This window comes from Salvelinus namaycush, chromosome 16, assembly GCF_016432855.1.
Source record: "Salvelinus namaycush isolate Seneca chromosome 16, SaNama_1.0, whole genome shotgun sequence".
In the NCBI taxonomy this organism is placed as follows: Eukaryota; Metazoa; Chordata; class Actinopteri; order Salmoniformes; family Salmonidae; genus Salvelinus; species Salvelinus namaycush.
Window position 1 is genome coordinate 22,451,873 of NC_052322.1, and position 72,089 is coordinate 22,523,961.

A 72,089-nucleotide genomic window follows, 5' to 3' on the forward strand; every position below is an offset into this window, starting at 1 on the left:
ATGGGAATTATGACTCGCACTTTGGTCGTCAATTCTTACCATGCCCATTATTAAAATAGGATTTCCTGCATATAGAAATGACAGTTTTTGTTTTCAACATTCATCACAGGTAACTTAAACTCTATTTTTATTCAAACAGTTGAGAGTATTTGTCTCCTAAGCAGACTCTTCAGTATCATTGTCACTTCAGCGTTGTGTGTGTGTATTTATGTATTATATTAAGTTAAAATAAAAGTGTTCATTGTTCATTCAGTATTGTTGCAATTGTCATTATTACAAACATGTGTGTGTGTGTGATATATATATATATATATAAATCGGCCGATTTAATCGGTATCGGATTTTTTGTCCTCCAATAATCGGTATCGGCGTTGAAAAATCATAATCGGTCGACCTCTACTCTGTATCCACATTTCCACCATAATTGCAAAGTCCTAGTTTTGTGTTTAATTAATGTGATTAGTGATTAATTTTAAGAAAAGAAAAACACCTGTCCCTCATTTTAAGTTCAACCCTGTTACGTGAACTCTCATTTTAATATGGTGAAACTATTGCTTTGTAAATATCTAATAGTTAAATCATAGTGTAAAATCAGGTGAGCTGGTTCTAATCCTTATAGCCATTGTCTGGTGTTTTGTGGTGGAAAACTGAAGTGTGTCGAGCATATCACGTCAACCCTGTTATCCACGGATAGACAGGCGAGAAATGTTTTAACAATAAACTGTTCTTTTGTGAAGCTTGCATTCAATTGCCCCTCACTTTTGCACACAACAAGATGCCATTCCCCCTGTCACAAGGGGATTTATGGCTGATTTAAGATGAAATCACCAACCCTGTTGTGGTCAACCCTGTTCGGCACTAAATAGGCACTTGCTATAGTCATTTTTTTATTTAACAGTCAGAATGGGAAAACATGTGCTCGTCATAACAGAATGTTAAAACTAGGTGAAATAATACATTTTTAAAAATCAACCAAGTTACACTACCCAAAAGGGACACATTTGTGGAATGACCTAGTAAGTGTCTTACTCTATGATAACTCCAAACCTGAGGAACATTTTTTAATGTTTGAGGAAACATGTTCTGTTCTTAATCAAGTGTAGGGTCTGTTGTTGGGCTGGTACACATACTCTCGATTCTGGCTTTAATTCCTTTCATACCTTGTTTGGGAACCATTTAACAATGTTTAATGTAGTGTATCCCTCCATGTGCTTGCTGTTTTGAGCTGGGTCGTTGTTGTGGAGACTTCCAGGCCTGAAGGAGATGCCACTAATGAACAGTTCATTGAGACAGTAAAGGAGAGCAAACTGAATTAGGTTTCAATTAGAGCTCAATACAAGAATAAACGCTAACCAGTCTGTGCTATTTTATTCTTCGTTGGGAAGAATCGACCAGCCGTCAAAGGAATAGATACAAATCGTCTCAAATCTTGGAGGAAAGCCAGGAAGCACTATATGTTTTAGAGAGGAAGGGTTTACAAATTAATTGGCAGTTTAATCACATTGTTAGAAGGCACCTACAGTTATATAACCTTAGATGTTTATGTGAAATAAATTAAACCAGGACTGCAATATGTTTATTTTGTTCTCTTTTCTGATCTCTGGGCTGTGTAACTTCATGTAGACTTTTTAGAGAAAGATATAGTGTGTGAGTGGTGTGCGTTCCTGCCAGTCTGTCTGTGTGGGTCTATGTGTGTGTCCATGTGTGTGCCTGCGTCCATGTGCATGTGTGTTAGTACAGTGTGCAGTGAGTATGTGTGTAATGTAGCACTCTTCCAGAAGGAACATGTCATGGGACAGGGACAGTTTATGCTGAGCTACTGTACGGTACGATACAGGGTCAGAACTCCATGATTACAGTGATGCTGTGCTCCCTGTGGTGTGCTGTGGTTTCTGGGACACGCGTGTGGAAGATGGCCTTTCTGTTCCTCGGGGCCACAGAGCAGTGTGCATGGGGATAGAAGACCTATTTTAACTTCATTATTAGAACTGTCTCAGAGCCTCCAAAGGAAGCCTTTCATCAGTGCTGCTCACTGATTGGCTATGGAAAACATATGGTTTCTGAATACCATAGAGAGCCCAAGTATTGTATTTCATAGCACATCATAAATTATGAATGTTGTAGGATGTTCTACTGTATTGTATTTTCTACATGTATATGTATTGCAATCTCACTCTCTCCTCTTTCTCTCTTTCTCTTCCAGTGTGTGAGGGACCCAGCTCTGCTGCTGACACATTTAGAGTTTAGCCTGCTTTGCCACAACCAGGAAAATGTCGGGGTCCTACGATGAATCTGCTGCTACTGCTGACGACGCTATGGACAGCTTTTGGGAGGTACTTCAGAAACACCATCCATACAGGTCATCTGGGCTATGAAGGAAAACCTATAGACCTTTATCAGCCAAGTCACACACAACGCTCCCTCTTTAGGAGACATGAGTCATAGGATCACTGGCCACCATCATCCTCTCTGGTGAAAAAGCTATTGACAACATGATAATATAGGTCATGTAATTTCATTTCCATGAGGATCAATAGGAATATGGTTGGTTAATCCAATACGTTGATGTTGTTGCACAGAAAATATCCAATTAGTGCTATGGAATTCACTATAGAGCACTATAGAGTCCCTTTTGTGTCATCGTAGGAGGAGGGTCACAGAGACCGACCGACAGAGCCTCTCAGTTAGAAGCAGCACTGAGGCAGCCATTCAGCCCACATGCACCTGCCCTAAAATCTATATACGGCCAAGAAAGCTCTGGCCACAGCATACTGAATAGCATAAGGACTCTTGTAGGGCTAGATGTTTGGTTTAAAATGAAAAACACGTCTGACAGCAAAAATACAAAACTGTATATTATCTAAATACTGTAAAGTCTTCTTAAAGGGACTTTGTTTTTGACACAGACACTGTACCCCACACCAGTCCCACCCAGCCTAGGGCCCATCCTCTCTGAGTGGACTGAGTGGTCTTTGTCTGTGGGCTGCATTCCTGTCTCTGCCTCGTCCTGTCAGTGTCCTATCTCTGATAATCTGTCTGCCTGCGTTAGAGCACAGTAAAGGATTATAGCAGTCAGTACACGAGCACACACACACACACACACAGACGTGTGCGCGCACACAGAGGGGCACACACACATACATGCGTGGGTCATTACAGTTCCTTCGGGAAAGACTTTTGACTTTTTCCACATTTTGTTAGGTTCCAGCCTTATTCTAAAATTGATTAAATTGTTTTTTTTGTCCTTTATTAATAGCTACATACAATACCCAATAATGACAAAGCAAAAACTGTTTTTATACATTTTTGTACAAAAGAAATGAAATATCACATTTACATAAGTATTCAGACCGTTTACTCAGTACTTTGTTGAAGCATCTTTGGCAGCGATTACAGCCTCGAGTCTTCTTGGGTATGACGCTACAAACTTGGCACACCTGTATTTGGGGAGTTTCTTCCATTCTTCTCTGCAGATCCTCTCAAGCTCTGTCAGGTTGGATGGGGAGAGTTTCTGTACAGTTACTTTCAGGTCTCTTCAGAGATGTTCAATCGAGTTCAAGTCCGGGCTCTGGCTGGGCCACACAAGGACATTCAGAGTCTTATCTCGAAGCCACTCCTGCATTGTCTTGGCTGTGTGCTTAGGGTTGTTGTCCTGTTGAAAGTGAACCTTTGCCCCAGTCTGAGATCCTAAGTGCTCTGTAGCAGGTTTTCAAGGATCTCTCTGTACTTTGCTCCGTTCATCTTTGCCTCGATCCTGACTAGTCTCCCAGTCCCTGCCGCTGAGTAACATCCCCACAGCATGATGCTGCCACCACCATGCTTCACTGTAGGGATGGTGCCAGGTTTCCTCCAGATGTGACACTTGGCATTCAGGCCAAAGAGTTCATTCTTGGTTTCATTAGACCAGAGAATCTTGTTTCTCATGGACTGCGAGTCGTTTAGGTGACTTTTGGCAAACTCCAAGTGGGCTGTCATGTGCCTTTTACTGAGGAGTGTCTTCCGTCTGGCCAGTCTACCATAAAGGCCTGATTGGTGGAGTGCTGCAGAGATGGTTGTCTTTCTGGAAGATTCTCCCATCTCCACAGAGGAACTCTAGAGCTCTGTCAAAGTGACCATTGGGTTCTTGGTCACCTCCCTGACCAAGGCCCTTCTCCCCTGATTGCTCAGTTTGGCCAGGCAGCCAGCTCTAGGAAGAGTCTTGGTGGTTCCAAACTTCTTCCATTTAAGAATGATGGAGGCCACTGTGTTATTGGGGACCTTCAACCCTATAGAAATGTTTTGGTACACTTCCCCGGATCTGTGCCTCGACACAATCCTGTCTCGGAGCTCTACGGACAATTCCTTCGACCTCATGGCTTGGTTTTGCTTTGACATGCACTGTCAACTGTATGACGTTTATAAAGACAGGTGTGTGCTTTTCCTTAATCACGTCCAATCAATTGAATTTACCACAGGTGGACTCCAATCAATTTGTAGAAACATCTCAAGGATGATCAATGGAAACAGGATGCACCCGAGCTAAATATTGAGTCTCATAGCAAAGGGTCTGAATACTTATGTAAATAAGGTACTTCTGTTTATTATTTTTAATCAATTTGCAAACATTTAAAAAAAAAAAAACTGTTTTTGCTTTGTCATTATGGGGTATTGTGTGTATTGAGGACATTTACAGTAGCTTGCGAAAGTATTTACCCCCTTGGCATTTTTCCTATTTTGTTGCCTTACAACCTGGAATTAAAATAGATTTTTTGGGGGGGGGTTGTATCATTTGATTTACACAACATGCCTACCACTTTGAAGATGCTAAATATTTATTATTGTGAAACAAACAAGAAAAAAACAGAAAAACAGAAAACTTGAGCGTGCATAACCCCCCCCAAAGTCAATACTTTGTAGAGACACCTTTTTGCAGCAATTACAGCTGCAAGTCTCTTGGGTTTGTCTCTATAAGCTTGGCACATCTAGCCACAGGGATTTTCGCCCATTCTTCGAGGCAACCTGCTCCAGCTCCTTCAAGTTGGATGGGTTCCACTGGTGTACAGCAATCTTTAAGTCATACCACAGATTCTCAATTGGATTGAGGTCTGGGCTTTGACTAGGCCATTCCAAGACATTTAAATGTTTCCCCTTATGTCACACCCTGGCCATAGAGAGACTTTTATTCTCTATTTTGGTTAGGCCAGGGTGTGACAAGGGTGGGCATTCTAGTTTCTTTATTTCTATGTTTTCTATTTCTTTGTTTTTGGCCGAGTGTGGTTCCCAATCAGAGGCAGCTGTCTATCGTTGTCTCTGATTGGGAATCATACTTAGGCAGCCTTTTTCCCACCTGTGTTTGTGGGTAGTTATTTTCTGTTTAGTCTCTGTTACCTGACAGAACTGTTCGGCTTTTGTTTTGTTACTTTGTTCGAGTGTTTTTTGATAAATAAATAATCATTAACACTTTTCACGCTGCGCTTTGGTCCACTCCTTCCGACGACAGGCGTTACACCTTAAACCAATCGAGTGTTGCATTAGCAGTATGCTTAGGGTCATTGTCTTGCAGGAAAGGTGAACCTCTGTCCCAGTCTCAAATCTCTTAAAATCTGAAACAGGTTTTCCTCAAGAATTTCCCTGTATTTAGTGCCATCCATCATTCCTTCAATTCTGACCAATTTCTCTGTCCCTCCCGATGAAAAACATCCCCACAGCATGATGCTGCCACCACCATGCTTCACTGTGGGGATGGTGTTCTCGGGGTGATGAGAGGTGTTGGGTTTGCGCCAGAAACAGCGTTTTCCTTGATTGCCAAAAAGCTCAATTTTAGTCTCATCTGACCAGAGTACCTTCTTCCATATGTTTGGGGAGTCTCCCACATGCCTTTTGGCAAACTCCAAACATGTTTGCATATTTTTTTTCTTTAAGAAATGGCTTTTTTCTGGCCACTCTTCCGTATAGCTCAGCTCTGTGGAGTGTACAGCTTAAAGTGGTCCTATGGACAGATACTCCAATCTCCTCTGTGGAGCTTTGCAGCTCCTTCAGGGTTATCTTTGTTATCTTTGTTGCTTCTCTGATTAATGCCCTCCTTGCCTGGTCCGTGAGTTTTGGTGGGCGGCCCTCTCTTGGCAGATTTGTTGCGGTGCCATATTCTTTCCATTTTTTAAATAATGGATTTAATGGTGCTCCGGGGGATGTTCAAAGTTTCTGATATTTTTTTATAACCCAAACCTGATCTGTACTTCTCCACAACTTTGTCCCTGACCTGTTTGGAGAGCTCCTTGCTTCATGGTGCCGCTTGCTTGGTGGTGCCACTTGCTTTGTGGTTTTGCAGACTCTTGGGCCTTTCAGAACAGTTGTGTGTATATATAAAGATCATGTGACGGATCATGTGACACTTAGATTGCACACAGGTAACTGATTATGTGACTTCTGAAGGTAATTGGTTGCACCAGATCTTATTTAGGGGCTTCATAGCAAAGGGGGTGAATACATATGCACGCACCACTTTTCCATTTATTTATTTTTTATTTCACTTCACCGATTTGGACTATTTTGTGTATGTCCATTACTTGAAATCCAAATAAAAATCAATTTAAATTACAGGTTGTAATGCAACAAAATAGGAAAAACGCCAAGGGGGATGAATACTTTTGCAAGGCACTGTATTATATTTTATTCATTTTAGAATAAGCCTGTAACTTAACAAAATGTGGAAAAAGTCACAGCAATGGCCACACACACAAAGCCGCTGCCATTGCATAACTACACATGCACAGGCATGAGCCGCCCCCCCCCAACCCCCCACCTCCCTCTGTCATGCACCAGGAGCTTATGCCCCCTGCAGGCACTGCAATGCCTATGTTAAGGTGGCATCTCTTAAGGTGGTATGAGAATGATGAAAGTGAGTACAGGTGATTCTTTATTGTTACTTCAGGGTATTAGTAGATAATTTATCATTTCTGTCACTATACCAGAGTTAAATGATTTATTTGATCAATTTTATCTCCATTTCTTATTTGACTCTCTCGAGAGAAAATTATTTTACAGTTTATGTTTTTTAGTTATTTCCACCTAAAGATATCTTAGTGCTCTTAGAGATTTGGCATATTGAGTATTGCACTTGACTTCATCCTCAATCATTGATATGTAGGGAAGCCTTGTGTTTTGCTCTTGTACCTCATTAGTCTACCCTCCTCTGACCATTCTCAGGTGGGGAACTACAAGCGCGCCGTTAAGCGGATTGACGACGGCCACCGGCTCTGCAATGACCTCATGGGCTGCCTTCAGGAACGTGCCAAGATTGAGAAGGCCTATGGTGACCAGCTGACCGCCTGGTCCAAGAGATGGAGACAGCTGATCGAGAAAGGCCAGTATTGGGATTGTCTGTTTGGCGTCTGTTTTGAGGTCTTCATCCCATGTTAAATTCCTTTGATTTAACTCACTGCTCAGCTCCACTTGTCCCGATTGTATTGTGAGTGTTTTCTGTAAGATGAGGAGGCTTAACTTATGCAAACTGGAATGGCTCATAAGAGCAGGAGCGTGAGACAGCTTGATGTACAAGTAGCGTGAGACTGCTTTATGTACAAGTACACCCCCTGGAAAGGACGCTAGTCTATCGCAGGGCCTTACCCCCAATCATCTCCTTAATACTAAAGGCCAAACAGAGACGCATTGGATCCCATTTCTTCAGTCTTTGGTATGACTCGGTTGGGGATCAAACTTCCAACCTTTCAACCTCAGGTCGGACACTCTGACCACAAGGCCGCTGAGTTCGTCACGTTCACATTTTCAATCATTTTTTCTGCCACCTACGGTGGGGAGAACAAGTATATGATACACTGCCGATTTTGCAGGTTTTCCTACTTACAAAGCATGTGGAGGTCTGTAATTTCTATCATAGGTAGACTTCAACTGTGAGAGACGGAATCTAAAACAAAAATCCTCAAAATCACATTGTATGATTTTTAAATAATTAATTTGCATTTTATTGCATGACATAAGTATTTGATACATCAGAAAAGCAGAACTTAATATTTGGTACAGAAACCGTTGTTTGCAATTACAGAGATCATACGTTTCCTGTAGTTCTTGACCAGGTTTGCACACACTGCAGCAGGGATTTTGGCCCACTCCTCCATACAGACCTTCTCCAGATCCTTCAGGTTTCGGGGCTGTCGCTGGGCAATACGGACTTTCAGCTCCCTCCAAAAATGTTCTATTGGGTTCAGGTCTGGAGACTGGCTAGGCCACTCCAGGACCTTGAGATGCTTCTTACGGAGCCACTCCTTAGTTGCCCTGGCTGTGTGTTTCGGGTCGTTGTCAGGCTGGAAGACCCAGCCACAACCCATCTTCGATGCTCTTACTGAGGGAAGGAGGTTGTTGGCCAAGATCTCGCGATACATGGCCCCATCCATCCTCCCCTCAATACGGTGCAGTCGTCCTGTCCCCTTTGCAGAAAAGCATCCCCAAAGAATGATGTTTCCACCTCCATGCTTCACGGTTGGGATGGTGTTCTTGGGGTTGTACTCATCCTTCTTCTTCCTCCAAACACGGCGAGTGGAGTTTAGACCAAAAAGCTCTATTTTTGTCTCATCAGACCACATGACCTTCTTCCATTCCTCCTCTGGATCATCCAGATGGTCATTGGCAAACTTCAGACGGGCCTGGACATGCGCTGGCTTGAGCAGGGGGACCTTGCGTGCGCTGCAGGATTTTAATCCATGACGGCGTAGTGTGTTACTAATGGTTTTCTTTGAGACTGTGGTCCCAGCTCTCTTCAGGTCATTGACCAGGTCCTGCCATGTAGTTCTGGGCTGATCCCTCACCTTCCTCATGATCATTGATGCCCCACGAGGTGAGATCTTGCATGGAGCCCCAGACCGAGGGTGATTGACCGTCATCTTGAACTTCTTCCATTTTCTAATAATTGCGCCAACAGTTGTTGCCTTCTCACCAAGCTGCTTGCCTATTGTCCTGTAGCCCATCCCAGCCTTGTGCAGGTCTACAATTTTATCCCTGATGTCCTTACACAGCTCTCTGGTCTTGGCCATTGTGGAGAGGTTGGAGTCTGTTTGATTGAGTGTGTAGACAGGTGTCTTTTATACAGGTAACGAGTTCAAACAGGTGCAGTTAATACAGGTAATGAGTGGAGAACAGGAGGGCTTCTTAAAGAAAAACTAACAGGTCTGTGAGAGCCGGAATTCTTACTGGTTGATAGGTGATCAAATACTTATGTCATGCAATAAAATGCTAATTAATTACTTAAAAATCATACAATGTGATTTTCTGGATTTTTGTTTTAGATTCCGTCTCTCACAGTTGAAGTGTACCTATGATAAAAAAATTACAGACCTCTACATGCTTTGTAAGTAGGAAAACCTGCAAAATTGGCAGTGTATCAAATACTTGTTCTCCCCACTGTATATGTTTTGATTGAATGTCCCTCTGTGATATTCTCTAACCCCAGGACCCCAGTATGGCACCGTGGAGAGGGCGTGGCTGGGTGTGATGACCGAGGCTGAAAAGGTGAGTGAGCTGCACCAGGAGGTGAAGAACGGCCTGCTCAACGAAGACCTGGAGAAGGTCAAGAACTGGCAGAAGGAGGCCTACCACAAGCAGATGATCGGAGGCTTCAAGGAGGCCAAAGAGGCCGACGAGGGCTTCAAGAAGGCCCAGAAACCATGGGCCAAGAAGCTCAAAGAGGTAAGTGGACAGGAAGTTTTAGGGAAGGGGATCTGTTGTATCCTCCTTGCAACATCATGTGTTCTTACATGGCTAACATGAATATCAGTTACTTTTAGAGTGATTGGGAAAACGACTTTATTATTAAATACAAAGTGTACAATACAGTGAATGTATGAATGTGGGTAGCTATTTGACGCACTTGGCTGTCTTCATGACTGACCTCTGTGACTACAACTGGTTGATTAGTCTATTTGGTTGTGCATCAGTCTGTCTGGCTGCAAAGGTACTGCATGGGAGTAGGATGGGTGACGCACACATTACACAGCTGTCATTGGACTGGGACTCGCTGGAGTCAAATCAAATCAAAGCAAATTTTATTTGTCACATGCACCGAATACAACAGGTGTAGACCTTACAGTGAAATGCTTACTTACAAGCCCTTAACTTCTTTGGGCTGCAGGGGCAGTATTGAGTAGCTTGGATGAAAGGTGCCCATTTCAAACGGCCTCGTACTCAATTCTTGCTCGTACAATATGCATATTATTATTACTATTGGATAGAAAACACTCTCTAGTTTCTAAAACCGTTTGAATTATATTTGTGAGTAAAACAGAACTCATTTTGCAGCAAACTTCCTGACAGGAAGTGGAAAATCTGAAATCGATGCTCTGTTCCAGGGCATCCCTATTCATTTGCTTGATATGTATTAGTATACATGCACTTCATACGCCTTCCACTGGATGTCAACAGGCAGTGAGAGAAGAAATGGAGTGTATATCTTGATCTGAGGTCGAATAAGAGCTCTTGGCATGACGTGACACCAATTTCCTGTTTTCTGGAAGGCGCGAGAAGGAACCGGGTATTGCCTTCTGAAAAGCTGTCGTTATAGACGGCTACTATCTCCGGCTTTGATTTTATTTGATAAATGTGACAATATCATCGTAAAGTATGTTTTTTCAATATAGTTTTATCATATTATTGAAATTTTTTCGGGAGGTTAGGCGTGTTGCGTTCTCTGCGTTTGTTCAGGAAGGAGAGCTTCGCGCCACTTGGCTAGTGTGCTTGCTAATTCAAGAGGGAAAAATGCCATTCTAAAACCAAACAACGATTGTTCCCGACAAAGGACCCCTTGTACAACATTCTGATGGAAGATCATCAAAAGTAGGACCCATTTATGATGTTATTTCATATATCTGTCGAACATGTGTACTATTAGTTTGCCCCCAGATTTTGGGCGCTCTCTCGCCATAACGTAAGCTGCATGTCGTAATGAAGTTATTTTTAGAATTCTAACACGGCGATTGCATTAAGAACTAAGCTATCTTTAATTTGCTGTCCAACATGTATTTTTTAGTAACGTTTATGAATAGTTATTTGATTAGATTAGGTGCCTCTCCAAGATTTCTCCGGACATTGTTATTGCATTTTGCTTAGTATTCACATTGTATAACCACGGATTTCAGCTCTAAATATGCACATTTTCGAACAAACAATATATGTATTGTGTAATATGATGTTATAGGACTGTCATCTGATGAATTTTGAGAAGGTTAGTGAAAAAATTAATATCTTTTGCTGGTTTATTCGTTATCGCTACTGTTGGCTTGAATCAATGCTGTTGTGTTTTTGGCTATTGTGGTAAGCTAATATAATGCTATATTGTGTTTTCGCTGTAAAACACTTAAAAAATCGGAAATATTGGCTGGATTCACAAGATGTTTGTCTTTAATTTGCTGTACACCATGTATTTTTCATTAATGTTTTATGATGAGTATTTAGGTATTTCAATTTGGTCTCTGTAATTGTTCTAGCTGCTTCGGTGCTATTTCCGATTGTAGCTGCAATGTAAAACTATGATTTATACCTCAAATATGTACATTTTTCGAACAAAACATAGATTTATTGTATAACTTGTTATAAGACTGTCATCTGATGAAGTTGTTTCTTGGTTAGTTAGGTTGGTTTTGTGCAAGCTACCTGTGCTGTGAAAAATGTCTGTGCTTTTTTGTATTTGGTGGTGAGCTAACATAAATATACGTGGTGTTTTCGCTGTAAAACATTTTAAAAATCGGACATGTTGGCTAGATTCACAAGATGTGTATCTTTCATTTGCTGTATTGGACTTGTTAATGTGTGAAAGTTAAATATTTCTAAAAAATATCTTTTGAATTTCGCGCCCTGCACTTGGACGGGCTGTTGTCATAAGTGTACCGGCACCGCCCTGCAGCCATAAGAAGTTAACCAACAATGCAGTTTTAAGAAAATACCATAAAAAATAAGTAAGAGATAAGAATAACATATAATTAAAGAGCAGCAGTAAATAACAATAGCGGGGCTATATACAAGGGGTACCGGTCCAGAGTCAATGTGCGGGGGAACATTGAGGTTATTGAGGTGTCGAGGTAATTGAGGTAATATGTACATGTAGGTAGAGTTATTAAAGTGACTATGCATAGATAAATAACAGAGTATCAGCAGCGTAGAAGGGGTATGGGGGAGGGGGTAATACAAATAGTCTGGGTAGCCATTTGGTTAGCTGTTCAGGAGTCTTGTGGTTTGGGGGTAGAAGCTGTTTAGAAGCCTCTTGGACCTAGACTTGGCGCTCCGGTACCGCTTGCCGTGCGGTAGCAGAGAGAACAGTCTATGACTAGGGTGGCTGAGTCGGAGAGCGTGATCACACAGTCGTCCGGAACAGCTGATGCTCTCATGCATGTTTCAGTGTTACTTGCCTCGAAGTGAGCATAGAAGTTATTTAGCTTGTATGGTAGGCTCGTGTCACTGGGCAGCTCTCGGCTGTGCTTCCCTTTTGTAGTCTGTTATAGTTTGCAAGCCCTGCCACATCCGACGAGTGTCGGAGCCGGTGTAGTACGATTCGATCTTAGTCCTGTATTGACGCTTTGCCTGTTTGATGGTTCGTTGGAGGGCCAAGCGGGATTTCTTATAAGCTTCCGGGTTAGCCTCCTGCTCCTTTACCCTTTAGCTCAGTGTGAATGTTGCCTGTAATCCATGGCTTCTGGTTGGGGTATGTACGTACAGTCACTGTGGGAACGACATCCTCAACGCACTTATTGATAAAGCCAGTGACTGATGTGGTGTACTCCTCAATGTCATCAGAAGATTCCCGGAACATATTCCAGTCTGTGCTAGCCTGAGTAGTGTTTAGGCCATCTTTAAAACATTTGTCATTTGAGCTACATCTGAGTCAGCACACAAGTTGCTCTGCCAAATAGCTAGGTACTATAGCTACAGGTGTTTATGTGTTAGTTCTGTTTTGTGTAGTATAATGAGTCTTGCTGCGTCACTCATCCAAGCTGACCATCAGAGAAGAACATTGCCCTTTCAACAATAACTAAATTAAGTCACCTGCATGCTTAGATTTATTAGTATTTAACAATTTAACTATAGAGATACTAAGATTGTATACGTGCTTCCACAGATGGAGACTGCTAAGAAAACGTACCACATGGCGTGTAAGGAGGAGAAACTGGCCGCCACCCGAGAGGCAGATGGGAAGACACAGGCCTCCGTCACAACTGATCAACAGAAGAAACTCCACGAGAAAACAGACAAGTGCAAACACGACATGCAGAAGGTGAGACAGAGGTCCGACAAATGGAAAAAAGGACATGACAACCTTTTTTGTACAAATGTATGAAAATGTAAAACTTCGAGCAAAATTTACGCCATAGAATTTGACGTTCTGCATATCAAACATGTCGTGACTTGATTTTAACATTAATCTGAAGACTGTTATTTATCTAATTAACTGACTATGTTTAATTGTTAACCAATTAAATTAATAATGTAACAATTATCTCATTAGGATCTGGGACACCACGAGAGCGGTTCTTTAAAGATTTACCATCTCCCAAATTAAACTCTAAAAGGTTTTTACCTATCATATCATCATAATGAACAGTCGTAACCTCCTGGCATCTGCAAAAACATGAGCCTTACTTATGATTCAGTACTATACAAATTGGTTTAATTATTTATTTACTAGCTAATTAAATGGGAACACAGGATAAACACTGGTTATTGACTGGGGACTTAATACGTTGAAAACAGGTCCCTAGCGGAATGATAACAACACGGCTGCTTGTTAAAGAAGAGATGGAGAGGGTGAGAGAGAGGCACAGAGACACTTACGTTCAGAAACAACTTTCACCTACAGTAACCATATACTTTGCACACAAACTGCCGCCCGCTTTGAGTAAGAAATCATGAATGTATTTACGTGAAATGCCTGGGTCCGCCGGGGTTCTCTCGGTGAACAGGACAGCCTTGGTAAGGGGGGTTGGCCTTTTCGCAACACTCTTGTAAGGCTCTGATTGTCGGAAATGGTTTGAACAAGTCTTCTACTGTTGTCCTTCTCTGTAGTTGTTCGGTATCCGATGACTTGTCGTGTAGTGCTGAACAGAACTACAGAGTTGATTTTCCTTCCATTACCTTTTGAAGATGCTTCTTTGTAGATAGGCTAGCCGTATCGATGGTTCCCCAGTAGGGTGATGAGAGTAGAGTAATGCGATAGTTTGAGCAGAGTAACAGGATGGTCCTACTTAAATTCGCTTTCGAAGATGCTTTATTTAGGTCAGCTCATCAGCCGTACCAGTGATTGTCCGGGAGGGGAGTTTATCTTCTCCACCTCATGTTGAGATTCAAAGTTCAAACCATTTTAAACGTGCAGCTGCCGCATCACACTTTTTCTGGTCTAATGTGTTCTTAACACATCATTTATACCTTTTGCTCGAAAGGGGTAGTTCGGGTAGGCTGACACACTCTCTGACCTTACTTCGGGGCGGTGACTACTCGCAGTGCAAAGTTATGGAAAACAATTATCTCTTATAGCTCTTCACATCACTTCCCTCTCTTAACTAAAACACTTTCATCATTTTTCCTATTACATGCACAACGCATAGTATGGGAACTTGGGTGGGTATACTTTCCAAGTTACAGTATTTCCTTTATAATATTTTTAATGACATCACAAAATGACATTAGGGTTCTATAGATCGCCTCTGACCATTCCCCACATTCTACATTATAAATATTTTTCCAGTATTCGCTTTTCAACGTATTCGAGTGTCAGCGGGAAAAAGGTCTGTTGAGACAAAGCACATTCCTTTAGTGAATTTGAAGAGCGCAAGCCTGGATCTTCTCCCTTGATTTACAACAGAACGTGAGTTGTTCATCCCCATTAGTTATTTCCTTCCCCCTCTACAGGTGAAAGGGGATCTGATTGAAGTTATTCATTGCAAACCTGATGTGACCTATTTGGATTCTCGTGGACAGTCAGGACAAACATTTACATTGACATTTTAGTCATTTAGCAAACGGTCTTATCCAGAGCGACTTACAGTTGGTGCATTTACCTTAAGATAGCTAGGTGAGACAACCACAACCAAATAGATGACAATTCCATTTTGTCTAGTGTCATTACAACTGTTTTAAAATACAGTTGAAGTCGGAAGTTTACATACACTTAGGTTGGAGTCATTAAAACCCGTTTTTCAACCACTCCACAAATTTCTTGTTAACAAACTAGTTTTGGCAAGTCTGTTAGGACATCTACTTTGTGCATGGCACAAGTAAATTTTCCAACAATTGTTTACAGACAGATTATTTCACTTATAATTCACTGTATCAAAATTCCAGTGGGTCAGAAGTTTACATACACTAAGTTGACTGTGCCTTTAAACAGCTTGGAAAATTCCAGAAAATGATGTCATGGCTTTAGAAGCTTCTGATAGGCTAATTGACATCATTTGAGTCAATTGGAGGTGTACCTGTCGATGTATTTCAAGGCCTACCTTCAAACCCAGTGCCTCTTTGCTTGACATCATGGGAAAATCAAAGGAAATCAGCCAAGACCTCAGAAAGAAAAGTGTAGACCTCCACAAGTCTGGTTCATCCTTGGGAGCAATTTCCAAACGCCTGAAGGTACCACGTTCATCTGTACAAACAATAGTACGCAAGTATAAACACAATGGGACCACGCAGCCGTCATACCGCTCAGGAAGGAGACGCGTTCTGTCTCCTAGAGATGAACGTACTTTGGTGCAAAAAGTGCAAATCATTCCCAGAACAACAGCAAAGGACCTTGTGAAGATGCTGGAGGAAACCGGTACAAAAGTATCTATATCCACAGTAAAACGAGTCCTATATCGACATAACCTGAAAGGCCGCTCAGCAAGGAAGAAGCCACTGCTCCAAACCGCCATAAAAAAGCCAGACTACGGTTTGCAACTGCACATGGGAACAAAGATCGTACTTTTTGGAGAAATGTCCTTTGGTCTGATGAAACAAAAATAGAACTATTTGGCCATAATGACCATCGTTATGTTTGGAGGAAAAAGGGGGATGCTTGCAAGCCGAAGAATACCATCCCAACCGTGAAGCACGGGGGTGGCAGCATCATGTTGTGGGCATGCTTTGCTGCAGGAGGGACTGGTGCACTTCACAAAATAGATGGCATCATGAGGGAGGACAATTATGTGGATATATTGAAGCAACATCTCAAGACATCAGTCAGGAAGTTAAAGCTTGGTCGCAAATGGATCTTCCAAATGGACAATGACCCCAAGCATACTTCCAAAGTTGTGGCAAAATGGTTTAAGGACAACAAGGTCAGGGTATTGGAGTGGCCATCACAAAGCCCTGACCTCAATCCTATAGAACATTTGTGGGCAGAACTGAAAAAGCGTGTGCGAGCAAGGAGACCTACAAACCTGACGTAGTTACACCAGCTCTGTCAGGAGGAATGGGCCAAAATTCACCCAACTTATTGTGGGAAGCTTGTGGAAGGCTACCCGAAACGTTTGACCTAAGTTAAACAATTTCAAGGCAATGCTACCAAATACTAATTGAGTGTATGTAAACTTCTGACCCACTGGGAATGTGATGAAAGAAATAAAAGCTGAAATAAATCATTCTCAACTATTATTCTGACATTTCACATTCTTAAAATAAAGTGGTGATCCTAACTGACCTAAAACAGGGAATTTTTACTTTTTAAATGTCAGGAATTGTGAAAATCTGAGTTTAAATGTATTTGGCAAAGGTGTATGTAACCTTCCGACTTCAACTGTATATATAGTGGTATTAACACTGTGGTGAGTGCGTGTGCTATTGCAGTATACTAAGTACATCATATCTCAAACAGACTGATTATTGTTATTAGTTTATGTTTCTGTTAGTGGCTCAAGTGAAATAAAGCTGTGAAAAACAGAATCAATGCAGGACTATTTAAGACGACTCGGTGAGATTACAGTGGTGATCACACAGGACATAATCCAGCAGGGTGGATCTCCGACTCTATTCACGGAGCCCTGGTGATGACAAGAGCAGATTACTCTGGGACAGGGAGAGTAAGATGCTTACAGTATACACACACACGGTGTATGGATGCAGGTTGCTTGGTATTCAACCCAGAGTGCAAAATGTCTAGTTGTAATGACGTCATAATGACATCATTATCTGTCAGAGCTGATTCTGTCCTTATCATCCCCTAGGCTAAGGAGAAGTTTGAGAAGTCTCTGTCGGAGTTGAGTGCGGTCACTCCCCCATACCAGGAGAGCATGGAGCAAGTGTTTGACCAGTGCCAGCAGCATGAGGTCAAGAGACTCACCTTCCTTAAAGAGATCCTGCTGGACATTAAACGCCACCTCAATCTCACTGAGAACCAAAGGTCAGTGACTGGTGTTATCCTCTATCGTCCCATACATACTGCAGCCCATCCTCTATTACATAACCTACATCAACCTATCCTCCCACATGGCCTTTGAATGAAAGGGTTATTGAGGAAAACATTTCAGTTGGTACAGGATCAGACTTGTGTTTAAATACTATTTAGGGTATTTCAATACTTTTAAAGACATTTTGATGTAATTTTTTTCTTGGAAAATAAAAGTTGTTGAATATTGGAATGTATTTGGAAATACACTTGGGAAAGTATTGGTGCGTATTTGGAAATTCTCAGACACAGAAAAGTGTATTTTCAAATGCAGATATTTAATTACTCAATGCATTCGAACCCAGGTCTGTTTAGTCGTAGGGGTATTTGAAATAATGTATTTGGAAATACAAGAAGTACATCTTCTTGGCTATTTATAGAAAGTTATTTGAAATTACTTTAAAATACTTCAAATATAAGTATCTGATTTGGCCACATTATTTGAAAATACTCAAATACACAGAAAATAAGTATTTAAATGACAAATACTTAAATACTCATGTGTTTTAACCCAGGCTTGTACAGATTTTGTACATACAGTGCATTCGGAAAGTATTCAGACCCCTTGTCTTTTTTCCACATTTTGTTACGTTACAGCCTTATTCTAAAATTGATTAAATGAATGTTTTACTCATCAATCTACGCACAATACCCCATAATGGTGAAGCAAAAACAGGTTTTTGGACATTTTTGCAAAAAATACCTTATATACATTAGTATTCTGACCCTTTGCTATGAAACCCGAAATTGAGCTCAGGTGCATCCTGTTTGCATTGATCATCCTTGATATATTTCTTCAACTTGATTGGAGTCCACCTTTGGTAAATTCTATAACATTGAAGGACCCCAAGAACACAGTGGCCTCCATCATTCTTAAATGGAAGGAGTTTGGAACCACCAAGACTCTTACTAGCGCTGGCCGCGCGGCCAAACTGAACAATCTGAAGAGAAGGGCCTTGGTCAGGGCGGTGACCAAGAACCCAATTGTCACTCTGACAGAGCTCCAGAAGGATAAACATCTCTGCAGCACTCCACCAATCAGGCCTTTATGGTAGACTGGCCAGACGGAAGCCACTCCTCAGTAGAATGCACATGATAGCCCGCTTGGAGTTTGCCAAAAGTCACCTAAAGACTCTCAGACCATGAGAAACAAGATTCTCTGGTCTGATGAAACCAAGATTGAACTCTTTGGCCTGGAGGAAACCTAGGACCATCCCTACAGTGAAGCATGATGGTGGCAGCATCATGCTGTGGGGATGTTTTTCAGTGGAAGGGACGAGGAGACTAGTCAGGATCAAGGGAAAGATGAATGGAACAAAGTACAGAGAGGTCCTTGATGAAAACCTGCTCCAGAGCGCTCAGGACTTCAGACTGGAGCGAAGGTTCACCTTCCAACAGGACAACGACCCTAAGCACACAGCCAAGACAACGCAGGAGTGGCTTCGGGACAAGTTTCTGAATGTCCAGAGCCCAGACATGAACCCGATCGAACATCTCTGGAGAGACCTGAAAATAGCTGTGCAGCAACGCTCCTCTACAACCTGACAGAGCTTGAGAGGATCTGCAGAAAAGAATGGGAGAAACTCCCCAAATACAGGTGTGCCAGGTTTGTACCGTCATACCCAAGAAGACTTGAGGCTGTAATCGCTGCCAAAGGTGCTTCAACAAAGTATTGAAGAAAGTGTCTGAATACTTGTGTAAATGAGATATTTCAGTTTTTGCTTTGTCATTATGGGATATTGTCTATAGATGGATGAGGAAAAAAAACATTTCATCCATTTTAGAATAAGGCTGTAACGTAACAAAATGTGGAAAAAGTCAAGGGTGTCTGAATACTTTCCAAATGCACTGTATAATGAAATTGGTTTCATCTACACAACAGCAAATCTGCCTTGAAAAACAATTCTACATTAGTGTTGCTAATACAGTCAAAATACCTTAATTACAGCATTGATCTCTTTAAGTGCTTATCTGCATTATTTTTAGTTATTAGTTGAGTCTATGGATTATTTTAAACATCACATTCAGAGGAAATCTACTCCCAATGTGCCTGATTTATGTTGTCGCTTTCATTACAGTTAGTTTCAAATAGATAAATCTCAACACATTTCAGTCTTTCGGTCACAACTCCAATTACGCCGATGATGCAGTTAATTACATTTCAGACAAATTGCATCATGTCAGAGTGAATGGTTGTCATATTCTTGGCTGTGAATCAAATTGCGTATGATACAAAGCCAGGTTCCATGGTGATTGGAATAAGGAGTTCATTCAAGCTGTTTCCTGGGTGTTTGGTCTTGGTTTATGATTAGTATGGATGATGAGTGTAGGCTTTTATAGTGTGGTATGAAGTACTAAGTGCACTGGCCTTTCGGACCACAGTATTGGTGATAACCCATAAATCAACCATAGACAGGGTTATGGTAAGCTAACAACTACAAACCCAGGCCTCAGCTTCCACTAACACACTCATGCAAATACAGACAGCTTGTCTCAGTGACAGCAGTAAAAGCAGAAACATCACTTGTAACTTGTATGTGTTTGGAAGAATTTGAATCGTCCATTTGATTGTCCATTATAGCATCTTACGCCTACGTTTTTTTGCAATATCACCCATGAAATGTCAACATCTGTAGGGCTTGACTGTCAGTTATTCTGTGTTTTTGTCTCCACCTTTTGGTGCAATAATGCCATCTGTCGGGACTCCACCTCATATCTCACTACTCCAATTTGAATGCAAATGTGTTGTCTGTATTCTGTGTAGCCTCACCTCATGCTATGAATGGGCCTGAATTACCTTGTCTTTGAACCATTCCACTCTGTTGTTCTGAGTGCTGGCGCTTCATAAACAACTAGAAACCCTCCAGGAAAACAGCACCATCAGCGCTGGACAGTTTGCACTGGCAGCCCTACTGTATTATTGTCCCTTAAACAGGCCCCCTCTCTCTCTGCGTGTTACAATGTGCTCTCTGTCCTCTCCCCAGCTATGGCACAGTATACAGAGAACTGGAGCGCACCATCCTGGCTGCCAACACACAGGAGGACCTGCAGTGGTTCAGCAACCACCATGGCCCTGGCATGCATATGAACTGGCCCATGTTTGAGGTACTGTGCAGTACTCTGCATTACTTCAACATAGTTGTCTGTTCAGGAGTATTTACAACAACATGTAGGCTAACAAAGGTTCAGGTATTCATAGACATTTCACCCCAGATACAAGTATGCATTTTTAATAACACCGTTCAGTACAGTTGCTTTCAGTTGGAAGATTGTTGATTTACTGACTGATTTAAAAGGAAAAGTTAAATGCCATTGGCCAGATCTGAGTCTCTGCTTCAGTATAGACGTATTTATCATCTGCTCTGCCTTCCAGGACTATAACCCAGATGCCGCTGCTGTTGTTAAGAGGGAGAAGGTGCAGAAGCCGGCTGGGGCCCCACCGACCCCCAGCACTGACCATGTCGCACCGCCTGGAGACCGCGGCAGGTGAGAGGATCACTCCACTGGTGAAACTTCCACTGACAAAAACACACACAAAATGACATGCCAGGGTTAATCAATATCTCCCATGATGCCATACCATTTGTTTTTCTATCTTCCTTCAATTGATCAGCATCAGTGCTGATCATGTGGCACTGCCTGGTGACCGTGGCAGGTGAGAGGACCAAAACACTGATCAAACACTACACACACCATCTACTGCCACACCGGGACCTACCCTAGTCAAACCATTTAAATGTCATCAAACACGTGGGATCTAACATGCCTTTTTTTACAGTCTCCATTTAATTAACTGGATATATATTGATTATATAGATGTCTTTCATTTACTCTGTTAATTACTGTTGCTCTAGTCTGCAGTAGTCATGTTTGTATTATCTATGAAATTCTCCCGATCAAACCCATTTATCTTCCTAACCCTTCTGTTGCAGTGTGAGTAGCTATGAAAAGAACCAGGCCTACTCCACTGATTGGTCGGATGATGAGGCGCCTGCAGCTCATTCAGGCGGTGAGATTAATGGGGGTGGGAATGAAAACTCCTTTGAGGAAGACTCTAGCAGCGCCGGAAAAGGGGGTGCTGGGACCGGGACTGCGTCTGGGGTCCGGGTGCGTGCTCTGTATGATTATGACGGACAGGAACAAGATGAGCTCACCTTCAAAGCTGGTAAGCAACGACAACACTTCACCATCTTTGATGTCTCTTGATTTGGCTACAGTGTATTTCCAGTTTAACCCTATTCTTGGCCCTAAGATGTGAGTGCAACAGTGCAGTTTACCTCAACTATCAGTGCCAGATGGCTTATTATGGCCAAGCTGACTTGATAGGGGGGTGGAGATGAGGTCACGGGAAATGACCTGCTATCTCTGTGCATTCCATTCCAAAGTCACTTTATTCCCAGAGGAAGATTGTAGTGGTTAGTCAATAATGGCCACATTCTACTTCCTCCAATTACAGGCACCTGCTAGTCATTAGCAATCGTCTTCTGACTGTCCCTATATTAGAGGGTGTTAGTAGGGCCTTCCTAACAACATGATGCCCATCCTGCCTGATCTTTGCTAATAGTGATGTGATAAAGGAAACAACAAAGATGTCCAAATGTACTATTGACCATAATGTTGTTCAGTCATGGAAAGAGCATAGAATGCAAGTTGATTTAAGGAGATGTTCTTCACAGGTGATGAACTGACCAAGACTGAGGATGAAGATGACCAAGGCTGGTGTCGAGGTCGCCTGGATACAGGCCGAGAGGGACTATACCCGGCCAATTACGTCGAGGAGATTTAATGACCCCAGAGAAGGAGGATATGCCATTGGAGGCAGCTCGGACTGTCCCATCCAATGGCACTGCACAGAGCCAGAGACTTACGAACAACACATCCCTTGCCCAACAGATGCGCCAAGCAGTCTTGACTAAATATAATCTTAGTAACGTAAGAAAAGACAATATATAAATATTATATTTATCCAGTATCTGAGGTGGGGAGGACTTAAACACTAAAACAGGAGCAGCATTTATTCCAGTCTACACAAACTCAAACATAACATTGAGCCAATGCAGGGACACATTTTGCATATATGTGCTGTGTTTGATATAAAGATCATGCAGCTGATGTAAAATAAATTTGCACTACATTCTCCTATAACAGTGTAACAATAATGTAACCAATTATACCTACCTACCCGTTTAACCAGAACAAGCTACTCAGCCTGCATTTTGTGTATATGGCGCCATTTTGTGTCGCATTTTCAATGCTATGTGTTCAGTCCTCATGTTTACATTGGAAATGCTGTGTATTGTTAAAGTACCACAAAATGTATCATAGATTTTATTATTTTATTTTTTGTGATTTGGTCTAATCCCCTTTACCAGTGTGTGCATTGCTACACTATGTGTTTATCTCTGTTTCTCTGTTGGTTTCCTATAGCAGAATGTGCTATGCAACAGGCTTTCCCTAAACCTCCAAGCCATATTAAGGCTACAAGATGCAACAAATCCGCTGATATGAAAACCCATGCAGAGGATCAGAGTTCACCATTAGACACAGAAACAGCATTGGAATAGCACCACAAAATTGTGTCTGACTTCATAACTGGAAGTGGAGTTGGTGTATATACCTTTTTCTCTCTTCCCATCACCACCCTTGAATCATAACATCTCATTTCAATTCATTGCAGGGTATATCTACAATACCTGTTAATTTCAATTCATTGCAGGGTATATCTACAATACCTGTTAATTTCAATTCATTGCAGGGTATATCTACAATACCTGTTAATTTCAATTCATTGCAGGGTATATCTACAATACCTGTTAATTTCAATTCATTGCAGGGTATATCTACAATACCTGTTAATTTCAATTCATTGCAGGGTATATCTACAATACCTGTGAGGGGAATACTGTATTTTTGGGGTCAGTGGGCATGATATTATCACCAGCTTGCTTTTATTTTATCTGTCAGTGTTAACTAGAAAGATTTGATTGTTCAGGTGACGTAATCAGGCATATTAACGGTAAATGTAGTTGTTTTCAGGATATAAAATGAAAAAATGGACATGAATGTCGTTGTAGGGGCTTGGAAGGAGACATGCTGTTTTTAACTAGACATGTTGTATTCCACTGTCATAGAGAACCCTACAAGGCAAAAAGCACTTATGAACCCATTCTCCTAGGGGCCCAATTCTGACTCAAGAAGTGTACGCCCTTTCCTAGCACTTCTCAGTAGTTGGTATTCAGACTTACCTTATGAAGGTGCGTAACATGCTTTGCAGGCGTGGTTCCCTTGTGCGGGCTGAATACATGTAATTAAACCGCTAATAAACCCTCCCACTTGCTGGCCAACAGATTTTCTCTGGGATTTTTCATTCAATAGGGTTTTCAGTACATTTATCTTAAACCATCCCTTTAAATACGGTGTACCTATAATTAGAACTTTGACGACAGACTAGAATACATCTAGAGAACGGGTTCCCGAATATAGGGATCAATGAAAGAAAGCCATCTGCATATTATGCATATTCATCTCCGTTTCAGCACCAGCTGGTAGATTTAAAAATTCTCTGATCTTGTAGATTATGTAGGCAGTAGATTTAAGGGTTAGGAAAGTATGTATGAATCATAAAAAAACAGGTTTGGAAAGCCTTTACGCATGAAATATATTGATGAATAAAAAACACAGTGGTTTGAATTATCCTGAAAGTTATCATATTCAAATTCAATCCATGAATTAGTGGAAGGTGTATGATGGTTGAACAATAATCTAGTCTAATTCTCACTAGTCATGGAACTGTTGGACAATGGTCCAGTCTTTGTGAACCGTGTGCCAGGCTCCAGGTTAAACCTGCTACGTGTGGTCTGAGTTCCAGAATGATTCAAATAGGCTACATGTCCCAAATTATTGCACAACGTTAGCCTAATATGATCCACTAATGCTAGCAACCCTCAGGAACAACTACACAGAGGTGACAGAGGAAAGAAAGGTCAACAGAATGGAATGGAAGGATGCTAAATGTAAGCTACAATTAATTTACTGACACTAAAGTGACTGTTTTATAAATGTGTGTGGGTATTACTGACGGTGGCACCCGATATTGGCTAATATTTAACATGATTCAAATTGTTTGGTTTTTTTTAAAGGAGAAAAGCCTTTTTAATAATTAAAACATTGAAATGCACAAACATCATCAACTAGCCAGGTTCAGAATTACAGAAGCCTATATCTTGGGTCTCCAAATTTCATCCACGCAAATTATGAGGGCACACAATTAAAATTCTAAATAATGGCAAAGTTATTTATGGCCTATTTCACTGTGGAAAAGAGGCCGCAATACATGTCATGTTGATATGATTTTCAGTTTGCTTCCATATGACTGGTTTCACATTTGTCTCCTGGGATCTTAAGGAAAAATCATCTAAAACAATTGCTATGTGTATTTATAATCCCCTTCTCCAAACGGATTACTCATTTACCTAGCTCTTATCAATAGCTCTTATCAATTTAAACATTGCAGTGCATGGATAATGCTGTTATTTCTATCTAAGAAAAAAAAGGGATGCTTTTTCCAATTGGAACTGGCAGATTCGCTACAGTGTCAAGGTAGTGGAATTATTAGGGAATTAGGTCACGGTCAGAATACGGCGTATCTGTAGTAGACACACCTCCGTCACGCCTTCGTTTCTTAGATCTCTACACCGAACGAATAGCAGGTGAATAGCATGCTATTCTCATGCTTAAATTCAAGGTCAGTACAAGCATAGAGATAAAATTTCATAAAAAGGGAACTATGTTCCATTTACGCGCACTTAACTCGGGTCGGAATCGGCCCCCTACTGAGCCAAAGAATGACCGAAATCTGAAATGCATAAAACTCTTTCCTCATGCAATAACTCACATATCACATAACCCTGTCATGCAACTAACTGCTACCTGTTATTTCAGTATTTATTTGATAATTCAATAGTTGATCCACAGGGGGGGAAGACAAGAGCACACCACAGTGACTACAGTATATCAGAAAGAATTTCTTTGACAGAAGTAAATAACTTTACTTTAGATTGCTCCTGGTAGTATACTTCACATGCTCACATCTAACTCAGCCCCTGCTTTAAATACACATACTGTATATACAGTAAATCCTACAGTACTTGCTGACAAACCTCAAGTTTAATGTCATAGAACATTATTATATTGGCAAGATGTGTTTAGGTTATGGCTTCAGAGGAGATTTCACCAGGTCTTGGTATCACTGTTGAGAGAACACATCACCAGCTCACAAGTTATGTATCTTAGTGTAAACTGCTCAGCAAAAATAACTAATATCATCAAATGATCTTATAGCCTTTACACACACACACACACACCTCGGGTAGATATTTTTTGGGAAACAAAAATCTTTATCATCCAGCGTGTATGAGTTGTGTAATTGTAAATTTAAAAAAATGCAAGTGATCAAATACTAAGACAAAATGTAGTGTCATACATGCAAATGTGTTACAACAAAATAACAGCAATGGAAAGCATATAAAGTAATAGGTACCATATCGTATGAATTGCATCGCAATGGAACTGTCAATGTACCATATAAGAGCGTGATGTTACCCCACGCTGTCAGATTTGTATATGATGATGTAATTTAAGGATTATATTCTATTGTAACTGTACAACTGTGTTGAGTTGGAAATGAAACCTAACTACATTGAGGCAGTAAAAACGGTGTATATGTAAATGATTTTTTATGTTGATTTTTCTCTTCCTTATGCACAGAAGGGGGACACGGCTCATGTCGTGAAACTCCTGTATTAGTGTGTATGTTTCTAGTTAGTGATGTAATTTGATCTCCTAACTGGTGTAGTGCCTGTTCATCTTAATGTAACACAAGGTTCATTTAAATATGCATAAAGATGATTATGATAATAAGGATGATATTCTGAATCAAAGTTGTTGTGATGGTGTCAATATTACGATATTGGTTTGAAAGGGGAAACAAGTTTGTTGAGAATACAAACAAAATGTTTTGTGTCCTGTGTGTGTTTTTTGAATGGATTTTGACTGTGCATATTGGGTTATGATATGCTATGATTGTAGTCTTAGGGTGCTTGATGAAAAAGGCTGCTTTGTTTTAAACACATTCTGTATTTAAACACATTCTTACACATTGTCATTATAAATATTCAATATTATATTCCAACATTTGTATGTATCCAGTCACTAGATCTCTGACACAGGTGTTCGACTCTACATACAGTTCCTAGCACTTGAAATGTGGCAGTGGTATTGAAGTGCTTATATTACAGTAGTTCACTGTATTCACTAATTCCTATTAGACTGTATTCTTCCGCCAGGGAATGGGCACCGGAGTCAAATCATTTCAATTCAATGAGATCTGTGATATTACAAATCTACATCAGGATCATAATTGGCCCTACTGTATGGGGTAAACAGCTGTGACTGTGACCTATGAAGTGGCCTTAACATTGGACTGCTACTAGAGATCAGCAGTGAACATATTCAATCCATTCTATAGTACATTATATATTCACCATAGCTTAGTCCACTGTAGTTTCCAAAGCAAGCTTCAGAGAACAAATTATGTCAAATGTAACATTTGTAAGTGCTATGGATTGTAAGGAGGGGCATGTTGAAATGTAAATGGCACTAAAAAGAGCAACCATTAGAAATTAAGAAATAAATAGTAGCTGATGCACTGGTGATTAATGTGAGTTCATAATCAGAGAAAAAGTATACAAACATATGGAATTGACATTTGTGAAAATGAAATATTGGACAATTAATATTAAAATTGTTTCAACAATATTGGAAATGTAAAACATTACATATCTAATGCAATGTGACAATAAATTCCCATATGCAATCAGGTTACACATAAGAATATTGAAATTAGGCAGGAGTGCACAATGCAGGAGGCAGTCTATACAGTGCATTGTTAATGCTGGAGCTAAAACAGCAGTTAGAGGCTTCTTTTCAGTTGGTTGTCACCAGTCATCACCACTTGTGTTCTCCTCTTCTGGCTGGCTGCTCAACAGCTTCATACAGGGTGGACAAACTGATAGACCAGTCTCTGGGACACATCAGGCTTGCGGATGATGCCCTTCTTGTAGTACTGTCGGATAGAGCGACTCAGCTTGTCGTAGTTCATAGCTGGACGGTTCTTTCTGAGGCCCCATAACCTGGCTACATGAGCCGAGTTTTCGATTTTGAAGATACCTGATGATTAAAGGAAAAATAAAATGCAAGAGATGGAACATTTCACTTTTTTCAGCAACCAATGGACAGTAAGCCCCAAATGTTGAATAACCCAAGTCAGTTCACATGGCCAAATGTTCTCACCCTTACAGTGTACATTTCATCTTTAAAGCCCCCATCCAGTCTTTTTATTTGAGCTTTTAAATCATCACTATATTTCTAATAAATTACTGTGTGTGTCTATTTCATAAAAATAACCTTTTGCCATTGAAATGCTCAGTCTGATCCCGTGGGCGTGTTTATAGGAATTTAAATATATTTACATACACCGCCCTGATTGGCGCATCGGACCGTCTTGAATCTAGAGCCTACCCCGCGTACCCTTTCAAAGTAGGAGGAATCATATGCAAAATAAAAGATGACTGGTCATTGGTCAGAATAATCAGATCAGATTGTGATGTCATGATCTGGGCCAAAAACTCTATCCCACCTGAACAGGCTGAAATTCCAGGCTAAAATGTACACCATACACTTGTCTGCACTCCCCCCTTTTTCCCCTGCCCACTAACCTTTCTCCTTGTTGAGCCAGCGGATGCAGCGTCCATAGTTGTGTGGCTTGAGGAGCAGCTGTCTAAGGAACTGCCACAGGTGGATGGGCTGGCTTGAGCAGGATGAGTCAGCCTCTGGACACGTCTCCTCAGCACCATGTAACTTGGTATCTCCTGGTGTGCAACACTCCTTCATGCACGCAGCTGTGACAAAAACAACATTGAACAGGATTACGCATTTGTTATCTCAACATAAGACTAAGAAAATATCTGAAAACTACAGTACAATCTATTTAGTGAATGAGCCAAGTACTCCTTTGGCTTGTGGCTATAAAACATTCAATAATTTTCTATGGAATTACGCACACCATAAATAAAATATATGCCATATTATAATATAAGTGTACAAGTGTATAAGTGTACATTAAGAACACCTGCTCTTTCCATGTCATAGACTGACCAGTTGAATCCAGGTGAAAGCTATGTCACTTGTTAATTAAGTCCACTTCAATCAGTGTAGATAAAGGGGAGGAGACAGGTTAAATAAGTATTTTTAAGCCTTGATACAATTGAGACATGGATTGTGTATGTGTGCAACTCAGAGGGTGAATGGGCAAGACAAAAGATTTAAGTGTCTTTGAATGGGGTATGGTAGTAGGTGTCAGGTGCACCAGTTTGAGTGTGTCAAGAACTGCAACGCTGCTGAGTTTTTCACACTCAACAGTTTCCCATGTGTATCAGGAATGGCCCACCACCCAAAGGACATCCAGCCAACTTGACACAAGTGTGGGAAGCATTGGAGTCAACATGGGCCAGCATCCCTGTGGAATGTTTTCGACACCTTGTAGAGTCAATGCCCCAGCGAATTGAGTCTGTTCTGAGGGCAAAAGGGGGTGCAACTCAATATTAGGAAGGTGTTCCTAATGTTGTGTACGCTCAGTGTATATATACCACAGTCTGAATAACAGATCCGTTCAAGGTTGTCAGTTGCCCTACCTGATCTCCAGATGTCCAGGTGAGCAAACAGCAGGTCTCCACATTGCATTGAGCGCTGCCTGAAGTCCTCCTCTGTCATGGAGCACAGGTCCTTCCCACTGAGCTCCTGGAACACCTTTCCCACCTGGGGTAGTCTGTACAGGTGCTCTGTCCACAGCAGCCACTTCTGGACGTTCCCACAGTTCCACTCCATGGGTTCTGCAGAGGCGATGAGGTACATTGTACTGTATGCAATTTCTGAACTGATATTTGTCTTCCCTATGACAGGTAGTGAGTGAGCATGTGAAATGAGGCATGTGAAATTATGAATTGTCAACAGTGGCATTTGCACAGGGCGGAGAGGCCCCAGACACTTCTGTCATTGGGCTTAGCCCAGCGTCAGTGGTATTCAAGTTTCAAGTTTCAGAGTTTATTCAAGTTTTGAAGTTTATTCGCCACGTGCACAGAATACAATAGGTGTAAAACAGTACAGTAAAATCCTTACCTTGAGAGCTCTTTCCCAACAATGCAGTGATAATAATAATATATTATTAGCATAGAAGTCTTATTTATTAGCATAGAAGTCGCAATGTCGCATAAAAAAAGGGCACCCTACAGTAAATGGTGACCTTTACTGTTTTGTTTGCTTTCCTATAAGTAAGATCTGACAGTGGATAATGGGGTATTTCAACTGTGAGACATTTCTCAGTGCTCTTTCATCCTTATTCTCCTTCATTCTACAGACAGTGACAGGTCACATGTTTAACTGTGGTGAACATGACAGACCCTGAGACTGATAGAGACATGAGGTCTATCCCTTTTGGAGACTATTCAGACCCCTTGACTTTTATAACATTTTGGTAAGTTACAGCCTTATTCTAAAATTGATTCAATCGTTTTTTTGATCTTTATTAATCTACCCACAATACTCAATAATGACAATGCAAAAACAGTAAAAAAAAAACAAGGAAATATCACATTTACATAAGTATTCAGACCCTTTACTCAATACTTTGTTGAAGCACCTTTGGCAGCGATTACAGCCTCAAGTCTTCATGGGTATGACAAGCTTGGCACACCTGTATTTGGGGAGTTTCTCCCATTCTTCTCTGCAGATCCTCTCAATCTATGTCAGGTTGGATGGGGAGCGTTGCTGCACAGCTATTTTCAGGTTTCTCCAGAGATGTTCGATCAGGTTCAAGTCCGGGCTCTGGCTGGGCCACTCGAGGACATTCAGAGACTTGTCACAAAGCCACTCCTGCGTTGTCTTGGCTGTGTGCTTAGGGTTGTTGTCCTGTTGGAAGGTGAACCTTCACACCAGTCTGAGGTCCTGAGTGCTCTGGAGCGGGTTTTATCAAGGATCTCTCTCCGTTCATCTTTGCCTCGATCCTGACTACTCTCCCAGTCCCTGCCACTGAAAAACATCCCCACAGCATGATGCTGCCACCACCATGCTTCACTGAACCAATCGGGTTCTTGGTCACTTCCCTGACCAAGGCCCATCTCCCCCGATTGCTCAGTTTGGCTGGGCGGCCAGCTCTGGGAAGAGTCTTGGTGGTTCCAAACTTCTTCCATTTTAGAATGATGGAGGCCACTGTGTTCTTGGGGACCTTCAATGCAGCATAATTTAATTGGTACACTTCCCCAGATATGTGCCTCGACACAATCGTGTCTCAGAGCTCTACAAACAATTCCTTTGACGTCATGGTTTTTGCTCTGACATGCACTGTCAACTGTGGGACCTTATATAGACAGGTGTGTGCCTTTCCAAATCATGTCCAATCAATTGATCTCATAGCGAAGGGTCTGAATACTCATGTAAAGAAGGTATTTCTGTTTTTTATTTTTGTCATTATGGTGGTATTGTGTGTAGATTTCTGAGGATTACATTTTTTTTAATCCATTTTAGAATAAGGCTGTAACATAACAAAATTTGTAAAAAGTCAAGAGGTCTGAATACTTTCCGAAGGCACTGTATGAAACAGTAGCATAGTTTACAGCACAGTAATAACAGTAATAATAACCGTAATACCATGGTAACAATATGTTAACAAATTACAGGCACACAATAACTTCGTAGTTAAACAGTTTTCCTACCTGGGGTAATGTTGAGCAGCTTGCAGGCGGTCTCTATGTCCTTCATTACCTCTCCCAAGACAATGCTCTGGACCTGCTCTAGACAGCGTTCTTCCACCTGTCCCTCTAGCCCAGAGGGGACCTCCAATCCCAGGCCCACCCCCATGCCCTGGCTGTCGATGACTGGGCACTGCTCCAGGGGCTTACAGGGGGGCTCAGGGGGTGCTGCCTCTTTCTTCTTCAACAGCCACAAGCTGTCTTCAGTGAGGAGCATGTCAGAGCAGGGCAGGAACACCCCTTGCAGGCTGCGTTCAGAAGCGGTGTGTTTAGGCACACTTATCAGTCCCCGGGGCGGCTTGGTGTCCTCCTCCTCCCAGGCCCTCAGGGCAGACACACTGTAGGGGTAGTCATTGAAAGTCATCAGGGGAAGGGGCACTGTGCTCCCCACGCGGTCACAGCCTGGACTCCCCATAGCTTCAACAGTGCTGGAGATCAGAGAGGAAGACTATCATCAGGCATGTTATATAAAGGGATTTATACTGGATACACAAAAAGATCCTTTCCGAAAGGTCTCAAAACAATAGCGAACTTGATGGCAAACTGTTCACATATCGACACAGCAAATGTCAGGTGTAAGAAAATGTTTGTTTTTTATCATGTCAGGTGAAAAAAATCAACTGTCATCCATGAGTGACACTTTCTAATTACAATTTTCTAGTCACTTTGTTTGACTGGCTTATTTTCCTTTTCAATTCACATGGCAAGCTTTTCCCTCAGACAGTGCTGTCTTAATGCTTAATTGAAACCATATCCAAATGTCAAAATATTAAACAGTAGTAATCCTAAAGCAAACATGACATTTCATTAATGTTGTTTGTTCTGTTGGTACGTTCCTTGAAATTTTGAATTAACCAATCTATTTTCATAAAAACAACACTTCGTTATGTAGAGTAGCACGTTTGAGTATGGTGTGTACTGGCCAGGCAGATTTTACGGGGATATGGCCTTTGCAGAAGTCAAGGCATTCATACTTCAAGCGCTTCGCGGAGCAGAAGTGAGGGACGTTGTCAAGGAAGTGAGTTTGTGTTCTACTGTCAACCAATCATGTCAGTGCAGAGCTATAAGGAGCTCTCTGCATTGTTACAAGATGTGGGAGGTGCACAGCGATGCAGTAAGGGGCTCAATTTGGCCTCTTCGTGCCTCCAGAGGCTCCGATTACGTCACATCCTCCACATGGAGCCTGAGACCACACTTACAGATCAAGCATAAATGGGCTTTACCCTAACGCTACAAGTGACAAATGACAGTTAGTTTGATAGTTGGTTCTGTGAGATTATACAACGGGTGCGTCGATTCCTGAATGCTGATTGGTTAAAAATGCATTCCAGATGGTGTCTATTCCACAAATTACCACTGGCTAAATCTATGATGTTAAAATGCCTATTTGCTCTGTTCCATCTGACTGCGCAATCCACTGTCTCATCAACCCAGGCAGGCAATTTATAAACTTGATCTCCACTATAAAAAGCATCTAGACATTATCTCACATTTCTTTTAGACTAACATTTAGTTAACAACAGCGGAGATTTGTATAAACCTTACTGTCTGTCTCTCCGACATTTGCAACATTGTTGCAATATTCACAGCTGTCCCGTGGTAATGAAAGTGTCTGGACCAGACAGACAGCTTTTCTCAGACAGTCAAAATCATGAATCTGCTGGCATAATCTTTATGGATGTATGCAAATGTCAATAGAACACAGGTCAAACTAAACGAAATGCAGCCAGTTTGCAGTCTTTCCAGCTTTAGTTTGAAGTGATTGTGTTAGCTGTGTTGTTGGCTAGGTCCTCTGAACAACAGTGTCCTGAGGAGAGAGCACATTTTCTATGCCAGACGAAATCGCGCATCATTACCTCATTGTTATGGATGTATCCAAATAAATGTCACTAGAAAACAGCTTAAACAAACGCAAATGCAGCTACTTTGCTGTTATTCTGGCAGCACTGTTTGACGTGACTGTAAATTAGGCGTAGTTGCCCAGCTAGCAATAAGAACATTGACAATAGAACGAAGGACTGGGTCACGTCCATAGATACAGAACAAAAAGATTTAAGACAGTGTCGCGTCTCTGGCAACCGAACCGATAGAACAAACGACCAGCCGCCTTGGCTAGCAACCTTAGATTTGTGTCGGTACTATATATCGTGGAAGGATGAAATAGTATGAATAAATTCATAAAAATAATGTTTTTAATAAAAATATGTAAATTGTTATTTACATTTTAGCAGACACTCTTATCCAGGGGAATTAGGGTTAAGTGCGTTGTTCAAGGACACTTGATTTTTTACCTAGTCAGCTCTGGAAATTGAACCAGCAACCTTTCGGACACTGACCCAGCGCCCTTTACCGATAGGCTACCGTTATATAATAGTGATAATGCCTCGTCTCGGGCCTAACAACACCCGTGCCAATATATCCTCCAAACACCGGCTTCTCAGACATTATCACTTAAACATAAGGTAACAGACATCATGTAATGTCAATACTGTGTGCTAATGCATTAAATTAAACTACATGTGAGTATACTGACATCCAGTCTATCCATTATAATCACTGGTGATAATCTAGGGTGAAGTAAGTAGCATTGTCCCATTAAAAGCTAGAATCCTTAGTTGAAACAATAACAAAGTGTCACCTGCCCTCTGTTTTGGTTAAAAAAAACTGAGGGATGGGCCTGGAGGAATGTAACCACTTTCAAATTCATAGACAGAGCTATGGATGCAAGGACTGACCATCCATGATATCAAAATAACAACTTTAACCATGTTTTGAGGCTATACAGCACTTGTTTACCTTTACATTGTTTACAAACATTTGTTTAAAACAAGCTGATATTTTGGGTTCTGATGGGGTAAACTCATGAGACATTTTTCTAAGTTATATTCTTCAAGAATCAATGGGAATACAGTGCATTCGGAAAGTATTTAGACCCCTTGACTTTTTCCACATTTCGTTGTTACAGCCTTATTCTAAAATGGATGAAATACATTTTTGTCCTCATTAGTCTACACACAATACCCCATAATGACAAAGTGAAATCAGATTTTTAGAAATGTTTCCAAATTTATAAAGAATTTAAAACAGAAATACCTTATTTACATAAGTATTCAAACCCTTTGCTATGAGACTTGAAATTGAGCTCAGGCGCATCCTGTTTCCATTGATCATCCTTGAGATGTTTCTACAACTTGATTGGAGTCCATCTGTGGTAAATTCAATTGATTGGACATGATTTGTAAAGTCACACACCTGTCTATATAAGGTCCCACAGTTGACAGTGCATGTCAGAGCAAAAACCAAGCCATGAGGTCAAAGGAATTGTCCTTAGAGCTCCGAGACAGGATTGTGTCAAGGCACAGATCTGGGGAAGGGTACCAAAACCTTCCAGAAGGACAACCATCTCTGCAGTACTCCACCAATCAGGCCTTTATGGTAGATTGGCCAGATGGAAGCCACTCCTCAGTAAAAGGCACATGACAGCCCACTTGGAGTTTGCCAAAAGGCACCTTAAGACTCTCAAACCATGAGAAACAAGATTCTCTGGTCTGATGAAACCAAGATTAAGTGTCACATCTGGAGGAAACCTGGAAGGTTCACCTTCCAACAGGACAACGACCCGATTGGACGTCTCTGGAGAGACCTGAAAATAGCGTTGCATCGACGCTCCCCATCCAACCTGATAGAGCTAGAGAGGATCTGCAGAGAAGAATGAGAGAAACTCCCCAAATACAGGTGTGCCAAGCTCGTAGCGTCATACCAAAGAAGACTCAAGTCTGTAATCGCTGCCAATGGTGCTTCAACAAAGTACTGAGTAAATGGTCTGAATACTTATGTAAATGTGATATTTCAGTTTTTTTTATTTTATACATTTGCAAAACTTTCTAAAAACCAGTTTTTGTTTTGTCATTATGCAGTATTGTGTGTAGATTGATGAGGGGGAAAAACTATTTAATCCATTTTAGAATAAAGCTGTAACGTAACAAATGTGAAAAAAGTCAAGGGGTCTGAATACTTTCTGAGGGCACTGTATATCAGTTCTTTTCAATCACTTTGGCACATTTTTCAGATGTAAGTGGTGTATTTTCAAAACTACAAAACTCTAAACTGATTCACTTGTAATGTCCCCATTCTTATGTTCAGAACTCTTGATTAGAGTTCATAAAAATAAAATGGCACTGATAGACATGGTCGCCTGGTTCCTGGCTTCTAAGCAACTTTGCAGTATTCTTTTTGTGTGTGTGTGTTATTTCTCACACTATATTCACAAGCATTTCTCTACACTCACAATAACATCTGCTAAATATTTGTATGCAACCAATAAATATGATGATTTGATTTTCGTTTAAATACCATGAGAACATTTTGTTTAGCCATCAATACATAAAATGTACATTTACATCATTTAGCAGACACTCTTATCCAGAGTGATTTACAGTAGTGAGTGCATACATTTTTCATACTTTTTTTAACTGGTCGCCTGTGGGAATCAAACCCACAACACTGGTGTAGCAAGCGCTGTGCTCTACCAACTGAGCCACACAGGACAAAATAATGATAGCCTCACCATTTATTAATTTTAACTACCTTTTAATCCAATAGCAAAAAATACAAGATACACATTTCTAAAAATTCAGATGATGAGTGGAATATATAATTCCAAATGGTAGCACATAGTGCCTCTTTTCACTTTGAAATATTGAAGCACACTGGCTGATGGAGGACGATGATGTAGTATTTACAGCCACATCCATATATGATTTGGTTTTACTTTCCAACATAAATGGATTTCAATTGATACATTTATGATGTAAAAATATTGAATTGTACAGTGTTCAGCACTTATTTTTTGGTTGGTAATTTAACCCCTTTTTCCCCCAATTTCGTGATATCCAATTACAGTCTTGTCCCATCGCTGCATCTCCCCTACGGACTTGGGTGAGGCGAAGGTCGAGAACCATTCGTCCTCTGAAACACAACCCTGCCAAGCCGCACTGCTTCTTGACACAGTGCTCGCTTAACTCAGAAGCCAGCCGCACCAATGTGTTGGAGGAAACACCATCCAACTGGCGACCGAAGTTAGCTTGCAGGCACCCGGCCCACCACAAGGAGTCGCTAGAGCGAGATGGGACAAGGAAATCCCGGCCGACCAAACCCTCCTCTAACCCGGACGATGCTGGGCCAATTGTACGCTGCTTCATGGGTCTCCCGGTCACTACCGGCTGTACCACAGCCTGGGATCGAACCCAGGATGTAGTGACGTCTCAAGCACTGCTATGTAGTTCCTTAGACCGCTGCTCCACTCGAGAGGAAATTGATATGCGATTTTGATTCAGCAGTTAGCAGTTTTGAGCAGATTGATAAAGTGATAGTTAAATGTATTGTCAACAAATGAAAAGAAAATCATATAAAAATTGTAATATTGTATTTTGAAAAGCAGATATGAACAGGTATCCAAATTGAAAGAGTGATTTGGTGCACGGAACAAGTGACTTTGAAAATTTGTTTGTCGTACTCAGTCAATTGAAAATGTGCTTAGAGTTTTGAAATATGAGCCATTTTGATGACCTGTTTAGATTTTTTTACTTAGATTTGTGAAAATTTACCACATACAGTACTTGAACCAAAATCATTGAAAAAAACTGTCATTAATATACAGTAAGTTCATTTATATAAATGTCCACAATGTCATGCAATACTGTATCCATGATAGCTGAATCAGCACTTATAGACTGAGGCCCTGGGGTGTTTGGCTGGTTGCTCAGGTACTGGTGGACACTGACAGGGTTAAGTTTTTTAGGTCACCAAAACGTATTTGAGGTTAATTGCAAAATGAAAGTATCTGCCCTCACAGCATATTAGACAAAAGGTGGACAATAAATAACCCAGCTGTAACGGTTTTCTTCCATTGGTGAAGGAGAGGACCAACATGCAGCGCGGCTAGTGTTCAACATATTTAATAAACAAAGAGACGAATACGTGAACACTATACAAAATAACAAATGTGAAAACCGAGACAGACCTATCTGGTCCAGAACACAAACACAGAGACAGGAAACAATCACCCACAAAATCCCAACACAAAACAAGCCTCCTATATATGATTCTCAATCAGGGACAACGATTGACAGCTGCCTCTGATTGAGAACCATATTAGGCTGGACACAGAAACAGACAAACTAGACACACAACATAGAATTCCCACCCAGCTCACGTCCTGACCAACACTAAACAAGCAAAACACATAAGAACTCTGGTCAGGATGTTACAGTACCCCCCTCCTGAGGTGCGGACTCCGAACGCACCCCTAAAACTCAAGAGGAGGGTCTGGGTGGGCATCTGTCCGCGGTGGCGGCTCCGGCGCAGGACACCACTCTACCACTGTCTTTGTCCCCCTCCTTAGCGTCCTTTGAGTGGCGACCCTCGCCCCCGACCTTGGTCTAGGAACCTTCACCAAGGACCCCCCTAGATAGAGGAGATAGCTCAGGACAGAGAGGTAGCTCAGGACAGAGAGGTAGCTCAGGACAGAGAGGTAGCTCAAGACAGAGAGGTAGCTCAAGACAGAGAGGTAGCTCAAGACAGAGAGGTAGCTCAAGACAGAGAGGTAGCTCACGACAGAGAGGTAGGTCACGACAGAGAGGTAGCTCACGACAGAGAGGTAGCTCCGGACTGAGTGGCAGCTCCGGACTGAGTGGCAGCTCCGGACTGAGTGGCAGCTCCGGACTGAGTGGCAGCTCTAGCGGCTCCTGACTGACGGGCGGCTCTAACGGCTCGGGACAGACGGATGGCTCTGACGACGCTGGGCAGACGGATGGCTCTGACGGCGCTGGGCAGACGGATGGCTCTGACGGCGCTGGGCAGACGGATGGCTCAGACGGCGCTGGGCAGACGGATGGCTCAGACGGCGCTGGGCAGACGGATGGCTCAGACGGCGCTGGGCAGACGGATGGCTCAGACGGCGCTGGGCAGACGGATGGCTCAGACGGCGCTGGGCAGGCGGATGGCTCAGACGGCGCTGGGCAGGCGGATGGCTCAGACGGCGCTGGGCAGGCGGATGGCTCAGACGGCGTTGGGCAGGCGGATGGCTCAGACGGCGCTGGGCAGGCGGATGGCTCAGACGGCGCTGGGCAGACGAGCAGTGCAGGCGGTGTTGGGCAGACGGCCGACTCTGACCTGCTGAGGCGCACAGTAGGCCTGGTGCGTGGTGCCGGAACTGGTGGTACCGGACTGGAGACACGCACCTCAAGGCTAGTGCGGGGAACAGGAACAGGGCACACTGGACTCTCGAGGCGCACTATAGGCCTGGTGCGTGGTACCGGAACTGGAGGTACCGGGCTGAGGGCACGCACCTCAGGGCGAGTGCGGAGAGAAGGAACAGTGCGTACAGGGCTCTGGAGACGCACAGGAGGCTTGGTGCGTGGTGCCGGAACTGGAGGTACTGGGCTGGAGACACGCACCATAGGGAGAGTGCGTGGAGGAGGAACAGGGCTCTGGAGACGCACTGGAAGCCTGGTGCGTGGTGTAGGCACTGGTGGTACTGGGCTGGGGCCACGCACCATAAGGCGAGTGCGGGGTGCTGGAACTGGAGGTACTGGGCTGGGGCGGGAAGGTGGCGCCGAATATATCGGACCGTGCAGGCGTACTGGCTCCCTTGAGCACTGAGCCTGCCCAACCTTACCTGGTTGAATGCTCCCCGTAGCCCGACCAATGCGGGGAGGTGGAATAACCCGCACTGGGCTGTGTAGGCGAACCGGGGACACCATTCGTAAGGCTGGTGCCATGTACACCGGCCCGAGGAGACGTACTGGAGGCCAGATATGTTGAGCCGGCTTCATGGCACTTGGCTCAATGCTCAATCTAGCCCGCCCAGTGCGGGGAGGTGGAATAACCCGCACCGGGCTATGCACACGTACAGGAGACACCGTGCACTCTTCCGCATAACACGGTGTCTGCCCGTACTCCCGCTCTCCGCGGTAAGCATGGGAAGTGGGCGCAGGTCTCCTACCTGACTTCGCCACACTACCCTTTAGCCCCCCCAAGAAATTTTGGGGATTTCTTCTCGGGTTTCCGTGCTAGCCGCGTACCTTCATAACGCCGGTTCCTCTCTCCGGTTGCCTCTGCTCTCCTAGCTGCCTCCAGCTGTTCCCATGGGAGGCGATCCTTTCCAGCCAGGATCTCCTCCCATGTGTAGCAACCCTTGCCGTCCAAAACGTCCTCCCAAGTCCATTTCTCCTGGTCCCGCTGCTGCTGCTGCTGTCGCTGCTGCCCGTTGCCACGCTGCTTGGTCCTAGTTTGGTGGGTGATTCTGTAACGGTTTTCTTCCATTGGTGAAGGAGAGGACCAACATGCAGCGCGGCTAGTGTTCAACATATTTAATAAACAAAGAGACGAATACGTGAACACTATACAAAATACAAAATAACAAATGTGAAAACCGAGACAGACCTATCTGGTGCAGAACACAAACACAGAGACAGGAAACAATCACCCACAAAATCCCAACACAAAACAAGCCTCCTATATATGATTCTCAATCAGGGACAACGATTGACAGCTGCCTCTGATTGAGAACCATATTAGGCTGGACACAGAAACAGACAAACTAGACACACAACATAGAATTCCCACCCAGCTCACGTCCTGACCAACACTAAACAAGCAAAACACATAAGAACTCTGGTCAGGACGTTACACCAGCCCATATCAATGGTGTGAGTAACAGCTGAGGTGGAAGTGGCATTGTATCCTCTGACGTGTTGGTTTAACCGCAACAGCTCATAATACTGCCCTGGCCGTATTCACATAGTATAGAATGATCCAGCAAATAGGAGGGCTCAGATGAAAAACTGGACATACATTCAATATTGAGACTGTTGAGAAGTGCTGTGTCTCTGTGCACTAGAACCAGAATGTACCAACCTATGTATGACTTGTGCTGTATCTTGCTATTGACACTAAGGTGTATAAATGACAGTATAGTGCATTTGTGTGATAAAGTGGGAAATGCGTTTAGGTTTTTATTACTATTTAGTGCTTGAGGGGTTTTGGCTGATTGCTTATCATTTCCAATACTAAGTGTAACATAATTGGTGAGTTATTACAGGGAAGTTAAAATAGCCAGAGGACCAAAAACTGTAAAATGGGGGCCTTCTATGGAAAATGAAATAGTTCAATAAAGGGAAAGTATTGTTTGAGTATAACACCATGTACAAATCATGAATATTTTAATAGTTTGAGAATTGAGATATATTAATTCTAATGAAGAAGGTACTGTCTTACAATCACGCTCCATTTCTATGTTTTCCTGGTGGGTATGTGTGCGTGTGTGTGACTATAGTATACACGTGAAATAAATACTTCTTTAGAACAAAGCACTGGGTTCAAAAATACACCTTGATAGATAACAATGGCTAAAGTGATATCAGAGGCATTCAGTCGATATGAAAGATATTTGGTCATGTATTACTCATTGCATTCCCCTACACATTAAACAAAGGGAGGGCTACTTTAAATTCACACCTATTTCTTTATCTAGATACTTTACGAGCATTAAAAAATAATTTCTCAGTGTGTGTGTGTGTGTGCATCTGTGTGTGTGTCGTCTAAACCTCCAAACAGAATTCAGGCACACATTCATTAGAAGAGGGTGGTTAAACTCTCATTACACCTGTTGAACTGGTTTGGTGTCCCTTGGGGCCTGCTTAATAAAACTGAAAAACATTGCAGGTGTGTGATTAACCTGTGCGTACTAAAAAGCAGTTTGGTGCACTTTCCATGGATGCAAGGAAAAACAAAGAAATGTCAATGTATCAAAAGGAAACAGATCTCATGAACTTTATATCCGAGGTGCATGAAAATTCCACAAGAAAGAGTGAATTTGTAATTGCAAAAAACAGTAACAGAGTGAAAAAGTGAATACACTGTTTCCTTCAAATATACTTTATCAGTGTCTTGATGACACTTTGTCCAGTACAACTGTGACCCCTTCTGTAAAGAGTGGCACGGTAGATACAACACTCCAACAGTCCACTGCTACAGTGTAAATCCCTGTCTGAAAGTCTTCCTATCAAACTGGTTCCATAGTATGTTATCCTCAAGAATATAACTCATAGTAATCATACTGATCATCATCTCCACCATCCCCACCTTGCATAGTTCAAGACAGTCTACCACTTCATTCTAAAAAAAATCCACCTCAATATCTGTCCCAAACCCAGGCGTGTCCGTAGACATACCTGGTCAGAGGAGCAGGCTGCTGATGGTGTTTGAGCTGGTAGACTGTCACTCTGGATATCTGTCTTCACGTCTGTCAATGGACTTCTTGTACAGGTGCTGAAGAGTTCCACAGTGAGTCACAATGCAGATGGGCAGAAGCTCAAGTCCCAAGCTCCTCTGGTGGTGGATGAGTTTAATATGTAGGCTCTCTTCTAGTGGTCTTCTCTGGTTGGCTGTTTCAGTCGTCAGGTTGTAACAGATGATTGTGGCCCTCAGGTCATGAGGCAGTGATGTGTCAGAGAGAGAGAGAGGGTGATTAGGCAGGATACCTGGAGCCGTGTCTCAAACACTATCAGGTGGTCGGAGTGCTTTCTTCTGCTCTGACAGTTGAGAGAGAATCCTCAGCTGGCTTGCTTGGTGGGGTGTGAGGCGAGGTTGTTGGTCATCATGGCCAGTCAGCCTTATCTGTGATAAAGTTCTCACTATACTGACAAATTCATGCCAGAGGGTGTGCGCGTAGGAATGCTTGCTTCAATGTGACTTCAGGTCATATTTATAAGGAGCTATTTTCACCTAGGTAAACAGTATGATGAATGTGGTTCTACCTAGCTACAGGTGTATGAGCAACTCCGTGACGACATCTGTAACTTCCCGCCCCTCTTAAGAAGTGTGGCAGTTAACTCTTTGCTGTCAGCAATGGCTTCTCATTGTAAAAAGGATGAGTTTCCTAAATGTGTTCCCTTCAGTATTTTCATGTAATCTATACAATGTTTGTGATTTGTGAATAAAACAACATCCCATTGGCGTGAGAGAATTTTCAAAGATTTCTTATCACTCAAAGATTTACATAATGAACCAGGCTGCATTGTGTAAGCAAGGTAACACCACATTTGCCTACCAAATGAGAAATTCCAAGCTTTCTACTTTTTGTGATTTTAAGTGAAGTTGATTTTTTAAAAAGGGAGAGAGTCGCACACTCTCTATATACAGTCGGGTCCGAAATTATTACCCTTGATAAAGATGAGCAAAAATGACTGTATAAAATACATTATTCAAATACTGAGCTATATCATCTGCTAAAAACCAAGGGAAATTATATTATTTTATACTAATGCAATTGCTCAGAGAAAGTAATTTAAAAAATCTCAAAAAGGTAGGGGTCAAAATGATTGACACCCATGTTTTCAATACCTCACCTTGGAAGGATAACGGCACTGAGCCTTTTTCTGAAATGTTGAATGAGTTGAAGAACACATTGGGAGGGATCTTAGACCATTCCTCCATACAGAACCCTTCAAGAGCCTTGATATCCTTCGTCTAGTGGACTGCCCTCTTCAGTTCAAACCACATATTTTCCATGGTTTTGAAGTCCGTAGAATCAAACATTTTGATTTTGTGGCCAATTAACAATTTCTTTGTGGATTTTGTTGTGTGCTTGGGTTTATTGTCTTGCTGGAAGATCCACTAGGGGCAAAATTTTAGCCTTCTGGCATAGGCAACCAGATTTTTGGTTAAAATATCCTGGTACTGGGTTCATGATGCCGTTGACTAAGGGCCCCAGCCCCAGTGGAAGCAAAGCAGCCCCATAACATGAAATATCCACCACCATATTTTACAGTAGGTATGGGGTTCTTTTCTGCTCATGCATTTTGACTCCAAACCGACCACTGGTGTGCATTGCCAAAGGGCTCTATTTTCATGTCATCAAACAAATGTACTTGGATTGGAACCGGTGCTTTGGTCAAATGACACTAAATTCTACACATTTTGCCATGGGTCAACGAGAACAATTTGCAGTTTTATAGCTAATCTCATGCTCTTCTACACATTTTGCAATGAGGCTGAGACAAAATGTTGCTGTTTTAGAAGTAGACTCAGCTAAATCACGTTGCAACGAGCAGCACCGGAGATATTGAGATGAGCAGATGCAAGACTTTGCTCTCACACAGTCACACACAGTATCTGCGCATGCAGACTGGTACAGGACCAAAACAGGGGAGAAGTTAAGTTGTTACTTTCTGCATCTACTTCATATCGCTGAGAGTCTACCTTTAAAGCACATTTCCTGCAATTCTACACATTGTCATGGGGAAGACAGAAAAATGTGCTGTTTAATAGCTAATTTCATGCTATTCTACACATTTTACAGTGAGGTTGAGATAATTTTGTATTTTTAAAGCTAATTTCCTGCTATTCTACACATATTTCAATGAGTCTGAGGTTTCACAGCAAATTTCTTGAAATTTGAAAATGTTTTGCCATATGCTATCTGGGGAGGGTGGGGGGGTGACCTCCAGGGGGCCCACAACCCCCCCCCCCCCCCCAAAAGAATATATACAGTGCCTTCCAAAGTATTCAGACATCTTGGATTTCTTCACATTTTATTGTGTTACAAAGTGGGATTAAAATTGATTTAATTGTCATTTTTGGTCAACAATCTACACAAAAATTCATTTTTTAAACTAACTAAAATATAGTTGTTGCATAAGTATTCAGCCCATTTGTTTAGGCAAACCTACATTAGTTCAGGAGTAAAATGTGGCTTAACAAATCACATAATAAGTTACATGGACTCACTCTGTGTGAAATAATAGGGGTTTACATTATATTTTAATGAATAACCCTTCCTCTGTCCCCCATACATACAACATCTGTAAGGTCAGTCAGTCAAGCATTGAATTTCAAGCTAAGATTCAACTGCAAAGACCAGGGAGCTTTTCAAAATCTCATAAAGAAGGGCAGTAATTGGTAAATGGGTAACAATAACAAATCAGACATTGAATATCTATTTAAGCGTGGTGAAATTAATAATTAAGCTGTGGATTATATATTAAACCATCCATACACATCAAAGATACAGTCGTCCTTTTGAACTGAGCTGCAGGACAGGAATTAAATGTTACCATGAGGTCAACAAGAAAGGTGGAGGTGTACACTACAAGTCAAAAGTTTTAGAACACCTACTCATTCAAGGGTTTTTCTTTATTTTTACTAATAGTGAAGACATCAAAACTATGAAATAACACATATGGAATCATGTAGTAACCAAAAAAGTGTTAAACAAATCAAAATATATTTTATATTTGAGATTCTTCAAATAGCCACCCTTTGCCTTGATGACAGCTTTGAACACTCTTGGCATTCTCTCAACCAGGTTCACCTGGAATGCTTTTCCAAGTCTTGAAGGAGTTTCCACAAATGCTGAGCACTAGTTGTCTGCTTTTCCTTCACTGTGCGGTCTGACTTATCCCAAACAATCTCAATTTGGTTGAGATCGAGTGATTGTGGAGGCCAGGTCATCTGATGTAGCACTCCATCTCTCTCCTTCTTGGTAAAATAGCCCTTACACAGCCTGGAGGTGTGTTCGGTCATTGTCCTGTTGAAAAACAAATGATAGTCCCACTAAGCCCAAACCAGATGGGATGGCGTATTGCTGCAGAATGCTGTGGTAGCCATGCTGGTTGTGTGCCTTGAATTCTAAATAAATCACCGGCAATGTCACCAGCAAAGCATCCCCACACCATAACACCTCCTCCTCCATGCTTACGGTGGGAAATACACATGCGGAGATCATCTGTTCATCCACATCGCGTCTCACAAGGACATGGCGGTTGGAACCAAAAATCTCAAATTTGGACTCATCAGACCAAAGGACAAATTTCCACCAGTCTAATGTCCATTGCTCGTGTTTCTTGGCCCAAGCAAGTCTCTCCTTCATATTGGTGTCCTTTAGTAGTGGTTTCTTTGCAGCAATTCGACCATGAATGCCTGATTCACGTAGTCTCCTCTGAACAGTTGATGTGTCTATTACTTGAACTCTGTGAAGCATTTATTTGGGCTGCAATTTCTGAGGCTGGTAACTCTAATGAACTTATCCTCTGCAGCTGGGTCTTCCATTCCTGTGGCTGTCCTCATGAGAGCCAGTTTCATCATAGTGCTTGATGGTTTTTGTGAGTGCACTTGAAGAAACTTTCAAAGTTCTTGACATTTTCTGAATTGACTGACCTTCATGTCTTAAAGTAATGATGGACTGTCGTTTCTCTTTGCTTATTTGAGCTGTCCTTGCCATAATATGGACTTGGTCTTTTACCAAATATGGCTATCTTCTGTATACCCCCCTACCTTGTCACAACACAACTGATTGGCTCAAACACATTAAGAAGGAAAGAAATTCCACAAATTAACTTTTAAGAAGGCACACCTGTTAATTGAAATGTATTCCTGGTGACTACCTCATGAATCTGGTTGAAAGAATGCCAAGAGTGTGCAAAGCTGTCATCAAGGCAAAGGGTGGCTATTTGGGTGGCTAAGGGTGGCTAATATAAAAATATTTTGATTTGTTTAACAATTTTTTGGTTACTACATGATTCCATATGTGTTATTTCATAGTTTTGATGTGTTCACTATTATTCTACAATGTAGGAAATAGTTAAAATAAAGAAAAACCGGCCTCCCGGGTGGCGCAGTGGTCTAGGGCACTGCATCGCAGTGCTAACTGCGCCACCAGAGTCTCTGGGTTCGCGCCCAGGCTCTGTCGCAGCCGGCCGCGACCGGGAGGTCCGTGGGGCGACGCACAATTGGCATAGCGTCGTCCGGGTTAGGGAGGGTTTGGCCGGTAGGGATATCCTTGTCTCATCGCGCTCCAGCGACTCCTGTGGCGGGCCGGGCGCAGTGCGCGCTAACCAAGGGGGCCAGGTACACGGTGTTTCCTCCGACACATTGGTGCGGCTGGCTTCCGGGTTGGAGGCGCGCTGTGTTAAGAAGCAGTGCGGCTTGGTTGGGTTGTGCTTCGGAGGACGCATGGCTTTCGACCTTCGTCTCTCCCGAGCCCGTACGGGAGTTGTAGCGATGAGACAAGATAGTAATTACTAGCGATTGGATACCACGAAAATTGGGGAGAAAATGGGATAAAATTTATGAGTAGGTGTTCTAAAACTTTTGACTGGTAGTGCATGTTTCATGATTGACTACTCATGATGTGATTGCGGTAACGTATAGGAACTCAAGTCATTTAGTTCTCCTGATCTGGAATACCTCACCATAAAATGCAGACCGCATTAACTCCCGAGACAATTTTTTTGGGTCATCGTCAGGGCCATGTATATTCTCACCCAAGCTGACACCGTGATGGCTCTCAAGGAACTACTGTACACTGGACTTTGTGCAAACTGGAAACCATATATCCCGATGCCGCATTTGTTGTAGCTGGGGACTTTAATAAAGGAAATCTGAGGAAAACGCCACCAATGTTCTATCAACACATCTCCTGCGCTACTTGCTCATTGAGTACTCTTTACCATTGCTACTCCCCCTTCCAGGATGGCTTCAAGGCCCTCCCCCGCCCTCCCTTCGGTAATTCAGATCACGCCTCCAATTTGCTCCTCCTCTCCTATACTTAAACAGGAAGAACCTGTGGTAAGGACTGTTCAACGTTGGTCTGACCAATCTGAATCTATGCTTCAAGATTGTTTTGATCACGTGGACTGGGAAAATTTCCAGGTTGTCTCCGAGAATAGTATCGACGTATATACTGACTCTGTGACTGAGTTCATCAGGAAGTGCATAGAGGATGTTGTTCCCGTTGTGAAAATTAGAACTTATCCAAACCAAAAACCGTGCATAGATGGCAGCATTCGCGCGAAACTGAAAGTGCGAACCACCGCGTTTCACCACGGCAAGGTGACTGGGAACATGCTTACCGCCCGAATAGAGCCATAGACGATGCAATCGCACTGCACACTGCCCTATCCCATCTGGACAAGAGGAATACCTATGTAAGAATTCTGTTCATCAACTACAGCTCAGCCTTCAACACCATAGTGTCCTTCAAACTCATCACTAAGTTTGGCCCTGGGTCTGAACCCTGACCTGTGCAACTGGGTCCTGGACTTCTTGATGGGCCAACCCCAGGTGGTGAAGGTATGCAACAGCAACAGCACCTCCACCAAGCTGATCCTTAACACGTGGGCCCCACAAGGCTGCGGGGATATGTGGTACGCCAGTGCCCAGTACCAGGACATTTAAGATAAAAACCTGGTTGCAAGTGGATCTTATATCAAGGCAATAACCACAAACACACATCAAAATCCACAAAGACATGGTTAATCGGCCACATAATCAACATTTTGCCATGGCCATCTCAGTGTCTGGACTTGAAACCGATTGAAAACCTGTGGTTTGAACTGAAGAGAGCAATCCATAAGCGCAAACGAAGGATATCAAGGATCTGGAAGGATTTTGTATGGAGGAATGGTCTAAGATCCCTCCCAATGTTTTTTTCAACTCATAAAAGGCTCAGTGCCGTTATCCTCACAAGGTGAGGTATTGAAAGGTATTGAAAACAGAGGTGTCAATAATTTTGACCCCTACCTTTTTGCAATTTTTTGGTTTTACTTGTTAAACAACATATATTTCTCTGAGCAATTAATTGTATTAGTATAAAAAAATTATATAATTTCCCAATTTTTTGCACACCATGTAGCTCAGTATTTGCATTTTTTATTTTACACAGTCATTTTTTTCATCTTTATCAAGGGCGTCAATTAATTCTGACCCCACTGTATACAGCACAATTCTCCGTTAAATAATTTGAACCACAATTTTTGTGGTAATGCTGCAATCTGTAGGTTGTACGTTTGGATTGAGCAGATATTCCCATTTATTTTCGATAGCTTCATATGTGACATAACTCCTCCGTTTCTATTTGTAATATCATTAACAAAATTTAATTTTCAATTAGTTGGAAATTAGAAGTTGTAATCTATATAAAGGCAAAAAGTCAATTTCTGAACGAAGGATGAGCCTTTCTTAATAATCTACTGGATAACCATTTTGGGTTTAAGTATAATTTATGGATGAGTGAAGTTTTTAGTGAGAAAGCTTTAAAGCTTTAATATTTGATCATTTTAGCCCCCCAAACTCATACTCATTATATAAATAGGAACGTTTAATTTTGTAGGGCTTTACATTCCAAATAAAAGGAATATTTCTTTGTTCATATGAATTAAAAAATGAGTCGTCTGGAGTAGGCAGTGCCATTAGTAAGTAAGTAAACTGTGATAGGACCAAAGAGTTAATTAATGTGATTTTTCCATAAATAGAAAAGTATTTACCTCTCCATGGTTGCAGAATCATATCTATTTTTGCTAACTTTATATTGAAATTGATTGTGGTAAGTTAATTTATATTTTTTGAGATGTGAATTCCAAGTATTTCTACTTCACCATCTGCCCATTTTATTGGTAAACTACAAGGTAGTGTAAACACTGTGTTTTTTAACGATCCAATACGTAATATGTAACACTTGTCGTAATTACATTTTAGTCCAGAAAGGCTAGAAAAGTGATCAAGATCTTCAATGAGACTGTGCAGGGATCCAGATTGTGGACTTAAGAAATGTTTTGGGTCATTGGCATACATTTCTAACCCCTTGATGTTCTTGTTGGATATCATTTTAATAGCTAGCATTTCAATGGCCATAATAAATAGATATGGAGACAACGGACAGCCTTGTTTTACTCCTCTTAAAAGCTCAATACTTTCTGAGAAGTAACCATTATTTACTATTTTACATCTGGGGTTGCTGTACATAACTTTACCCCATTGTATAAGAGATTCACCGAAATTAAAGTAATCCAGGCATTATATATACATTTTAGTCGTACTTTATCAAACGCCATTTCAAAATCTGCTATGACGACCAGGCCTGGAATCTTTGATGTTTCATAATGTTCAATTGTTTCAAGTAATTGTCAGTATATTATCTCCAATATATCATCCATGTAAAAAACCTATCTGATCAGGATGAGCAATATCCGGTAAAAAAAAAAAAATTCTATGTGCTATGCATTTCGCCAGGATTTTCGCATCACAACATTGAAGTGTAAGAGGCCTCCAGTTTTTGGACTGGATCTTTATACTTACCACCTGGGTCCTGTTTAAGTAGTAATGAAAGGGTGGTTTTTGATTGTATCAACTCGCCACCCAGAGATTTTACTTGCGACATATAGTTAAATGCACTAAAGAGGAACAATGATTATATATTGAAGATGCACATGCTCATCCTCAGAATCTTTTCACGTGTCTATTTTCAAAGGATAAAGCTAAGAACATTAGCAACTTCATAGTTAAGAACACTATAACAATATGGAAGAAAATGAAACATATTCTACAAGAACCAATATCACTCCCTAAAAACACAACCTTATGGAACAATCCTTTGATAGCTTTTCAGAATTCACAGATAATTTGGGCCAAATGGAAAACTAAAGGCATAGAAACTTTAAATGACTTGGTAATAGAAGATACATGTATTTCCATGACAGAGTTAAAAAGCAATTTTGGACTGACCAATGTAGATATTTTCAAAGAACCTACATGCAACTTAAAAGTTTAATATCAAGAAATGTCGATTTTAAATCTTTTGGACATCAGAGCAATCTTGAGGGAATCCTATTTGGGTCACAAAAGGATATTCATATGATAGGTAAGATATACAAAACCTTGCAGAGCCTATCCTACTGACAGTCGCTTAGGAAAAATATAAACTATTCGTACCAAGACTTAAAAATAACTGATATTGGAACAAGATTGAGGGAATGTTGGAACATAGCTAACAAAATTACAGTTAACGAAAATGTACGCTTAATCCAGTATAAACTAATGTAAAGAATGTATTTCACACAAGAGAAAAAAATAACAAATTCTACAGCATGTCTTAAGTGTAAAACTAACAATGACTCAATAATATTGTTTTTCGGTTATTCAATGTCAATCTTTAAAAAACGAAGCCAGACTGCAACAATTTAGTAGGACTGTGGCATGTGTCTGTCTGTATATGTTCCCTTCGCTGCGCACGGTAAACTGGACACACGATAGCAGCAGTGCAATTGAAGTTGAATTCACCAATGCGAGTGCATCAGGCTGTAATTTCACAGTGGTGGAAAAAGTACCCAATTGTCATCCTTGAGTAAAGGTAAGAATACTTTAATAGAAAATGACTCAAGTAAAAGTGAAAATCCAGTAAAATACTAATTGTGTAAAAGTCTAAAAGTATTTTGTTTTAAATATACTTAAGCATCAAAAGTAAATGTAATTGCTAAAATATAAAAAAAAGTATAAATAATTTCAAATGTCTTATATATATTTTCTAGTTTTTTAAATTTACAGATAGCCATGGGCATACTCCAACATTCAGACATCATTCATAGCATTACATGCTTCATTCAAAGGCCCTTTTCTCAAAAGTGAGTTTACAAGTGTATCAACTTTCAAAGAAGAATGACTTTCCCATTGAACCTAAAAAATGCTCTGTATAATATCCCATTTTGTAGCTCTGAGTAAAAAATACATTGTTTTCTTTAGGAATGTAGCAAAGTAAAAGTAAAAGTTGTCAAAAACATAAATAGTAAAGTACAGATACCACAAAAACTACTGAAGTAGTACTTTACTTAAGTACTTTACACCACTGTAATTTCATAATTACTCAACTGTTGACTAATTTATACTTGCTAGTGTGTCCTATTGTCCTTTAGTAATAATTTATACCCGCGTGGTGTGTGAATTATTTTTCTTGTAACTTTTTGACAACCTAGATTACATTTTCTGTAGGCTACAGCAATGACCGTTGGAACCACTAGCAGGTTCATGCGTGGGTGTGGGTGTGGGTCTGGGAGGAGAGTTGTGTGGTGGTACTGCCGTTTATCGTACAGGAAGTTGGCAGTGCTTGCTGTGACTTGTAGTGATGCGCTTCGCGGGCTGTATGGAAGCGGGCCTAAATTAGTTGACAACCCAAATCATTGCGCGGGCAAATAGAAACGTGCCACGGACCGGATTCTCTCCGCTGCCTTGTGTTTGACACGTGATCTAAATGTTGAAAGTGCGTGGGCGATGGAGAGAAACAAAATGGTGCAGTTTGATGCTTCTCGTTTTGGGACGAAGACTTCCATTGTTACGGTGGAGACATAAGCATCTCGTCATTATATACAGCTCTCTGGTGTCAGCCTCTTGCGAATTGGAAAGGAAAGTTGGCAGGTGCACAGTGCACTGTTAGGATGCTGGATTGCCCTAAAGTAAATGGATGTTTCGCCAAATTTATATAATTACTAATTTCTAAACAAACTCATTTAAAATACTTCCCCAGGGAGCACGACTTAGCCACAGAGGATCATTAGCTTCTTTAAAAAAAATCAAATCACAAGTGTGTAGGCCTATGTCTATTTGAGAAGCCCGCAATTTGGGTAGTGCAATGTCTGATTTCTGGTTGTCTTAACTCATCACGTAGACTACATAACTAACTCGGAGGGTCCGGAATAGGCTAGTTGATACAATGTTGCAAGTTCGCTAGGCCGGGATTTTATACAATGTTGCACTTCACTAGCAATAGCTCAGGTCAAGACAGATAGAAAGGGAAGCAGACAGGCATGGTAGAGAGATGAATGTGATTGAAATAATTAATATTTTCTACTGTTTTTATTTTGTCGGCATTATGCCTATGTGTTTTACTTAGTTGACAATATAAGTTATAGGCCTACTGCTGCATTGGCCTATAGGCTATCTCTGAGTTCTATGCTCTCATTTTTTTAGTTTGCTAATGGATGACAGTGTATTAATGTGTCCATATGGCTGGTGCTCTCACCATAGTTGAATTTGAACTTTTAGATTATTATAATTTTACTTCAGATTTATACAATTGACATGGATGGACCTCGAATACTGACTTGTATCACGGATGAACGCACTGACAGAAGTAGGGGGAGAATGTCAATTGCTGGTTTTGAAAATAGCAGACTCATTTCCATTAGAACTCAATTCTATTATATTCTATAATTCACATTTTATCCCAAGAGTCTGCTCATCGGATAACTTCCTTTGCACTGGATGTTTACACTAGCAAGTAACAAAACAATTGGACAGTTAAACTGCAACATAATTCCAGGGAAATGTAAGCCAATCCTTTGCATAATTGTTTTGTGTGTGTTCTAGTACACTTCATCTGAACTCTGGCGGTGCCAGGTAACCTAATCTGTTTAACAAAAATATGGTGACCAGTGGTGGTGGGACACCTGCCCAACTGGATCCACTTGAGTGGAAAACCTTTTGAAACAGAGTAAAACAGGGAGGTCAGGGAGGTCCAATAAAAACACACATTTTAATTTCCCATTGCGGAACATTTTAACGTTGTACCCTACTGAACAGTACCCTGGGTTTTTCACTGAGCCAGTCAATTGTAGGCCTGTCATGAAATAATCCCAACCCCCCACATGCATGCTTACAAAACACTATTAGAAAAAGGTGCTAAGTAGAGGCATACAGGGTTCTTCGGTTTGTCCACATAAGGGAACAATTTTTGGTGCTGGGTAGAACGCTTTGCAGAGGGGTCTATCTAGAACCCTCTATGTAGTGTTATTTAAAGAACCTCCTGTATATGGTTCTACCTAGAACCCTCTATGAAGGGTTACACCAAGAACAATTTTATAATCTAAAGGTTTTTCCTAGAACCTTCTATGAAGGTGTAACGGTCGTCTTGTGGTGAATGAGCAGACCAAGGCGCAGCGGGTGATGAATACATAATGAATATTTATTAACAGAACGACGAAACCTCTTTAACAAACTACAAAACAAATAAACGACGTAGACTGACCTAAAACATGAGAACTTACAAATACACGAAGAACGCACGAACAGGTACAGACTACAAACCAACGTTACAGTCCCGTGTGGTACGAACATACATACAGACACGGAAGACAATCACCCACAAACAAACAGTGTGAACAACCTACCTTAATATGGTTCTCAATCAGAGGAAACGTAAAACACCTGTCCCTGATTGAGAACCATATCAGGCTAAATGACAATGAACCTAAACATAGAAACACATAACATAGAATGCCCACCCCAACTCACGCCCTGACCATACTAAACAAATACAAAAACAAGGAAAACAGGTCAGGAACGTGACAGAAGGGTTATACCGAGAACCCTTTAATCTCTGGAGGGTTCTTCCTAGAATCCTCTATGAATGGATCCACCAGCCTTATTAGACTTAAAAATGTAATTGTTTATGCCAATACATTACATATATCATAAGGCCTTTCTTTGAGGGCCTAGTTATACCGTAACACAGTGGTGTTAGGAATCTCCTGGTTTACAGGCCATATCAGGCCTGCAAGTCACATTATGCAGGCCAGAGTTAGAATATCCAACAAGTGGAATTACTAATCAACCGCAGCCTGCATTCAGAATGACTGCCAGGGTAGGGTAAATTGAACAGTGAGACTACCTCAATCATATAAACTGGAACAACCATCTCAGTAACGGGTGCAATAAATCCAATTACTAACAGATTGGATTAGTTTAGAAAACGGTATGCTATTTATCTTTGTGTAGCATACAATTAATCAACCAATCAATGTACACAGATATTACAGTAAAACAAACAATTCTGAAAATCTCCCTTCAATAGAGCATGTTACATATGGTTCTATGTAGAACCCTTCATGCCTTCCAAAGAATCATCTAAGAACCCTTTCTTCCAAAAACAGTTATTTTGATGTTAAAGGTTCTAGGTAGAACCCTTTGCCTTACAAAGAACCCGTCTTCCAAAAGGGGTTCTTCTTCTATCCATTTACGATCTTGTCTCATCGCTGCAACTCCCCAACGGGCTCAGGAGAGGAGAAGGTCAAGTCATGCGTCCCCCGAAACATGACCCACCAAACCTCGCTCCTTAACACCTGCCCGCTCAACCCGGAAGCCAGCCGCACCAATGTGTTGGAGGAAACACCGTTCAACTGACGACTGAAGTCAGCCTGCAGGTGCCCGGCCCGCCACAAGGAGTTGCTAGAGCGAGATGAGCCAAGTAAAGCCCCTCCCGGCCAAACCCTCTCCTAACTTGGATGACGCTGGGCTAATTGTGCGCCGCCCTATGGGACTCTCGGTCACAACACAGCCTGGGATCGAAACCGGGTCTGTAGTGATGCCTCAAGCATTGCGATGTGTCTTAGACCGCTGCGCCACTCGGGAGGCCCAAAAAGGGTTCTTCTGATCAAAATGGTTCTTGGTAGAAACACTTATCTCCCTCACTAGCTTTAAGCACCAGCTGCCAGAGCAGCTCACAGATTACTGCACCTGTACATAGCGCATCTATAATTTAGCCCAAACAACTACCTCTCCCCCTACTGTATTTATGTATTTATTTTGCTCCTTTGCACCCCATTATTTATATCTTTACTTTGCACATTCTTCCACTGCAAATCTACCATTCCAGTGTTTTACTTGCTATATTGTATTTACTTCGCCACCATGTCCTTTTTTTTGCCTTCACCTCCCTTATCTCACCTCATTTGCTCACATTGTATATACTTATTTTTTCTACTGTATTATTGACTGTATGTTTGTTTTACTCCATGTGTAACTCTGTGTTGTTGTATGTGTCAAACTGCTTTGCTTTATCTTGGCCAGGTCGCAATTGTAAATGAGAACTTATTCTCAACTTGCCTACCTGGTTAAATAAAGGTGAAATAAATAAAAAAGAACCCTAAACCTCCGCAAATAACAATTATTTTCTAAGAGTGTAGGATAAAATCCATTTGAATTCAATCACTTTTGACAACAACAACTTTGATTGCATACCTCACCATACCATGAGTCATCCATGTCTTCATCACTGGAAAAGATAAACGGTGGAGATTTCTATCATTTAAAAGCTTACAAACAAGGTTGTCAAACTATTTTATAATTTCTTGAAAAATACAATTTAGAATATATACACTACCGTTCAAAAGTTTGGGGTCATTTAGAAATGTCCTTGTTTTTGAAAGAAAAGCAAATTGATAAAAAATAACGTGTAGACATTGTTCATGTTGGAAATGACTATTGTAGCTGGAAACAGCAGATTTTTTATGGAATATCTACATAGGCGTACAGAGGCCCATTATCAGCAACCATCACTCCTGTGTTCCAATGGCACGTTGTGTTAGCTAATCCAAGTTTATCATTTTAAAAGGCTAATTGATCATTAGAAAACCCTTTTGCAAATATGTTAGCACAGCTGAAAACTGTTGTTCTGATTAAAGAAGCAATACAACTGGCCTTCTTTAGACTAGTTGAGTATCTGGAGCATCAGCATTTGTGGGTTCAATAACAGGCTACAAAATGGCCAGAAACAAATAACTTTCTTCTGAAACTGGTCAGTCTATTCTTGTTCTGAGAAATGAAGGCTATTCCATGCGAGAAATTGCCAAGAAACTGAAGATCTGGTACAACGCTGTGTACTACTCCCTTCACAGAACAGCCCAAACTGGGTCTAACTAGAATAGAAAGAGGAGTGGGAGGCCCCGGTGTACAACTGAGCAAGAGGACAAGTACATTAGAGTGTCTAGTTTGAGAAAGAGATGCCTCACAAGTCCTCAACTGGCAGCTTCATTAAATATATAAAGATAACTTTATCCCATGACTCAATCATATGAAAGCAGATCTAATTAAAATCTTCCCATAAATCTTACAGGTATAATAAACTTCTTCAGAATGACATGGCTCCGAAGTTATTATATTTATTCTCCTTATTATATTTATTCTCGGTAATAGCAATTACCCCACCAAGCCATTCTTTAAAGACTTGGTCATAAAATACTTTATATGAGCAAATAAAACTCATACAATAAAAAGGAAAGTTTTACATCTTCCTAAGTCTGAGGGTGTTTTTATTATTTTTATTCATTTTTTAAACCATCTTCAGAGGACAAATATATTTTAGTTTTTTACATCTTTTCTGCTACATATACATAAATATACAAATACATGTAACATACACATTTTGCATACACTTTTACAAATATGGTACTTTTATAGAAAGCAGTCACATAACAATAATACATTACCAAACATAAACTCTTTAATCCCAACCCTCAGCCCATCCCACCAATCACTATAGACCATCCTCATTTGGTTTCCATGTGCCATATATTTGTAAATTGTGCTGTGATGTTTTACATAATTTTTTAACCTTTCTAATCGTATAGTATCCACAGATTGTGAGCTAAAGATGAAAACCTTTCCTACGAGTATTATTATTTTATTTATGACTGCCTATGGCTTTCCAAATTGACCAACACTGCTATTTGTAAGGTTAATTTTAAGTGCATGTTGTGAGTTTTTAACCATTCCTGAACCTTTGACCAGAAACAAGCTACATAGGGGCAGTAACAGAACAAATGATCTATTGATTCTGTCTCTTCACAGCAAAATCTACAGAGCTGAGATTGTTGTATATATATATAGCATTCTGTTGGTGGCAAGAATTTTATATAATAATTTAAATTGAAAAACTCTAAGTGTTGAATCGTGTGTTGTTTTTTTGTACCAGTTCATAAACCATGTGCCATGGAATCGAAAAATCTCTTCCCATTTATTTTTCAACCTGTATGGCACAGCTGTCAACATTTTTGTCCTCTAATGAAACTGGTATATTTGTCTATTTATGCCAATTCCTTTCATCCAATTTGTATCTTTAATATATGGCAGGCAAACAACCTTCTTCTACCTTCTCCCTTTTCCACTTGCCTCCTCCATTTTTTGTGGTAATGCTGCAATCAGTAGGTTGTAAATTTGGATTGAGCAGATATTCCCATATATTTTCAATAGCTGCATATGTGACATAACTCCTCCGTTTCTATTCGTAATATCATTAATAAATACTAATTTAGAAAAATGTAACTTTTTTTCCATAAAGAATGCTTTTTTATTAATCAGTATATTTGAGTTTAACCATAACATTTGTTGTAATATTTGTTCTATCTTTTCTGCAGGATAAAACTGAAATTGTAACCAGCTTTGTATGGCTTGTTTAAGAAAGGGCGATACTTTAAACAAAATTTAATTTTCAATTAGTCAGAAATGAGAAGTTGTATAAATCTGTATAAAGGCAAAAAGTAAAATTTTGAACAAAGGATGAGCATTTCTTAATAATCTACTGGATAACCATTTTGAGTTTAAGTATAATTTATGTATGAGTGAAGTTTTTAGTGAGAGGTTTAAGGCTTTAATGTTTAATCATTTTAGCCCCCCAAACTTATATTCATTATATAAATAGGAACGTTTAATTTTGTCTGGCTTTACATTCCAAAGAAAATATTTTTTGCTCATATGATTAAAAAAAATTGTCATCTGGAGTAGGCAGTGCCATTAGTAAGTAAGTAAACTGTGATAGGACCAAAGAGTTAATCAATGTGATTTTTCCATAAATAGACAAGTATTTACCTCTCCATGATTGCAGAATCGTATCTATTTTTGCTAACTTTTCTAAAAAATCTAGTTTTTGACAAGTTTTTGCCTTGTCATTATGGGGTATTGTCTGTAGATTGATGAGGGAATTTAAAAAAATAAAAAAATAAATTTTAGAATAAGGCTGTAACGTAACAAAATGTGGAAAAAGTCAAGGGTTCTGAATACATTTCAACGGCACTATATACTTAAGTATATTTTCTTGAGATATGAAAAGTATACCTACTCTCATGAATCTTGTTCCTCAGATTAGAGGTCGACCGATTATGATTTTTCAATGCCGATACCGATACCGATTATTGGAGTACAAAAAAGCCGATACCGATTAATCGGCCGATTTATTTAAAAAAAAAATGTTTTTAAAATATATATATATCATATACACACACACATTTTTGTAATAATGACAATTGCAACAATACTGAATGAACAATGAACACTTTTATTTTAACTTAATATAATACATAAATACACACACAGCTCTGAAGTGACAATGATACTGAAGAGTCTGCTTAGGAGACAAATACTCTCAACTGTTTGAATAAAAATAGAGTTTAAGTTACCTGTGATGAATGTTGAAAACAAAAACTTTAATTTCTATATGCAGGAAATCCTATTTTAATAATGGGCATGGTAAGAATTGACAACCAAAGTGCGAGTCATAATTCCCATGACACCTAGCAAAATCTGAAAAGCGGTTCCTTCATTTATTCCATAGGATATTTTTAGATTCACTTAAAATAAGGTCTGTGTTTCGTGTAGGCATACATCACCGTGCCAATTTTATAACTGTGTAGAAATCCATAGGACAAGGTAACTCTGATCAATATTGGCTAAATATAAGCAAAGATAAAAAAAATTGTAGCGTGGATTTATGAAAATATGTTGACAAACGTTACCTTATCCTAGTGAGATTTACATGGGTATCAAAACGTCGAGGCGGTTTAAGCCTGCACGAAACACAGACCTTATTTGAAGTAGATCAAGACATTCTCTATGGAAGACATGAACGGTAAAATAACGAAGGAACCCCTTTCAAATTCAGCCGCAAGTTATTACAAACATGTCGACTATTTCTCTCTAAACCATATACCTTTGACTAATCCGGAAACTATCACCTCGAAAACAAAACGTTTATTCCGTTCCGTATTTTATCTAACGGGTGGCATCCATGAGTCTAAATAATCCTGTTACATTGCACAACCTTCAATGTTGTCATAATTACGTAAAGTTCTGGCAAATTAGTTCGCAAAGAGCCAGGCGGCCCAAACTGTTGCATATACCCTGACTCTGCGCGCAATGAACGCAAGAGAAATGACACAATTTCACCTGGTTAATATTGCCTGCTAACCTGGATTTCTTTTAGCTAAATATGCAGGTTTAAAAAGATATACTTGTGTATTGATTTTAAGAAAGGCATTGATGTTTATGGTTAAGTACACATTGGAGCAATGACAGTCATTGATTGATTGTTTTTTATAAGATAAGTTTAATGCTAGCTAGCAACTTACCTTAGCTTACTGCATTCGCTAACAGGCAGGCTCCTCGTGGAGTGCAATGTAATCAATGCAAGAGTGGATCCCCCGAGCTGACAAGGTAAAAAATCTGTCGTTCTGCCTCGTTCCTAGGCCGTCATTGAAAATAAGAATGTGTTCTTAACTGACTTGCCTAGTTAAATAAAGATTAAATAAAGGTGTAAAACAAACACCAAAAAAATCGGCGCCCAAAAATACCGATTTCCGATTGTTATGAAAACTTGAAATCGGCCCCGATTAATCGGCCATTCCGATTAATCGGTCGACCTCTACCTCAGATGTGCATGTTCCCTTTTGTGAAATAAACAATAATTATCATTAGCTAGGTTTCCAAACAATTGGCGACAGATTTTCATGCGAATATTCTAAAATCCGCATGAATAAAATATGCACATTTTCCAACCAGACGTGTTTCCATCAAGTGCAGTGTTTCTCAATAAGCATACTACCATACTATACACTCATGTTCCAAGTGCATTCTCCGAGGACGTTCTCTTGAGTACGTTCTTGTGAGGACGAGAGTGTGGAGAAGGCATAAAATATTTCATTTGAGATACCACTCGCACTCCCTCTACCCTATAATTACAAATTTAAAAAACAGAAGTATTAAGTGTAAGTATTCAGACCCTTTACTCAGTAATTTGTTGAAGCACCTTTGGCAGTGATTACAGCCTCGAGTCTTCTTGGGTATGACGTTACAAGCTTGGCACACCTGTACTTGGGGAGTTTCTCCCGTTCTTTGCAGATCCTCTCAAGCTCTGTCAGGTTGGATGGGGAGCGTTGCTGCACAGCTATTTTCAGGTCTCTCCAGAGATGTTAGATCAGGTTCAAGTCCAGGCTCTGGCTGGCCCACTCAATGACATTCAGAGAATTGTCCCGAAGCCACTCCTGCGTTGTCTTGGCTGTGTGCTTAGGGTCGTTGTCCTGTTGGAAGGTGAACCTTCGCCCCAGTCTGAGGTCCTGAGCGCTTTGGAGCAGGTTTTCATCAATCTCTCTGTACTTTGCTCCATTCATCTTTGCCTCGATCCTGACTACTCTCCCAGTCCCTGCCACTGAAAAACATCCCCACAGCATAATGCTGCCACCACCATGCTTCACTGAACCAATCAGGTTCTTGGTCACTTCCCCCGACCAAGGCCCATCTCCAACGATTGCTCAGTTTGGCTGGGCAGCCAGCTCTAGGAAGAGTCTTGGTGGTTCCAAACTTTTTCCATTTTAGAACGATGGAGGCCACTGTGTTCTTGGGAACCTTCAATGCTGCATCATTTTTTTGGTACCCTTCCCCAGATATGTGCCTCGACACAATCCTGTCTCTGAGCTCGATGGACAATTCCTTCGACCTCATGGCTTGGTTTTTGCTCTGACACGTACTGTCAACTGTGGGACCTCATACAGACAGGTGTGTGCCTTTCCAAATCATGTCCAATCAATTGAATTTACCACAGGTGGACTCCAATCAAGTTGAAGAAACATCTCAAGGATGGTCAATGGAAAAAGGATGCACCTGAACCCAATTTTGAGTTTCATAGCAAAGGGTCTGAATACTTATGCAAAAACGGTATTTCTGTATTTTATCTTTTATACATTTGCAAAAATTTCAAAAAATCAGTTTTGCTTAATCATTATGAGGTATTGTGTGTAGATTGCTGAGAAAAATGTTTTATTTAATCCATTTTAGAATAAGGCTGTAACGTAACAAAATGTGGAGAAAGTCAAGTGGTCTGAAAACTTTCCGAAGGCACTGCACTTAAAAGAAAGTATATTTTACTTATATCCACTAAATATATTTAAGTATACTTAAAAAAAAGAAGATTTATAACATGCTGTTCCTCATTTAGCTTTTTCAATTGTTTTGATGTTCATTTTCCAACTGAATAATCGTGTACTTTTAACTAAACCATGTTTTATGTTAATTTATCACCGTAATGTGAACAACTAAAGTGCTAAATGCGACTGGTGCACAGTTGTACATTTTTTTTAAATTAAAATTGCCACTTCAGCCACAACTGTTTTGTAAATAGCCTGTTGTAACATTGGCTGAGAGGATGTCTTCATCAATCATTGTAACCTTTACGTGGCTAATTACAATAGCCAATGTGGTATTACTGAGTAGATGTATATTTGTAAAAGTATACCTGTAACACATTATAAGTACACCGTATTCATAAGGAATACACAGGAATTCTAATTAAAATACCATTTAATTGATCATGCTAGTATACTAATAATATAATGACGTCGATGGGTCAACTACATCAAACTTACATTTATACAAAACATCAATTTAAGTATAATTCTAATTTATGAGAAATATACATAAAAAGTACCTAAAGTGTATTCAGCGGTGAAGGATAGCTGAAGCTGCTGGTAGATGGATTCAATTTTAGACTGAAAAAAATAAAAAGTAAGAGAAACGTATTGCAGAGCTCAAGAGAGCCAGTGAGGAGGGCGGGGAAAAACAGAAGCAATTTACTGCCAGAAACAACTCAACAGATACAGATCAGGGAATTTTCCGAATGTGAAACCCACTTCCTTGAAACACATTAACTGAAACTGTCTTTGTTGCATCCAAGATGATTAATTGCATGCCTTTTCCATTATATGTTATGGCTACTGGCCAAACTGTGTTTGCTCATGACAACAGTTTGCAGTGAACTGTTTTAAATCCCCCATTTCATGTTAAAGAGCTATCTCACCAGGATCAAATGGCACTAGGCAATGCAGCCTTCCACAGGGAAGTATACATGCAAATTCACCGCTTTCCCCATCTGTAAGTCTTCCTGCAACTTCTAGTAATCTTCCATCTACCCGTACCATGCCAGTCAAATCTAATTACATAGTTGTCAAGAGTTAAACTGTCTAAGTATCAGGATATGATTTTATTTGGAAAGAGGGTCAACTTTGGGTGTAATCATTTTGAAGGGGTTAGAGAGATGATGAGAAGTCTCGGCACAGCTATCGAACAGTCTGGTGAGGAACTAACTAACTAACCAATCAGGGTTAGGGGTAAGTTACAGTCAGTGTTCTTGATTATCATGCATGCCCAAAGCCAGGGGACAAAGGTACAATACAAGAGACTAAAGCTTGGCCCATGGAATCACAATTACCAATTCATCGGGACTATGGATGTGTGAGGACCTGACTGAAATAAAAATTTATGAGATGTTGAAGGATCTATCACTGAAAAGGTGATATGCCTTATTTAAACGCTCACAGAACTTGTGTAACATCAACATAGTAAGAGAACGAGTGCAAATGTTTGCTTAAACAAAATAGCAATGTTTGTGCAGTTCTATTGACATATTCTAAAGAGCTACCATGTACCAACACAGTCAGATGAATCATCTTGACAGACACATCTAACATTTGAGTGTTGGTTTGACACCAATTACAGATTTCCCCTTGGTTAACAACACCAATGAAAATATTTTTAAAAACTAAACCTGTCATGGAATTTGTTGATGCATATTCAATGGGCCCCACCTTACAACATCATACACTTTCTTTTTGTAATATATTTTAATTGAAGAGTTGAAAGTGCAGAAGAGTACCAACGCTGTTACACTTCTATTTTATATCCCAGATTGAACATCTCTTTCACAGACACAGACCCACCCACTCAAACCTTGATTCACCTACTATTACAGAATATCATAGTCACTCATCTTGTCTTCAAACTAAGGGCCTCTTCACACTACCGTACTTTGACAACTCAAACTAGGTCCAGCAGTGACACTTGTGTAGTGTAAAGAGACAGATCTAAATTCAAATATCTCTTTAAAAGGTGTCTCCCATGCTAACTCCTGAGGTAGTGTTTGAGACATCTACACCACATGCCCCCCTCTGAGTGCTACAGTGTAAAGACAATGGCTCTCCTACACCACATGTCCCTGCAATTATTGCCTTAATTACCTTAGTAGTAGTAGACAGCATTTTTGCTCTGTTAGCCAAATTGAAAATTAAAGGCTTTTATGAATAATTACATGAATCAAGTGTGCAACACTATGTCAAATCAAATCAAATGTTATTTGTCACATGCGGCGAATACAACAGGTACAAATACGAATACAACTTTACCGTGAAATGCAGTTCAAGAAATATAGTTAAGAAAATATTTACTAAATAAATTAAAGTATAAAATGTAATTTAAAGTAACACAATAAAATAACAATACAGAGGCTATATACAGGGGGTACCGGTACCGAGTCAATGTACAGGGGTATAGGTTAATCAAAGTTATTTGTACATGTAGGTAGGGGTATTGTGACTATGCATAGATAATAAACAGCGAGTAGCAGCAGTGTAAAAACAAAGGGGGGGGGGGGGGGGTCATTTGTAGTCCAGGTGGCCATTTGATTAATTGTTTTATGGCTTGGGGGTAGAAGCTGTTAAGGAGCTTTTTGGACCTAGACTTGGTGCTCCGGTACCACTTGCCATGCAGTAGCAGAGAGAACAGTCTATGGCTTGGGTGACTGGAGTCTTTGCCAATTTTTTGGGCCTTCCTCTGACACCACCTAGTATATAGGTCCTGGATGGCAGGAAGCTTTGCCACCTCTGTAGCGCCTTACGATCGGATGCCGAGCAGTTGCCATACCAGGCGGTGATGCAACCGGTCATGATGCTCTCGATGGTGCAGCTGTAGATCTTTTTGAGGATCTGGGGACCATGCCAAATCTTTTCAGTCTCCTGAGGGAGAAAAGTTGTTGTTGTGCCCTCTTCACGACTGTCTTGGTGTGTTTGGTCCATGATAGTTTGTTGGTGATATGGACACCAAGGAACTTGAAACTTTCAACCCGCTCCACTACAGACCCGTTAATGTGAATTATGTACAAAATAGTTTAGACGATAAGCTCCTGTATAGTTGGAATTGCTATCCGTTATCGTCTGCAAGCCCTGCCACATACAACAAGCATCGTAGCCAGTGTAATAGAATTCCACCTTCCTCCTATATTGTAATTTTTCATGTTTCATGTTTCGTCGGAGGTCTTAGCGGGATTTCTTGTATGCGTCCATGTCTGTGTTCCATTCATTGTAAGCGGTAGCTCTAACTTTTAGCCCCGTGCGGATGTTGCCTGTCATCCATGGTTTTTGGTTTGGATACATTCTTATGGTCACTGTGGGGTCGACATCATTTATGCACTTATTTATGAAGCCTGGGACTGTAAACTCCTCAATGTTATCGGATGAATCCCGGAACATATCCCAGTCTGTACTAGCAAAACAGTCTTGTAGCTTCGCGTCTGCTTTGTCCGACCACTTCCGTATTGGTACTTCCTGTTCGAGCTTTTGTTTGCAAACAGGAAGCAGGAGAATGGAGTAATGTTACGATTTGCCGAAGAGAGGACTTTGTATGTGTTTCTGTGGGTAGAATAAAAATGGTCTAGAGTTTTAGCGCCCCCTAGAGGCGCAGGAGACGTGTCGGTAGATGTGAGGTAGGATGGTTTTAAGTCTCCCTGTGTTAAAGACTCCGCCCACCAGAAACGCCACCTCCGGGTAAGCGGTTTCTTATTTGTTTATGGCCCCATACAGTTTGCTGAGTGCCAGAGTAGTGTTGGCCTGTGGAGGAATGTAGACAGCTGTGATAATTACGGATGAGAACTCTCTTGGGAGATAAAAAGGTCTGCATCTTACCGGGTGTTAATCCACTTCACTTACTGTAGTTCAATAACCAAAATATATTTTTTTCAAACTCAAGGTGTCATCATAGCTGACATCCCAATCTTACTGCAGAAATCTTTGAAATAGATAAGACTTTTTTGAAAATGTGGTCAAATAAAAAACAGATTTTACCGGCATCCTGTTACCAAACTTTACATCTGCATTGTTCTTCGAGTAAATGTGTTTTTGTTACATTTTCAGTGGAAATTATTAAAAGTAGTCCTTGTGCATAGAGTTGGATGGTTTGTTTAACTTTACAAGGTTTTTGTTTGGCATACTTTTAAAGTAAACAAATTCTGTTACTGTAGAATTGCCCACTGGCCAAGTACTTACTTTCTGCCCTGGGAGTTTAACACTTATTCAGACTGAAGAGTGATGAAGCAAAAACCTTGCTCTGCTATTAAGATTTTTACTGTAGGAGTGTTGGGCTCAAAGAGACAATTCAGTTTAAATTGTCCTGCTTGGAGGGGGGCAACTCTCGGGCAAGGGTCGTGTGCTACCTCCGGAAGTAGCGTTCGAGACGTGAGAAATTTGCAGCTTTACATTACAGTAATAAAACTAATCTGAGAATTTGTTTAATACCTCTCAAGAATCTCCTTAAATCTCCTGAAATGTTTTAGTCTACTGTATGTGGAGGCTATCCCCTCTTCTTCAGTCAGAGCTTTTCACTATCCCATACCTTAGACATAGGCCCATGCAGCTTTACCTTCTAATAATTACGTTTATATCCTTGTCTAACTGGATATTTATTGGCTTTTCATAAGATGTTTAGTATTTTAATTTAATCATGCCAAAAATGTTGATCAATGCCACATGAGATAAATTAATTCCAGCCATCAGTCTGGGTGATTGTATGAATGAACCACTGTTAAATTTGGTGCAAAGTAATCAGTTATATAGTGTAGTGGAAACCTGAACAAAAACTAGTGACATTAGTCATCATGACCTTTTGATTTGGAGAGCTTATTGACATTAGTAGAGGAAAAGTTACAGTTAATGAAAGCAAGTTATTCATTCTTAAGTTGCTTGCTTAGTAAATGTTACAGGCATCCATTTCCACTACCTGTACATAATAAATACATGTTTTTTGTGTCTTTAGTGCATGATTAAATCTGATCAGTTAAAAAATTTAATCTGGAGAGAAATGTATTACTGCAAAACTAGTGAACGCAAGATAAAGTATGTAAAAAATAAAGACCATGGAGAAACGGCCAGCATTTGGTTTTCAGTGATAATTTAATTATACAAATGTTCATTCAAACATACAGAAAGAGGGCTTTCATTTCTTTGCTCTGACTTTGTCTCATAAATGTGCTGCTGTAGACTCTAGCACCAAGTCATCCATTCACCACTCTGACCCCTGAAAACTTCAAAGAAAGAAAAATCTACCATACCAAAAAAGAAGCAAACGTATCACTCAGTACATACATGACATCCAATTGTAAATGAAAAAGATAAAAATGGGGATGTGTCCCAAATGGTATGGTACCCTATTCCCTATATAGTAAGGGAACTATAAAAGGGAATTGGGGGCGATTTGAGACGCAACCAGGGAGATTAGAGGGCAGTGTATTAATTTGTTTTTAAGACGAGGAGAAACGTTTGTCATTACCATGCTTCATAGGTTTCAAGAGCACATGCAATTGATCCAAGATATTTCCAAATGCCGTCAGGGCATACTGTTACCTAGGCAGATCAACCATGACAAGAGGTGTGGTTCTGGACAATGATACTGCTGTGACATTTTCATAGTACACAGTCATCCCTGGGGGTAAATGAGTGTGCTGCTGTTTGTTGCCCTACTCCCCCCTATGTAAAGTGAATATTTGAAAAAGGTAATCTCGCTAGCCAGGTTGTCAAAGTTTTCACTAGTTGCAGATGGAAAGATAACAAATACAAGATAAAAAGGCATATAGCCTTCCAGGCATGAAACTGAAGTGTAAAGACAACTGACCATAGTAAAAGAAGCGATAGTTAACTACTCAGTGCATAGAGATTAGCCAGTTAGTGCAAGTAACTTAAAAGGTCTTGAACAGTCAAAATCATGTTTTTGATGAAATTGAATGATATTTGGATGAAACCAGATCAAAATATGATGACCAAAGTATGAAAAATGACTGTTGCTTCTACAATGATAAAGTTTGATCATAAAGTTCCTGGTCCGCTCCCCCATGTCAAACACTTGAATTCATTATTAAGGGGACATCACTTTAACTCTAATTTTAATACACTAGTGGTAACATGATACTGTCTTACCTAATTTAAATAAGTACCACCTTCTAACCAACATCGGCAAAGGTGTGTTCGTAGGGGCTTGGTTTGTATAGCTAGATAGCTACTCTACTGGTGCCAACATTTTACTGTAGGGTGTCAGCAAATATAATGAAAAGTCTACCCTATTAATCTGTGGAAAAGACACATATGTTTCCCCATTCATCTGTGTCTGGTGTTACTGGCTAGCTAGGTCTTCACCCAGCATGGAACAAAAGAGGGAGAAGGGTCGTTTAAAACGCCAACGCAGTTGTCAAGCCAACACATCCATCAGTGCTGCTGTGAACCGCATCACAAGAGACATGCCAAAACAAATATCATTGATGCAATTTCAATGTTGTTTGAGTTGCTTTATGTATTACCAAATTAGCTTGAGATAACTGTATTGCAACGCCGCTCACCGCATCCAAGTTGCTTGACATAGGCATTTCAAAGAGCTGTCAGTCAAGGCGAGTTGTCGGTCATGAATAGAAGCACCCTGCCCACTTCAAACATCCTGGTAGTTAGCCATGAGAGAAAAAGTACTTTTCAGAATAACTGTTCAGAACCTTTCACACATTCTTTACATAGACTCTTGAGGGACTAATGAATTGACTGCCGGTACAAACAAATATTTGAAAGAACGAGTTGTTTAACATTTTAATGTCTGAGCAAGAGGACACTAATTGTGATTTCAGAATTTTCCCTCAACAGTTTATTCCAAAGCCCAGGATCATTAGCAAAATGGCTAGAAAATCAGAAAACATTAATCAAGCTGTGCCTTTTTCAAAGCAAATGTATAAGATCTTTGGGCAAAATAAGCAAAGATGCTTCAAAACAACATAGCTCTACATTCTGCAAATACATTCAACTCAAGACAATAAAAGCCAGAAACGTCATGGCTTTGCAACATGTGGACTTTTGCAATCTTACAGAACAAATGAAAACAAATTGAACCTACAGGGTGCTGATACAAATCTACTTTCCATGTATTGACCCTGATATAGTGGATCCTTTGAGTAAATGTTAATGTTTCTTTTTCTTTTTACAGGACTGGGCAACTGCAATTTTGATAAAGACCTCCCTCTAGTGGATGGATATACTGTAGCTCAACTTCAGAGTAACAGAATCAAAGTGAAGCTACAGCAAATAGTGAACAGGAAATGCATGTGAATGAGCTGTTCTTCATTTGATGTTACCAGAATACATCAACAACAATACATGCATATCAGGCTGCTGAATTTGTGGAATTACTCTCCTGTCCCTGAAAAGTATACACTGTGAAATTAGGATAAAAAAGTAAGAAGAGAACAGATTACATTTTTTTAAGTCAGTTTAGGAACTAGAGGATCAGTACGCAAAATAAATGGCTTTTCCTCCCTAGTCTGTCTCTTTCAGGTTGCACAACACACGCAAACACACACAACCACGCAAACAGACACACACTACTCCTTTCATCACTATAGTCTCAACTGCATTCAGACACGACAACTAAAAAACAAAAAATAAAGATCAGAAAAAAAACTTCTCATCGCTTTTAAAAAGATTTGTAGCACTCTCATTTTTAACTTAGCATTCACACATGCATACACTGGATGTGGGATGTTGTTGGTTGAGTCGTATGCTGGGACAGAACAGAGCAGCTATGTCTTCTGGTTTCTGTTTGTTTTGCAGTAAAGTGGAGGTGGGACTTTGCATAAGTGTTTATATGAATCTCAGGATACTCCACCAGCCACAGGTAATCCTCCCTCATTAGTTGATGTGAATCCAGGAACACAGTGCTGCCTGGTTGTGACGATGTTTCCCATGTCTTAAGACTGCCCAAAAGGATAGGGTCCGTGAATACCCTGTGGGGAAAATAAAGAAACATCTTGTGGATATAGAAAAATATTAATAAATACAAAGTTTTGGTTATACGTGTATCCCTAAGAAGTTTATTGTTGCTCCATATAGGTCTTACCTGGCTGTAAGTCACTACTGATAAGTTGCTTTGGAGACCGTTTGTTGCTATATTCACAGAGTTTTGTGACAGTCCATTTTGCTCTTGCTGCATTTCGTCCGGGCCACCCTCCCAGGTGTCCGCGGGGTCCTTGAGACCACTGTCGTCACGGTGACTGTTGTCGTTGCTACCGGCGTGTTTCTGTGGAGAGGCGAAGGGGTTGTAGTCTCCCTCCACGTTGCGGGCAGGCTGGGTGTTAAACTCGGCCTGGAAGGAAGACAGCTGCTGCGTCACACCCAAGAGGCCTCCCACCTCCACGCTGAGGATCACCCAGATCATATCTACAGTGGGGAAAAAATAATGTTAACACTCCACCGGGGGAAAGGTTTTTAGAAAACTACACCTAGTATAAGCATTAGACCTTCAATATATTTCAAGTGATGAAAGCATTGGTGGATTCAACATTTGACTGCGGTAACACGTTACATCAGAGTATACTTTCTAACGGATGTGGAAAGGTTTAAACAAATACATTTATAATTTGTTAAAATCGGTGCTAAACAGTTGACTGCTAAATAAAGTTTCTCACCCCCATAGAAGAGTCCTGTGGCTGTGCACATCCTCCACTGGCCCTGGTACATGCCAGGAGCCGCTGGGCTACGCATCTGCACACTGACATCAGCCATCTCCTGGGGGTCTAATGAGCGCACCATCACCATGTTCACATGACCAAATTGGTCCCCTCCAACATACTTCAGACATACCCCAGGGGGCCATGACTCTGCTCCTGCGAGAGACAAACAAACAAATTACACATGATGAAATTGATAAACCATTACCTCAATTGCCAGCCGCAGTAACGATCAGTAGTTTGTTAGGCTGTGACTGTATGCTGCTCCTAAAGGGTCTTTTCACTTCAACCAACCTGTGTTCTGTATCCTCCACGTCTTAGTGAATGGTGTGTCAGGGGGAACAGACTCCCCCTCACCGATTGTCACATCCCCAACAAAAGACATGCATGGTGCATTGATGTTGGGGCTTTCAAAGTCATAGTAGGCTCCGATGGCTGCTTGTAAGTTCCTATGAGAGACATAAAAATGGGGGAAAGAAATGGATATCAGTTAGTAGAATACAACTATCCCCGTTTTGATGCAAAAGGTGGAGGTTGAAAAGAGGGGGAAATCAAGCAAAAATACCATATTTATACTAAAGGAAGACTTGTTTGAAGAAAACTTAACCCGTTACAAACACACCCCTATACGGGTTGAAACTGGCAGATTTGGGTACATAAGTGCCTGAATTCAGCCTGGTCTCAGAGACTAGACTAAAAGTATACTGAACAAAGATATAAAACGCAACAATTTCAACGATTTTACTGAGTTACAGTTCATATAAGGAAATCAGTCAATTGAAACAAATTCATTAGGCCCTGATCTATGGATTTACATTTTACATTACATTTTAGTCATTTAGCAGACGCTCTTATCCAGAGCGACTTACAGTAGAGTGCATACATTTTATTACATTTTTTTTTTTACATACTGAGACAAGGATATCCCTACCGGCCAAACCCTCCCTAACCCGGACGACGCTATGCCAATTGTGCGTCGCCCCACGGACCTCCCGGTTGCGGCCGGCTGCGACAGAGCCTGGGCGCGAACCCAGAGACTCTGGTGGCGCAGCTAGCACTGCGATGCAGTGCCCTAGACCACTGCGCCACCCGGGAGGCCGGGTCAGATTTCACATGACTGGGAATACAGATATGCATCTGTTGGTCACAGAAAAAAAAAAGAGGGGCGTGGATCAGAAAACCAGTCTGTATTTGGTGTGACCACCATTTGCCTCATGCAGCGAGACACATTTCCTTCACATCAGGCTGTTGATTGTGGCCTGTGGAATGTTGTCCCACTCCTCTTCAATGGCTAGAAGGCCAACATCCCGGAGTCGCCTCTTCCCTTTTGATGTCGAGACTGGTGTTTTGCGGGTACTATATAATGAAGCTACCAGTTGAGGACTTTTGAGGCAAACTAGACTCTCTAATGTACTTGTCCTCTTGCTCAGTTGTGCACCGGGGCCTCCCACTCCTCTTTCTATTCTGGTTAGAGCCAGTTTGCGCTGTTCTGTGGAGGGAGTAGTACACAGCGTTGTACGAGATCTTCAGTTTCTTGGCAATTTCTCGCATGGAATAGCCTTAATTTCTCAGAACAAGAATAGACTGCCGAGTTTCAGAAGAAAGGTCTTTGTTTCTGGCCATTTTAAGCCTGTAATCGAACCGACAAATGTCTATGCTGCAGATACTCAACTAGTCAAAAGAAGGCCAGTTTTATTGCTTCTTTAATCGGAACAACAGTTTTCAGCTGTGCTAATTGCAAAAGGGTTTTCTAATGACCAATTAGCCTTTTATAATTTTAAACTTGGATTAGCTAACAACGTGCCATTGGAACACAGGGGTGATGGTTGCTGATAGGCGTACAGAGGCCCACTATGTAGATATTTCCTAAAAACATATATTTTAAAATAATTCTGCCGTTTCCAGCTACAATAGTTGTCTACACTGTATTTATGATCATTTTGATGTTGTTTTTGTCCATTAGAATAAGTGCTTTTCTTTCAAAAACAAGGACATTTCTAACTGACCCCAAACTTTTGAACGGTAGTGTACGTTGTGCAAATTCGTAACATATCTAAAACAAATTAATACAAACCATAGGGAACATCTATATATATATTTTTTTAAATATAATTTATTCGCTTCAGGCCCCCTCATACTCGGCTCAAGGCAAAAAACACCTGTCTGTTTAAGCAAGAGACATTGGCCTTTTTCATCAATCATCAATACCCCATAATGACAAAGCAAAAACATGTTTACATTTTTTTAAATATATATATGAATAATGACTCCAACCTAAGTGTTTCAACCACTCTACAAATTTCTTGTTAACAAACTATAGTTTTGG

The 72,089-nt window shown here is 40.8% G+C and overlaps 3 protein-coding genes across 3 annotated transcripts in view; 1 reads left to right on the forward strand and 2 right to left on the reverse strand.

Annotated features, from left to right (window-relative positions):
• Positions 1-2,213: 2,213 nt before the first annotated feature.
• On the forward strand, positions 2,214-22,669 carry LOC120061188 (protein kinase C and casein kinase substrate in neurons protein 1-like). Its single transcript, XM_039010798.1, has 9 exons — positions 2,214-2,333; positions 7,186-7,342; positions 9,443-9,678; positions 13,097-13,252; positions 17,172-17,347; positions 20,377-20,497; positions 20,766-20,878; positions 21,325-21,557; positions 22,069-22,669. Exons 1-9 carry the CDS (start codon positions 2,271-2,273, stop codon positions 22,176-22,178), a joined length of 1,365 nt encoding a protein of 454 aa, XP_038866726.1. The 5' UTR covers positions 2,214-2,270; the 3' UTR covers positions 22,179-22,669.
• A 4,719-nt stretch (positions 22,670-27,388) lies between these two features.
• Positions 27,389-31,669, reverse strand: LOC120061569 (SAM pointed domain-containing Ets transcription factor-like). The gene is made up of 4 exons (XM_039011479.1): positions 31,219-31,669; positions 29,143-29,340; positions 28,168-28,350; positions 27,389-27,619 (listed from the first exon to the last, which is right to left on the reverse strand). The coding sequence occupies exons 1-4, from the start codon at positions 31,667-31,669 to the stop codon at positions 27,441-27,443; spliced, it is 1,011 nt and encodes a 336-aa protein (XP_038867407.1). The 3' UTR covers positions 27,389-27,440.
• A 36,170-nt stretch (positions 31,670-67,839) lies between these two features.
• The window catches only part of LOC120061189 (protein ILRUN-like), a 14,641-nt gene continuing 10,391 nt past the window's right edge, over positions 67,840-72,089 (reverse strand). The window contains exons 2-5 of the mRNA XM_039010799.1: positions 70,058-70,212; positions 69,722-69,919; positions 69,154-69,473; positions 67,840-69,040 (exon numbers count right to left, since the gene is read on the reverse strand). Of these exons, the coding sequence (XP_038866727.1) occupies positions 69,005-69,040; positions 69,154-69,473; positions 69,722-69,919; positions 70,058-70,212 (709 nt within the window). The 3' untranslated portion in view covers positions 67,840-69,004. The remainder of the gene's footprint in view (positions 69,041-69,153; positions 69,474-69,721; positions 69,920-70,057; positions 70,213-72,089) is intronic.

Coding starts and splice junctions, on each gene's coding strand:
- LOC120061188 (XM_039010798.1), top strand. CDS start 2,271: ATGTCGGGGTCCTACGATGAATCTGCTGCTACTGCTGACGACGCTATG. Junction 13,253..17,171: donor GCAAACACGACATGCAGAAG/GTGAGACAGAGG, acceptor ATCATCCCCTAG/GCTAAGGAGAAGTTTGAGAA. Junction 20,879..21,324: donor CCGCCTGGAGACCGCGGCAG/GTGAGAGGATCA, acceptor CTTCTGTTGCAG/TGTGAGTAGCTATGAAAAGA.
- LOC120061569 (XM_039011479.1), bottom strand. CDS start 31,669: ATGGGGAGTCCAGGCTGTGACCGCGTGGGGAGCACAGTGCCCCTTCCC. Junction 29,341..31,218: donor GCTGCTCAACATTACCCCAG/GTAGGAAAACTG, acceptor TCGCCTCTGCAG/AACCCATGGAGTGGAACTGT. Junction 27,620..28,167: donor CTGGCTCAACAAGGAGAAAG/GTTAGTGGGCAG, acceptor TTTAATCATCAG/GTATCTTCAAAATCGAAAAC.